The sequence below is a fragment of the Trachurus japonicus genome, chromosome 4, assembly GCF_045865225.1.
Source record: "Trachurus japonicus isolate A0001 chromosome 4, Traja_1.0".
Classification (NCBI taxonomy): Eukaryota; Metazoa; Chordata; class Actinopteri; order Carangiformes; family Carangidae; genus Trachurus; species Trachurus japonicus.
The window spans coordinates 6,325,209-6,397,297 of record NC_140910.1 but is presented as its reverse complement, the minus strand read 5'-3'; the positions used below and the strand labels follow the sequence as shown (position 1 = coordinate 6,397,297).

The following is a 72,089-nucleotide window of genomic DNA, read 5'->3' as shown; positions in this document are numbered from 1 at the left end:
AAAGTCAAACTCAGGGATTTGGATGTCAAACATGGCAGGAAATATGAAAATGCTTAGGACTACTCCCCACTAAAAGGACAGAAACAAACTAATTTGTGTTTTTGTTATAGCAAGAAACCAGTGGTATCTTCAAGTGGCACATGGTCAGACAAAACGGTTGCTCTGATATTCAAGGTGGATAAAAACAAATCATTCAGGCATAGATACTGGTTTCATAGCAAGTGTGCATTTCTAGCACCAATACAGAATGAGTAACAATCTTGAAATAAACTGTCTATAAGCGTTGCTGTCATAGCCAACGCGGTTAACTTGCCTCGTCACTCACAAGCAGTTGTCTCCAGCAGGGAAATTCTTGTCACATCATGCCTTGGTACTTGAGTTACGTAGCATGCTAGCCAGCTAACCCTTGTCGATCTTGTCACTAACTAATGGCAACTCACTGCAACCTCCAATATGTAGAGATAGTGCTGCTCGGAGGATGTAGTATAACCTTTTGTATTATAAAGACACCAAGAGCTGAAGCTCAGTCATCTACCTGCTCCCAGCAAGACACAGATGCAACTTCCTATCTCATCACATGAACAGCCTAAACATGCAGATGCTCTCGACTTTAACAAAACACCATTCTCGAAAATATTCTACAGCAACAACAATCATTGTATCTGAATGTTTCCTCTATCTCCCAAGGTCACAGTTTTTATTGTAACTGGGGTTGTCCACTTTTCCTGTGCAATATTCCAAGTGTGTCCTCACACACAAGGGACTCACAGATAAACAATGCATGCACTAGAGGTGATGTGGACAGAAAACTGTTGATTGTTTTCTCTTCTTATTAAAAACAAAATGATACGAGGAATCCTCCCTGCCTGTGGGTTGGCTGTGTTTTGGACAAATACATTAATTGCTCTTCATCTGCTGCATTCCTGAGTAGCTGCTCAAGGGTTTGCTGCCTCTGTGGTCACCATATGTGCCTTTTTGAACCGAGCTAGATAGAGAAATACAATCCACCTCTCTCACCTCCACACAGCCAAGTGTAAATGTCAGATCATCAGTTTTGGAAAGGTGTTGGGGGAGGGGGTTTCTGAAGCCGTCTGGCTGTCAATGAGCACTTTGTAGTCAGCCTACAACCTGTGTTATTAAAATGTCTCTGTAATTATTGTACCACCAATAACCAAAGATATCACTATTTCAAGTTTTAATTAAAAGCTTAATGATTGTAAAACCAAAGCCACATATGTTAAAGTTAACCAGAAAGAAACAATGGTAATTATTTTATGTACGGTAGGTATAATAACTTAAAAAGGTAGCTTGAGGAATCTTTAATCTTCCAAAATGCTTCTGACCAAAATGCAACCCATCTGTCCCAGTTTAGAAATTTCCATCATTTATAACAGGTTGTGGCCTTCCCCTCCTCTTTTACTGGTGCATTGCTAGCCATCACCCATCACGGCTCATTACCACCACCTCATTCTGGTGCACATGCTAGTGACTGTGAGATTCAAACAATACGATGACCGACTCGTCCAAGCTTTGCTCTACACCTCAACAAACGCTCCAAAACTGAGCTATTCTTGACAACAGAATGTCAATAAACAAATTTTGTAGTAAAATCAGTTATCTACATAATGATATTAGCAAGTACTGTATGGGGTTAAACTGAGAATAGATGTTTTTTTTTGTTTTTTTTAATAAGTCACCCTTATGGTTCATTCACCAACAGCACTGTCCACTATTCAGGAAGGTTATTCAATATATGGTCTTGTTATTCAAAAATATATATTTAAAGAATACTACATTAAGGTCATAAAGCTGTTTTTTGCATGGCTGCTGTACTCACAAACAAATGTTGTTTATTACATTGTATCACTGTTACATGTTAGATAAGGTTTGGCTCCATAAATGTGTGTGCCAGTAAGTAGTTGATTGAGTAACTAAACTGCATCACCTGATTATAATAATACACCTTACAAAACTACAACTACTACCTCTGCTGCAGAGAGGAAAAGCTCCATTATACACTGTTTGTAATCAAGCTCCAATCAGGCCTAATGACAGAAATAACACAAAACCTTAAACCCTTCAGCATTTATGCCAATATTCACTATTAATATGACTATGACTGATCTAATGGACTTGTTATGGATCAGACCATTACTGTCTGCAGACACGTGAATTAATCTTGTTGAGCACAGCAGAATCATTTCTTCGTTCTCCCAAAATAACAGCTGTATGTCCAATATGGCTTTAAATGGCTAATTAAGAAATATGAGCTGATTCTAGCAAGAAGTGATTCAAAAAGAAAGTTTTTACCTCCTCTCAATCAGCGGGGGTATTCTTGAGGGAGCAGGTCGTGGGTGCCCCTCTTCCCAAAATCCTCCACGCCTCATCCTTCATCTGCGGCTGCTCGTCATGTTCCGTCACCGGCACAGTTACACCTGAACACTCTGCTGCTGCCAAACACCTGGCTCCATCTCCCACTGTCCAAATGAAAAATAAGCATAATCTGCCTTTCTGAGTATCCAGCAAATGAGGGATTTCATGACAAATTGGGTGGAGGTTTATTATGCAAAGGGGAAGGTAGAACAGAGACAGAGGAGATAAAATAAAGGGAGGTGTTGTTAGGAATGGCTGAAATTGTGGTAATGACTTGTAAAATTTTGGCTACTGTGGGTATATTTGAGATCCATGTCTTGTTTGTTTTTTTTTGTTAGTTTGTGTGTGTGTGTGTGTGTGTGTGTGTGTGTGTGTGTGTGTGTGTGTGTGTGTGTGTGTGTGTGTGTGTGTTTGTTTTTTTCTTCATGGAAACAGGCAGGGAGAGTTTGTTCTGTGTATCTGAATTAAATCCACTTTATGGTACAGGCTAAACAATACATTTCACTATTCACTCATTTTATATTATCTGACATTATTCTCAATGAACTGCTCATCTACTATAGGTCAATAAGGACATCCCATTTTTGTAACCTTCAATCCAGTGTTTGTGGGAACCCAGCACAATGTAGTGTGAAAACATGTGCATCATCCTGTGGAGAAACTCAGATTCACACTGCAATAGTGAATTAACTGCCTCAATAGCTTGATGGATGTGTTTCTTAAAACTTAATTAGTGTGAAGTTCTCCCGGGATAAGTGGGTGTTCAATAAATGTCTGGCAGTTGAATACAAGTGGCATTCAAAAACATTTCAGATCACATAAAACTGAGAGAGCGCGGCAGGAAAACAGCTATGAACGAAGCAAGAGGAGTGAACATAAAGACAAGTGCACGCGGGTGACGAATTAAAAGGAAAAGACTATTTAAATGAGTGGAGAGAAAGGATGACAGTTCCTCCATTCATACAGTACGAAGGTTCACTGAACGGTTGGATGGTGTGAATCACATGTCTCATATATATATAATGTCAACCAAACTCCTATCTCACCTATTGGAGATGTTGGACCAACATGTGAGACAGCGCTCTCCTCCTCCACCACCATTAAACACCACCTCAGGGTGTATCTCGATCTTAAAGTGTGTTCATCACTTCAACAGAGTTCAATGACTTGGAAAATCAACGCCAATGCAGCTGTTCTGATCTTTTCTGCTGCCACAATGCACACGCAACTGCTTTGATGTAACCATGACGTCCACATTAGCCCATAGGCTACATGCCCTGTAATTAGAACATATAGGTACTGCCAGCCAGGTCTAGATTCTATTTTATTAATCCAAGTGTAAAACTTGCATCAAGCATAAGCTAAATTGTAGTCTTATTTTGAAAACGTACTTCTTAAAAGGGACAACGAGGAGTTCTGGAAAAGCGAAGCGTTTTCACACTACATTTATGAGCCTCCGCGCGCACCGTACATTTCTTTGACCGGCGCAAGACAGACTCATGTTTTCATTCATCAAGAATTAAAGTCAGAGGTTCGAAGACGATCACATACCGTTGTAGTTCCGACCATAAACGGTGATTCGGCGACGTTATTCTCATGACTCGCCACAAAACCGAAAGTAAGGAAACGCTGGTCGGCTCGACCAGCATTTCCGCCACCACTAATGATAACAAAATAACGATAGAGACAGAACGATATATTTATCGAAAAAGGGCCCATTAACAAGTGTGGGTAGCGTAGATTCATCCACATTAACGTGAGACTTTATTATAACCAAATAGAAACGTTGTCCCTTTAACATGAGCTGTGTCCATTCCAACATCTACTCTCTCTCTTTTTTTATTTTTATAAATGTATGCATTTTTTATAAGCAGTTCAATATACCATGTTAAAGTGTATTCTGAATTATCTCCTCCAACATTAGAGCCATCGTTAAAAACTTCTTAACAAGGTGCACTTAGCGTTTTAGAAAATGTGTAAACATGTGCCCCTAACTTGCAACATCAATCATTATCAGGGGCCTGGTTTATAGACTGAAAACAATATGAATGAATATGTGCAGGAAACAAACATGTCTGAGCCTTAACCTCCAAGTTAACTTCAGAGAGTATGCAAAGCATCCTTTCTTGTAACTGACCAAAGCAGATTCTTAAGACAACAGTAATGAAGTTAAACCGAGCTGTGTTACAGGAGCCTGAAACTTCTGTTGAAAACCCAAACACAACTGGGGATGAATAAATATCAACTTAAGTAGAACCAGGGACAAACAACAAGGGGGAAAATGGTTTCACTTGCAAAATGGGACATTTATAAAACCGCTGACATCTAAAAGGCAATTGAATTTGCATACCACAAACTTTCATCTGGGGGATGTGAAGAAAGACTCCACCACAGGAATCATTTAATATTTAATAAATTAGAAACAGTAGCTATAGCTAATTAGAATTTGCACATTTACAAATCAGCCCTGATAGCAAAACAAATTATGAAATATAACGGTGCTCTGTGGATTACCAAGGGAAAATCAGATGACAGACAAAGCAAATGGAGTATCACTAACAACATACTGTCAGAACACATCACAGGGCTAATCCAGTTAGAGGGGGATGCCATAGAGGTTATGCTTTAAAATATTGATACGCTATTTCGTAAAAGCTTTTTTTTCCTTTTGTGGTCGTTGTTCTTGAGTACATTCAATCTAACACTTGCTTATTGCTCATGGGTCATTAGCCTCTCATCCTCTGCTGCTTGGCTTGGCCAGTTTGCTTTGAAAGAAAGGCTTGTGATTAAATGAATGTGTTTGCTCCAGTACTCCATTAGAGGAGGTCTGGATGCTTGCAGTTCCATTGTTTATATTACAGGCACAAAGTCAGGCAGTGTGTAAACTGTTGTTGTATTCATTATTAGATTACTTCCTGGTGCGATGGCTTTTGGTAAAAGCCATGGAATTCTTGTAAGGGGACTTGACGTGCACTCAGAGGAAAAACATTTATCAAATGATAAAGGCCAAGACCAAGGCATATTCGAGCTTAAGTAGGATGCCATACAAAATGTACATCAATAAAAGTCAAATAAAGAAATGTGGAACAGCGCAGAGTGGATTATGGCTATTCTGCATGTCAGGCCCAGGCTTTTAACATAACAAAGTGAGAGCATATTTATCATGGTGTAGCCAACACATAATGTAACACTTTAACTCCATTTTACTCCAATTTGGAGATATTTCATCAAGTTTTCATTAAATTGAAGTTTGCATGGTCTCTTTGGCATCTCTCCTTTAGAAAAGTGTTAAATTAAACCGCAGAGCAATAAGGCAGCATGATGAAAATACACACTGAATATAATATGTAGCATTGAATATACTGAACATGTTCATACACTGAGAGGCTATGTTTTGTTCAGAAAAAGGTTATTTTATTCATTCATACTGAGTAATCAAATGTACATTTACCCACACTTACGGTATATCTCTATGTTGCATGGCACATTTGATGTGTGCTAGCAACGTCAGATAACACGACCCTCCCTGACCTGACTGGTGTGACTGTGTGTGTGTGTGTGTACATCAACCTGTTCTGATGGGTCAGTGGGCTATAGCACTTGTGTAGGCCTACTTACAATGTTGTGATGACGGCTGCTCACTCTCTGTCGTTGGTCTGTGACAATATGAAAACCTATAAAAAGAACAATTTTACACAGGCATTAAACAAGAGGTCAGACTCATGTTCCCACTGACTACAAGTTACTATTGTTCACTTGCAGCTGTTATTATTCACTTTTTTCATATGGGCTGTAGTCATTTAAGGTGGAATGTGGTATAAGATGTGATGTTTTATTAAAGGCTAATGTGGTAACCTTTGCTCTCCTTGACAACAGGGGGTCAAATAATGCCCTTTGAAAGAGAAATGTGTTGTGACATTGTCAGCTTTAATCTGCAACTCTGTTATGATAGCCTGCTATGATAGGTTAGAGAAGGGAGGATAATAAGGCTAATCTAGGACGATGATCGCAAACATAAATTAAATTACATAGTGATTTGACTTATTTTCCTCTCTACATATACAGTGTATGTGTGTGTGTGTGTATTGTATATATATATATATCCTATTTGTAAAATAATTAATATGCTGTTAATATGAAAACATAGATGTCCTCCACACTCATTACATTACAATAATCGTCTGAAAGTATGTCTGCTATGCACACTCATACATGCTTTGCCTGTGTAGATAACAGCAAAGCATTTACTCTCTAAAACACTGCAGCATAGTTGACACAGCTTTGCAGCTCTGTAAATAGGGACCTTCAACATAATAATGAAGTAGAAAATACTGTTGAGTACATCAACCTTCAAGATTTTTTTTTCACACTGAGTGTGTCAACTTGACTCTTGCACAAGACTTTGTATTACAGCTCCATTTACAAACATGACCGCTTGCTTGAAGTACAAACCCCTCGGTGTATGTTCGAATAGCCATCTTACGTTCTCTGTGGAAAAATAATGTGGTTTTGTGGGATGTAAATAGCCTAAATAGCCTAAGATCCATCCGCTCCCATTATACGCTTCTGTGGCGATGCAGGGACAGACACAATTACTGCATAACAGGGGACATTGAAAAGAAAATCTTCATTTTTTTAGACCTAAAATATTAGGAAACTAAAGCTCCAGGTTGAATTTGCCTGGAATTGTCCTTTAATGTTGCTCATTTGTGTTTCTAGCTAAAGGCCTTTTTAGCTGGATGGTGACATAGAATTCTCCGAAAGAAAACAGGAAACATGCTATCATTCTAAAAATTTAACTTTTTTCTTATTCCCATAACATAATTTTCTCATTCTTAAGATACCAAATTCGATTTTTCAATATGTGTCAATGTGCATGGAAGCACTACTGATGATTAACATTTCCCATAACATCAATTTATCATACATCTAATATTTTGTAGAATAATGCAGACATCCACATTTTTCAATAATGTCAACATCAGTTTGAACCAATTTCAAACAATGTTTTAAAAATGACCAAACCCTGAAATATACTACTTGAGAAACACCAGCCTCTCCTTCTCCTGCAGCATTTTGCTGTCATTAGATTTGTAGCTAACATGAATTTACAGAGAAAGTGAACGGTCATTTTTTTTGCTTCTTGTTCTTTTCAATTAAGAAAGCAGCATTTGTTCCTGCTGGTGTCCCATATGTCTGGAAGCCAAAAAGAACAGCATTTTCAAAGCCTGGGAATCCATCTGTTGTGCTGTTGTCAGATAATATGATGAGTAGCCTACATAATGTCAAAATCCTCACTTTGGATGAGTTATTGTATGCACTAATTAACAAACCGTTATAGAAAAAAAAAGTAATTCCTAATGATTCCCAATGTTGCATGGATGCAGAGAAATAAGTAGGCCTACAATCCAGTAAGTTCAGTAAATTTAAAATCATCTCTCTGCATGTTGCCCTTGCCCACTGGCTCACCCACAATCAACCAATCAGCACTTAGCATTTACCAACATAAAAAATGTTTTCTCTTATCATGGTGGAAATATGTACGGTTTTAATTCAAATTCAAGTACTCTTCTCTCTCACAAGTACTCACACAGATTGGTATAGAGACTATCGCAGTATGTGGCAGTCTCTAGATCAGAAATTTAACTTTAAATGTATTCATTCATGGCAGCACTGTATTGAATCTAAGCAGAATCTTAAATTGATTTTCAAGGATGACAGTTTGACGAGACAGAAAGGTAAAGCAAAAAGCATTAGACAAGATACAAAAGATTTTAATGAAAAAGATAACGAAATAAATCTACATCAAAGTATAGACCAAAAATTCTGCAAACTGATCAGTGAAAACCAACAATGTTTTTCACCAAACGGTTGAAATGTAAGACTCTCAAAGAGAATTTGTGAATGAAAGGGTTGTTTTGAGTTTTAATTGTGTAGTAGATGTGTGGGCATCAGTGGCATTATTTTTTGTGAAATGACAAACTATTTTATGTGTGCTGTTTGTGTCTTTTTAAATGGACCTGCAGTCTAATAAAAAAAATCTATCCATCTGTCTGTCTGTCTTAAAACTTGACGTCAACCAACTGCCTTCCAGAGCGCTGTCACCAGAAGAGCCGCAAGCGTGATGTCCGACACGGGAATCAAACCCGCTAATTTTAAAAACACACCGACAACAGCGACCACTGACAGACTGTTGTTATTCTGTCACCTGAGTTAAATGTCTGCTGTGTGGAAAACCACGCTATGGTCCGTAATCGGGACGACGTGGCCGTAGCCGCTGTGATATGGCGACACGCCCCCGCTGAACAACTCAGCTGTAGAAGACCTAAACTGAGTCGAGACGAGCCGAGCAGAGCTGTAACTGTGTAGTGGAAAAGGGCCGTTGGTATTTTTGGCAACGAAATTCTCGCTGGTCTTAGAAAAACGCTGACATGTTTGTTGAGGAGAGTGTGATGGGAGGAAGGAGGCGGCAGTCACTACGGTAATCCAGCGCAGCCCAGATACATGAACGGGGGCTGTACCGTTCCCTAGCTAGAGTAAAAAATCGATTTTTACGATTTCGCGTTTTATAACATCGTCCTAGCTAAATAATCGCGATTATGATTTTAAATCGATTAATCGAACAGGCCTAATTTGAATTCTGTTCGAACAGCGAAATTCAATCTGACAGCCCAAGTTAACAGTCATGTATGCTCCTTTGTTCTCTCATGGACCATTATGTGGCTCTGTTGTCTGCAACAGCTAGTTTGTTTGGACTAATGCCTGGTTTATTATTCTGCGTCTACTCCATGCTGGTTTTCCTCCGTCAATATGAGGGTCTGAGGGCAGGGGTTGTTGTTATAATGCTATGTAAAGCCCTTTGAGACAAACTGTAAAAATTTTATATGCTATACAAATAAAATTGCCTTGCCTAACCTAACCAGGCCGGTACTTTGACACCTTTCAGAGTTCTGCAGTGTGTTCTTCGAGTGTGCTGTGCAATCCATCGCCATAATTTCATTCATTTCATTAGTGAAACTTTGTTTATCTTCCGGCATTGTTCTTCCGGGCACAGTGCACAATGGCAACTGAAGTGGAAAGAAGGGTTTTGGAGGTGGAATGGAACAACAAATGCTACGAACACTTGACTTCACTTTTAAAAATGACGGTATAACATGAAGGAGAAACCGGGAATGCTAAATGCCAGAAATTATGTTCTGAGTGGACCAATCACAGCCCTGATATGTAGTTTTGGAGGTGTACATCAGGTAGGGGTTTGCGGGGGTACATCATGACGCAGAAGCATAAATCAAGCTAAACTACAAAGATGACACTGATGGTGACTGGAGCCCAGAGGGACTTGGATTGTTATACTAGTAGTCTTTCATGCCCATCAAGCCTTATGTTTAGATATTTGTTAAATTTCATGGAGAACAGTATTGTGAAATTCTAATAATTTTATTATATTACTTTTATTTTTTATATTTTGGACAGATGTTGAAGACAGATGACAGAGACCGCACTGTAATTGCTGACATTTTACTTGAAGTCTGGCATCTTTACATCTCTACATTTCTTCTTGCTTTTACTCTATAATTTAGATAAGAAGTGCCCCCAACCCAACACCACCCACCCTGCTTTCACCATGTCCTTGGCCCTGATCATAAAACTTGCACATCATACAAAGTTCATGACTGTCAGTATGTTCCAAACCATGCCTAAACTCTCTGATTCGACCCATTTGAAAAGCATCTGATCAGAGGCCTATATGCCAGTTGGCAGCGTGCTACATTCTGTAAGGAATCAAATATTCTCTTGCCACTACTAACATACTATTGATGTTGTGAAATTAGGTTTATTTTCTTTGAAATATGCAGTTTAGACAAGCACAGATCAAACTGTATAATTTAAAAGACGGGGGGTCAGTCACCGGGAACTCACAATGATTCTCTTTTAAAATGGAGGAGGTGGGGGTGCAATTTGGAATCACATAAAGCATCCATTTAAAAGAGCAGACTTATTTGATTTGCAGCCACGATGAGAAGTTCCAGAGAAGGCAAGGCATCCTTTATCAAAAGGAGAGAAGTTACAACAAGTTAAATCTTTGGTGCCATGGTGTCCAGGTATGTCAGAAAATGCAGATTGTGCCAGTGTCTTTGAGCCACAGGATCTAAACTTGACACCAAGCCCCGGAATCAACATCCAACTATGGTGCACATGTGTAATCCATGCAGGATCTACAGACTAGAATCAACATGTTAGTAGTTTCTTCTGTTGATGGAAAGTAAAGTATGACTTACACCACAACTACAGATGCTTGCAACATGGATAGTGTTGTTTAGGGACTGCATGTTATGTCGCGAAGATTATTTTGCCCTTCATGCGGAGACCCTCCAGAGGCACGAGCTGTGGGCTCCACCCCTGCATCCCCATGTGCCAACACGTCAATCAGCTGTAATTGCCGTCCTGGAGGAACAATATCAGGCTGTGGAGCTCTAACCACACAGATTCATTGCAACACCTAATCTGCTAATGAGCTCAGCATGGCTATTTTCAGCATTGCCGCAGACATCATAGCCATTTCTGAGGAAGCCTGGCGCGGCTTCCAGTGACAGCAGAGGACAGTTGGCCTGTTGGAGGAGGTACAAAGCAGACCTCAGCCTGCACGCTTCAGGACAGCACAGTCACTCTAGTTCCTGTTTGGTGGGACATGTGTGATCCCAGCAAATCACACATGCTGTTTAATATTCAGATTTACTCAGCCACATTTTTCACCCCCTCACAAGGTGTATGGTGATACCATGAAATATATCCATGTAATCTAGATTAGAAAAATCAGTTCTCCATCCAGTTCACAAAATCATGAGTAATCTGACAATTAAATTGGGTTGATAATGCATTAAATAATTGACCAAAAAAAGAAACAAGTTTGTTTTCTAGCAGCTCTCTGGAGCTCTAAGTTCTGCTGTTCAAGAACAAAAGCAAGAAGAAAAAAGCAACACAAACAATCCTTAATGGAACTGATACAAGAGGCTTTTTAATTATCTAACTCAATCAGCTAAAGACCAGTGGATCAATGAATCCCCATTACACTCCCCAGCTCTGTGCCCAGACAGCAGCAGTTTACATCAGTTCAAACAGCAAGGCATGCTGCAGCTAAGTGACAGATTACAGGTTGTGGCTAATCTAATGCAGCCACAGCATTTGTACAGAGTACATCTTTAATTCAGACTGCAAGCTTCTCTCATTGTGACCATGTCACTTAACTAATACAACCTCTCTGAAATATTTATCGTCGCCTGCAGGAGATGTGGCTTTAAATTTTGAGGGCTTTGTGGGTGACCTACATTATGAGACTTGTAGAGCTAAAAAGATGCATTCATCATAAAAAAGGAAAAAAAGGTAAATACGATATTAAGGTAGAAATCAAATTGCTGTAAGGAACATTAATCACAATTTGTGACTTGTTTTGGTTCAGGCTTCAGATAGGGCTGGGTACCACACGGTTTAACTTTAATTTCCAGTTTAAAGCCTAATTGACCAAATACCTGTATTTGCAGTAGTCGTCAAACCAATGGTTTCTCCCAATTCTGTCATATTTTGGTATGATCAATGTAGTCCATCACTGGTATCTGGAACTGACAGTTGCTTTCCCCCAGTTAAAATGACACAAACATAAAGAGCCACAATTCTTATCTGTGGTACTGTAATTTCATGTTAATTTTACTGTGATCAAAATAAATATTTTGCAGTCTAGTGAATTTTCTCTGTAAAACTTGTGTCTCTGCTCAGCCAAGGACTGCAAGTGAAAAGAAACTCTTCTAACCATGGGTGGACATAGTTTTGTAGTTTACCAAACAGCACAAGTTGGTCCATCAGTGAAATCATATAGCAGGTTTTATTGGTCATTTCAATGTGATATATACAATTAAGAGTAACATTTTACATGTATTACTGCTTATTTTATTTTCAGGTTGATCTGAAACTTTCAATTAGACTATCCTTCAAAAGTTATACCAAGTCTGTATTTAATCTTTAGCTTTATATATTGATTGATCTCCTGTTACTTATTTTCAAAAAGCTAAACCTAAATATTTGATTCAGTTGATAGAATTCTAGAAGGGTTATAATACAAACACATTTGGTAATTACAACTACTTAAAACTTTACTTCATGTGTACAGAGGTAGTGTTAGCCTCTGTTCAGATTAAAACAACCCCTTGTTCTATAAAGTTTATTACATAGAAGTACAAAAGGTTGCATAAGAGATTGGATTATATTAGGCTTGGATTTCAGCATGTCGATTTTGAGTGCAGAGTATTTTCATCTGAGGATTGCTGAGGCCCAACATGTCGATCATGTTTGGATTGCTGAGAACTCAATATTTCTCCAGGAAATCATCATGATTCAGACAATTTCACCACATGACATTCACTGACATGTGAGCAACACACTATGTGGCTCAAATCCTCAATGTATTTCTCTGTGGATTTAAATTGGCCCCTTTTGGATTGCAAAGAATATAAATGAATGAAAGATTAAATCAAATCAAACTTAAACGCTTAGACTGTTTTACGGAGATGACAAAGCAGCTTGTGATACTGAATGGGCAGCATTGGTTGTGTTGTCCCTCAGCCTCGGTGCAGAATTTGTTTCTCATTTGAAGGCATCCACATAATTATTTTGGGTAGTGCCAATTGAATATCTGATTGGGGTTATGAATTCAGGGGATTAATTTCACTGCAACAATGCATCAATTGTTTCCAGTAAGAGACGCAGAGGTGGTGTTGTTGTTCAGTAAACTGATCATACACAGAGTGTACTAATGCTTCTGTGGTGGAATCCATTGATCTGCTGTCCCCCTGCATAGTACTTTCCTAATGATATCTGAGATGCCACTGTTACAGAAACGGAGAGCAGCATTTCCCCAGGCCTCTAGAGCAATTTATTGTGGGAAGGTAATAATAAGTCCACATTTGAAAAAATGGACTGGATGAGCCCCTGTCTGAATGTGGGCTCTGAGCCTGAAACCACAGTGGCTCATGGTGGCACTGGGAGTCATTTTCAGTCGTTCTTCAGATGGAAACATCTGCAAGGGAGGAGTTAAAGAGAGAAGCTACATTGAATGCAGTTTATCAATCTACTGTTCATAAATATTGGGGTTCTTGTATCTTGTATATTTTGTTAAAACCAAGAGCTTTAGGCAATTCATTTTCTAAAGCTTCCCCTTGAATTAGAAGACAATGTATCTCAAAATGATACATTAACAGAAAATGTAACTAACAGTTTCCAGTTTTGTAAACAATCATTTGAGACCCATCCAATGAAAATAAAGTGTTCAGCTTCATTGACATGCCCATACAGTATGTTTAGATTTTTTCGTAATCAACATCATATGCATTTTTGCCATGTCTTTACACCTCTTAAAATTGGCATTAATGATAAAAACCATCCATGACAACATATGAATAAATGATCCTCAGGATCCTAACAGTCCCTTAAGTGCTACTGTTCAGTAGTGTGATACAAGACATATCATGAGCCAAACAAGTAGTCAGTGTCATCACTGAGAATTTCCACAGAGGACCAATGCCAATCTTGACCAGTTGAATTGTGGACACAGGCAGGAAAAACAAATACAAAACTTAACACCACCATGTCAGCCACTGCCAGATACGAGCTACCAAACAACATGAGCAAATAAAAGATGCTAACTATACTAAAAACTAACCGTACACTGCTCCTTCCCCAGACACTGAAAACCTTCGCAGGAGTTTGCATCAGCACAGCCACCAACACTGTGTCAGCCACTGCCAGTTAACATCTCACAAACAAGATGAACAAATAACTAAACTTATTGTTCTGCTACGTCTTCTAGATTAAAAAAAACTTCTATTTCTCTGGTCCTCAGTGAGGAACTAAGAGTACTGTAGCTTCACCCTTCTTTTTTTTGGTCTTTTTTGTTAAACTATGTTAAACAAAATGTCATAACTCAGTTTAAAACATGTCTAAAGAACTTTAATATCATATGAGCGAAATAGTCACACATCAAATCTGCTGCCTGTGCTGGCCTGCAAGTATTTTCCAAGACTCCACATACTGAAAAAATATATGAATTAGATCTGATGATGTTATAGCCCGATATGTATGAGATCAGATGTCTGACATTTCCTCAAATCAATTACACGACGCATGAGCCACATGGCTGGTTGCACAGGGAGATGCTTCTTCCAGTCAGCTGTTTAAAACAGACACTGCGGGAAGGAAAGAATGAATCTAATAATTTCCAACAGTCCTTTAGTGATTTCATATATTACCAATATCATTTCTCGTGTCTAAATCATATTTGATCAAACTTATAGGCAAAAAATAAAATGAAATGAAATGAAAAAATAATAGAAACCACGTCAAAGCTATGTTTCAGTGTGTGTGCTCCTAAAACTTTTGAACCGATGTGATTTTTTTTCCCTATTGATTTATATGCTGTTCTGATGATAGAGTTAAAAAAAAGAAAATCTTATCATCTGTTTCTGGTAGCTGCCAAGTCCGATGATAAAAATGACACTGCCAAGTGACATGCTGGGGAATTTATGTGGTATTTGTTTAACTGATAGACTGTCTTGTTTTACTAATACAATCATGGATTTGTCGTGTAGTTGAAAATTTAATAAGCGACTAAAACCACTTTCAGCAAATGTATTTCCAGAGCCATTTTTTTTCCCTCCCTGGGGTGAAGTGTGTCAGTGGTGCAGCAACAGTCACTGTATGGTAAACATAACACTGAAACAAACCACAGTCAAGTTTCTGGCCATCGATCTTCAGTCATTAGCTATGAGCTCATGGCGCCACTCAATGACCAGCAGGACTCTCAGGGTAATATAAGCACGTAACTCCACTATTGATCCTCTTATGCCCCTTTTTGTGTCAAACACTCTTAATAGGGGGTGTCAAAAAACGCTGCGACCAAACCAGGTAAAGTGGTTCAACCGAATTGAGACGTTTGCTTTAGAGTAAAGGTCAGTTTGATTCATTCTGAAAGGCAGACAGATAAATAGGCAAACAGTCAGAGTGGTGGATTCCTGTGCTCCTTTTGCTTTTGGTCAGTCAAAAATATTTACAAAATGTAGCCATACTCTTGTTAGTTTTAGATTAACTCGACTTCTAATCAGCAGCACTAAAAACATTGCATGACATGATTTATTCACAAGAAATTCTATTCACTAGAAATTCTTCTCATTTTTTGGTTTTATTATGATAGAGGCAGTGATCAAGAGAGAGAGGCTGACCTACAGTAAACCATTGAAACCATAAATCCAATGATGTTATGGAGAACATGATGAATGACACAATACCAAATGAATTGAGTCATTTTTTGTATGTAAACTGATGATGATTTTACTGTTTGTTACGATGTTTGAAAACTAATTTGAAAATGTTAATCAAATGCTTCTTGAAGGATGAAAGAGATGCCAAGTAAGATTTCAAGCAACTGTTATCGTCCATCAATATTACAGTTTATTTGTTGTGAAAAGTTTACTTTTTCTTTAGTTTTACTCATAGTTGTCATAGAAAAAGAATGTTGTTAATGAATATTACAAAAAGACAAACACAAAGATAGATTCCAATAAAGCATGATGATTACCAGCAGCAATATAATAATCTGGGTGGAATTTACTTGTAAAACAACTGCCAATCTAAATTCATGCAATAAACATCAAGAAAAGCTATCTATGAGCATCAGCATTTCCAATAAAATTTTCTTTCAGCGAACAGATAATTGCATGATTTCCTGAGTTCCTGAGATCTATTATAGAAAAAAAACACTTACTTTCATTACACCAGACTTTGACATAATTTCAAGTTCTCATTTTACAAAAAAAAAAGTGAAACTGGAATGGAGTACAGTTCAACCCCTGGGCTAATCGAGGGGCCTTTTATCTGTAGCAGGAAGAGTGTCTTTTGTCAGAAACAGCACCCTGAGCCTGGAGTGAGGAGGGAGGGGGGAGGAGGGGCGGGGGAGGGAGTTCTGGGCATTGTCTCTCCGGGGGACACTAATGGGTTTTGGTGTCATGTGTTTTTCACTCAACACTTGACACATGGAGCCGTTCTCCTTCACTTAAATGTCCATTACGATGAGGTATGCCAAAGTAACAGGCTGACTTTCGGTCACTTAGATTGTCCAAAAATGAGAGTCTATTTTAAAGACACCCCTCCTTTTACAGCTCCATGCTTCCTTTGCATCTTTGTATGCTAAGCTGTCTTGGTAACATAGTCTCACTGTATGTGTGTGTGTGTGACACTATTCTATGATGTAAAACGTGTTAATGCCAATGGCTGGCTGCCTGAATACCTTTGTGTCTGGCCAGGTATGCAACTAACAAGAAACTTTTGGTTGTAATTCTCTTTTCAAGGCACTAGACTATCTAATGAACTCCTGAATGCCAATGAGGGTGGGATAGGAGGCTTCACAGTATTTGGGGCAATAAAATATGTATTCCATCCAAAGAAAAAAAAACTACCCTCTCCTGAAATACAACTTCTCTTTGTCCTCACCTGGCACAATTTAAATTATTACAGCATCCCTGCAAAGTAGGACACTCCATACCTCCTAATCCATTAGGCAATTAATTTGGGAACTTAAAACATTGCTGCACATTTCTGCCGAGCAGTCGTCGTAGTTCTACGAGACAGAGAGCACTCGGGGGCAGTCCCTGAAACTTGAGCAGATGATTAAGTGCATTTCTGCTCCTGAGAAGAGATTATGTCTTGTGCCAGTGCCCGACTCAGTGGATGGAGCATGGCTGTGGAACTTGGCAATGGTCGAGGTACATTGAGATAATGATGTACCTGTCCTCAACAATAACGCTAATCATATCTCACCTCTAGGGTATCGCTTTAAGGTCAGAACAAATTCACTACCATACATTAAGTCCTTGTATTGTTTTAATGAAGGTGCATGAATTCCTGCTGCCATGGACTGCACTTACACCTCAAATATCCTGTGTGTACAGACGCCTCCAAATCCTAATTCACTTCTCACTTAACAGAAAATAATGCACTGGAATACAGTACACCCTGCACACCAAACATCATGAATAAGAAGATGATGATATATGAGACAGCAGGCCTGTTTTTAATGAATGTGAAACCTGGTCCAAGTTTTCTCTGGGCCACAGTCTAGAGCCCTAAAATTATAGCCATGTAACACCTTTCCACTCTGCACACTCACACAGACAGCAGCACCTCTCCAGATGTATGGGGCCACAGAAACAAGCATCTGTGTAGATGCCAGAGCATGATGGGAGTTTTTCATAGAGGGAGCCAGAGAGATATATTTATGTTTCTCCCCCCATTACCAGAGCTTTAAATAATAAAGTAAAATAAATAGCATCCATTAAACTGATCACATTGTGCTAACTCAAATTGTGTTTATTATGCTAATGGTACATGAAATTAAGAAAAAGACCTTGATGCCAGTGGATTTAATTAATGGGCTTTGCGAAAGGCACTGAGACATAATTCATTTCTGAGTAAGTAAGTCTCATTTGCAGTTCCATGGGTCCTCATGCCACTGATTGCCTGAGTTATTCTTGCAGATGTGCTGCTCACAGCATGTCCCTCCATTAGAAATGAACACCTCATTATATAAACTACCTAATTAAACATAATACAGCTCCACATTGACTCATTAATGCGTAGCCTTCTTTTCTCTGAAGGAAAGAATGTGAGGGGGGGGAGAGAGAGAGAGGCAGCGATAAAGCAAATGAGAGATAGAGGGAGAAGAAAAGGCGCCGTGAACAGTACAGGCGAGTCCACTGTAGCTCCATTGTACTAAATATAATCTACACCTTTTCACATTGTTACATTTGAAAAGAAAGTTGTAACACAACTGCTAATTGTATTTTTACTTTCCACACCACTTGTATTTGGTGTGAACATTTTCAGATAAAAGTTTATGCCCCCTTTGCATTAATGACCTAAGGCTAAAAACCCTGGACAACACAAACTTGTACTTCAAAGATAAGCTAATAAAAAAAACAAAGGAAAAAACACAAATGCCAGTTGAGCAAAAAAGGGAGATCAATGGATGAGATTGAGGCCACCTCCCACTGTGGCTCAATCATGGCCTAAACCTAAAGCAAACACTGCCTACATAAGCCTCAATAATTCAACACTAATTAAATAGAATCACTGTTGATTCTTTGCTTCACATGTGTTGTGTGGGTTAGCCTAGTATGTGTAGGACATTTTTGCGAAGTGATGACATAGTTATGACATGACGTTGTTAGTAAGATTGTACAATAAGTTCAATAATTAAAATAGGACGTCAACAATAGTTACACATTTTACATAACACATTTCTGATTGTGAACGTCCCTCTGCTTAAAGACTACAGTGCTCCTTCAGCTTCAACCAACTTCAGCCTGACCAAATCAATACCTTGGCCGTTAGATGATGTCTTTGATATTAAGATTCAGTAAATTAGGAACAGGAAGTTGAACAGGCCTCTCTGTTGCTGCACTAACTTACTTTATAATTTGCAGGAATCGGGTAACATTTTCATCCTGCACCTCATGTTTTTACATTCAGTTCAAGATATTATTTTTGAGGTCAACTCATTTTCACATGTTGTACTGAGTTCTTCAACCTTTTCCAAAGAAAGGAACATCATTTTATGATTGCAAGTAAAAGATGTCCCATTTCTTGAAAGTCTGTCTCAGAATAAACACCAACATAACAATCCATTTAGTCAAAATAAATGTAAACCTGCCACAGTGCATCTAGTTTTACAATGTGAGACTCTCTGTCCTTACAGTAAAGCTCCCTGATACAATCTTTACACAGATTCAGGATGACTATTCATCCATGCCTCTGTCTGTGAGCACAACACAAGCTTATACTGTAAAATGGGGACAACCACAAATGATAGAAGTTTCTTGTTTTTGACTTAAAATGAGATTATTGTAATTATAGCTCACATTTTATCTCTGCACATACAATTTTTCCTGCCTCTCCATCTTCCTTCTCCTCTCTTCCCTTTCTTTCCCTGCCAGGTATTTACCGAACCAGTGTAGAAAGTAGGGCTGGGACGATATGCTTTTCTCCCGATTCGATTCTGCTACGATTTTTTGGATGGCGATTCAACTTAAATTGCGATTCTACGATATTGCCGATTCTCTCGATTTTTAGTCTGCATTTAATACTGTAGGAGCCTATAAATTAACATACTCCATTATAAAGTGAACTTAAACCCTTTTCAAAACCTGTACTCTCTGTATGTAAAAAAGGCCAACAAATGCACATTGCACAATATTTAAAAAAATTCACGCAAAAAGAAATTAAAAAAATAAAAATAAAAAATTTTTTAATCGATCTTTGAAAAAAAAATCGATTTAAAAATCGTCAAAAAAGATAATTGCGATATTTATGTGAATCAATTTTTTCTCCCACCCCTAGTAGAAAGTGAAAGTAAACTACAGCAAAGTGAGCAGTAGGTGTAGAGCTATGGATCCTACAGTCGGACCCAACACCAGCAGTTCACTCCTCGTCTACTGCTACTTGATGATAGAATTGGGAAACATGATTTGGGTGTACTCTAAAAATATATCACACTTAGAAAATTGTTCTTCCACCAGAGGTGCTCAGTGATATTGCATAGTGGCATTAAAATACACACACAGAATAAAAGCAGGATTAGAAGCTAAATGAATGACTTGGTTCTTATTACCTGAAGAGACCAGAAGAAAGAAGTCATATGTTGCTCCTCTGAACACACTGGATTAAAGTTTCTGTAAAGCAGGAAAGTATGTGAGTTCAGAAAAATGGGCCATAAAAACATCATGCCAAATTTGAATAAAAATATCACCAAATATTTAAAATAAGGTTTCACTGTCCATGAATGATTCACTCAGGGAGAGAGGGCAAAGCGGACTCACAATTTGACAGTCTGACTAGCAGTAACTCCAGAATGAGCAGGAAAACAAATGATGCTTGTGTGTTTTATTTTTCTATACCGTTAATAGCATTGGAGGAAGGATGCATCACCAGTCCGCTGTTTCGGACCTGCCCAAATAATCCTCAACTCAGCAACACATAGTTCTATCTTTTGTTTTTCTTGTTTTTTTTGGGGTTTTTTTACACATTTTCAGAAATACTTCTGCAATATATATGGTGTATTTGTTAACAAGTCTGTGAATTTGCTTTACACAATCTTAAGTACCACTGAAGGATCTCACCAAGAGGCTCCCCACAGCCCACTGCTGCCCACAGCCCACTTAATCATGCATGCATGTCAAACCACCAAAAAAGGCCACACTCTCTACTTGACATGCCCCAGCCTTCGTCAACAGGACATAGTCAGATCATAGTATATGACAGAAACATAAGTACAGTGACTATTGACTAGTCAAGATAGCTATCAGGGACAACACCCTGCTTCTAGGGGTGGACCATATAAATGGTATAGAAAAGTAACACCAGTGTGAATTTGTGCCAATTGATGGATTTTGACTTTAGCGTGGGACCCAGCAGCTCTAAAGACGATCTGAGTCAGTTCACTGCCACCAATTTTAAGTGCCACCGCTCAAATTTCACACATTGGTTAATATCAATAGAAGGTGGTAGTTTGTTCCAGTGGCTAACACCGTCACCTCACAGGGGTTTTTCTGTGTTGAGTTCTCTCTGGGTACCCTGGCTTCCTACCACAGTCCAAAGATATGCCCACAAGGTTGATTAGAGACTCAAAATTATCCGTAGTTGTGGATGTGTGGTTGTTTGGCTGTATGTCAGCCCTGTGATAGACTGGAGGTCTGACCAGGTGTACCCCACCCTCGCCTCCTGTCAGCTGGGATTGACTCAACTAATGCACTCCTCGCACGCAACTTTAAAATATTTTGTTGTATTTATGTTGGTGTTCTAGTTCTGAGATACTGTGTGCTGCACTGTACATCAGACCTTCTATGTGATTTAACTCAAATGACCTTTAACTGTGTGTCTGTCTGTCTGTCTATCTATCTTAAATGTGACGTCAACCGACTGCCTTCCACTGATTGGCCTGAGTGTTGCCACCAGAAGAGTCGTGAGTGCGATGTCCGACGCGAGAATCAAACCTGCTGATTTTAAAAACACACCGAAAGCAGCGACCTCTGATTTGTTCTGAGACTGTTGTTATTCTGTCACCTGAGTTAAATGGCTGCTGTGTGGAAACCAGACAATTGAGGATTGAAAAAATAGAGACGACGCAGCCGTAGACGCCGGGATACGACAACCAGAGACGTATGACCCGCCCCCACTGTAGAACTCAGCTGTAATGGAAAAAGACCTAAACTGAGTTGAGCAGAGCTGTAACTGTGTAGTGGAAAAGGGTCATTGGTAGTTTTTGTAACAAAGTCCTCACTGGCCTTAGCAAACAGAGATGGGTTTGTTTACAGTGTGTGGGGAGAGCATGATGGGAGGAAGGAGGCAGAAGTCATTACAGTAACCCAGTGCAGCCCAGATACATAAAAGGGTACCGTAATTACCTTAGAGTAAAATTTTGATTTTACAGTTTCATGTTTTTAACATCGTCCTAACTAAATAATCGTAATTACGATTTTTAAACGATTAATCGAACAGGCCTACTAAGTTATGGAAATATAAAACCAATTGAGCAAAGCCATTGTTTTGAAAAATGTGTTGGGAACAAACGAAAACTTTTGAATCTTAAACCAGCACTAAGTAACTTTTCAACCTTCATAAAATATTTTCATAACTTTTGTAATGATACATCGATTTACAACAAGTTGAATGACACCTCTGTCGTGGTCTGAGGGGGTCTGTATCTCTTTCTATGACACTAAGCAGCTTTGAGGAGCATGGTAGGAACCCTGCTCTCACTTTACTTTCACTTTCACGAGTCACAACAAGGAGGGAACAGGCAAAACGGCACTTTAGCAATGGATTATGTTTGTGTTTTCACTTTGAAATGATCCACTGGAAACAGAAACTTAGTTTTGATGTCTTCTGTTAATTTTAATGCAGGATATTTACAGGGCTTCACGCTAGTGTTCATGGGAAATGGAGTCTTCCTTCAGGCAAAACACTACCGCTTTGGTCCACAGGCGCCGCCAAACTCAACCAAAACTGAACGTTCTTTAGTACTGCTTTAAAAATGTATTGTTATGAGTTAAAATACCTAACACAAATCATAAGTTGTAATGATTTCTTTCATTAAAAATATGTGTTTCTTTTATCCATGCACTATTCCTAATGGAAACGAGTGGATTAAAGCATTGGTATGAAACAAAGACTGTAAAAAACATGGACGTAGCATCCGTGACGTCACCCATTGGTTTTGGGGAGTCGATTTTGTGACTCAAATATGGCGGCCTGAACAGCACCATGTTGGATTTTGGTGGGCATGTACTTTCCATATTTGGAGGAGAGGCGGTAACTCAATGGGTCAACCGGCCGAGAACCCGCCCACTGGCCTCGAAGCAACCAACCGATGCTTTAGCAAAGGAGCTAACTGCCGGTAGCTGTCTCCGGACCTGTCACTCAACGTTTCCACTCCCTAATTTATGCGAGAATTTTAAACCTAATAATAGTAAAACGGTAGAGTTAAAAAAAATCCCCCCCCCCAGAGTGTGTGAGGGGGTAGAAACTATCGGTTGAGACCAAAAAACATAATTACACCAGTAGGGCTGTCCAGATTATCATATTTAGATAATCGATTTATCGATCGTAGCGGAACTAATGAATGTATGGCAAACTAACATGTCTCCAAAATCAGGCAGGTTTCTAGGATGCCAAGTAGCCTACTCATTTCAATGTAACAATTTCCGATGAGAACCAGTGTCAAAAAGGAAAAAAAAAAAAAAAAATGATGGCAACGAACAAAGCTTCGACTTTTTTGAGTCAGCCCTAGGCTTCGATCATGTTTATTGAGGATGTAAAATTGGCGATTTTAACATGGGGTCTATGGAGAATGCTGCCTTCTGACACCAGCCCCCAGCTGCAGCCGAGATGATTGCAGTTTTTTGAACGCCGAAGTGAGCTTCACTTCTCAAACCGACAACTCCCCCCTTGGTATGAAACAGTCTTCCATTAAGAATTTACCCATTTAATTATGCTGCAGTTGTGTCACAGCATTATGGGGTAGTTATACCCCAGTGTTTCCCACAGGACTTTAGGAGACCATGGTGGCAGGGGGGGGGCACACGTGTTTGTGTGTGTGTGAATGGCAATAACAGAGAAAGAGCGCTATGTGGAGATGAAAGAACAGAACGATATTGTGAATCAATTTGTGGCGCGTGGTCTTGATTCTGTGGCGCTGTGCCACACATTGGTTTATGTATGGGAAACACTGTGCCCTATGGTGTTTTTAAAAACATCTAACCTAACAACTCATCCCTCGACTATAAACTCTATATTAAAAGTTCCAGAATAGTTACAAAGAGAATTCACAACAACTGCAAATGCAGACAATTAGTCAGCAATTGCTAGAAATTAGACCATTATGAAAACTGCAGCCACCCCCGCTGACAATCTCACTCTATGATTAACTGTTACAGCTGGATGTGCTGCATTTGAATCCAGCCTAAATAACAGAAGGAAGTGATAAAAGCAGCCACTTAGAGCTGGAGAATGTGTTCACATACATTTTCTCTGATTAACACAATGACAAACCTTTTGGTCTTACTTTTGTTATGTCATCCAAGATCAACGGAGGCATCAAATTAAACCAGTGTAACAGAGGTAATTATCACATTTTGTACTCAAGTGGATTTCAAGCAATATCTACATCTATTAACAAAATATATCATAGAAGCCTAGACAGTGGCTTGTAGCTTACCCCTTTATGAAGGAGGTCAGTGTTTCCCCCAGAAAATTTGTTAGTTAAGGTGGTGTCTAACCTGTCGCCGTGCCGTATTAAGTTTCGCTTTCAACACGCGCTGCTGTTATGCATGCGCGCTTCTCTGTGGTGTGTATGTGTGTGAGAGGATGCGGCCATCGTCCGACGGGGGTGGGGGGGGTGCGGCGGCGAATATCGCTACATTTTTTATTTTTTTTAAAGACGTTAGTTTAGGCAGTTCCAATATGACCCAACGTCACAACGACAACAACAAAAAGAAAACACCATCAATATGTACTCTTACAAGTACTCTTACTCTTACACAGCAAATCCAGAGTGTTTCTCCACAGCTTATCCACATCTGTTCAGTTCAATGGACTGATAGATGTCCAAAAATTTAGTTATCTGGGGCCTCATGTATCAATGTTGCGTACGTCATTTTCCACGCCAACGTTCAGATGTATCAAAAGTGAAATGACCGTGGAAAAGTGCGGTGGCCCACGCCAACTCCATAGCTGGCGTACGCACGTTTCTACAGCTATTGTTCCTTTGGCGACATTTAGAGGTGAAGCTGTGAAACTGTTAATAATGTGAAAACAATTAGTCCTCAGAGTAATGTGCACATCAGAGACACATTTATGAACAACCCATCCACGTGTTGCAATTAGATAGGTGGATATAAAAGCACGCGCAAAGTGGTACCGTCAGCTTTAGTTTTAAGATATTGCAGATGCCGCAGTGCGAAGTGAATGTATGCATCACATATTAACAAACATTGAGGCGAGATGGCTGGTTCAGCGCACGATTCATTCATTCAGCATAGTTGGGAACAGATTACAGGCTGGCACTGCAAAGTAGCCTAAATGTATTTGTTTAATTGTCCTATAACCCCCGATGCACACTGAGCATGTCCGCCCAGATATCACACTGTCAGTGACTTTCTTTTTTTGCTGGTTAAACACGCTGTGTGAAGTCAATAAACACATGCGTAAAGTTGGACATGTGTCTTTATCAGCCTCCCTGGCGCACTTCTGCATTTATTTACTACGCGATCTGTGTATAAAAAAAGGCAAATGACAATCATAAATCCATTTCACATAATTTAATTATCGAGTACATTGTCTGCTTTCATTTGGGATAACAGCGGTCCTCCGCCTCACGTTCACCTTTATATAACACACACACTCTCCCACCCCCTTTGTGATGGTGCCGGAGGACGGCAAAAAAAAAAAAAAAAAAAGATGTTTACACGGCTCAACTTTATCGAGGAGCACCTTCAACTCAAATTTGGTTAAATTGCTCTTCCTCACAGTTTTTCATGGTGTTATCTGACCGTAAAGAGAAGGGAATCTTTGGTGCAGGCCTTATTTACATTGATTTGCATATTTAAATGGAGGCGTGGACAGGGAGGAGTTCGGCACTTCTACATGTGCGCTCAATTCCACGTTGATTGGGATGTACAAAGGAAAAGTGCAGTTCCTCAAATGGTCACTTGGGTCTGGCTCCAAAAGTGAGCCAAACATGATGGCTAGAACAAAAAACAGTAATGGTTGTCTCATGACACACTTGTCATGAAGAGTGGTGAGGCAATGTGCTCAGCTGTGTGATGTTGGTGGCTTCTTGAGGATTTTTGATGGAAACACCCTCGGTACCCGCTGTGATATGACGACCGAGTCGAGCTGAGCAGAGCAGAGCTGTAACTGTGTAGTGGAAAAGGGCTGTTGGTCTTTTTGGCAACTAAATCCTTGCTAGTCTTAGCAAAACGCCAACATGTGTTACACGTCTCTGATTGAAGAGCACTGTGTGATTTCTTTTATGATTTTATTCTGTAACACAAGCACAGACGGAACATCAGATGATTAACAACAACAACACTAACGGTTACAAACGCTACATTCTTACGCACTCTAACGTTACATTATATCACATTATACAACAAGTAGTTCCGACCAAGCAATCTGATTGGTCAATAAGACATTTAGAACGTGCTCAAATCAGCATTACAGCACGGCTGACTCATCACTGAAAATATTACTTCGCCATGTCATGTTGTTTACACATCTCCATGGCAACATGGACTTTTCCCCCTTTTATTTTGAAAAACGTCATTTATTACTCGTGAAAATAAATCACAAACTACACTAACCTCCTGTAGGTTGTTCCTGACAGCTGCCAAAGTCACATTTATAGAACAATTATTTTATTTTATTTTTTGTTAATATATTGTAAACTTCCCCGTTACAGCCGAGAGGATTGTCTCCCTCCCATGTGTGTAACGTTACAAAGTCGGAGAGACACGAGTTGTGATCGCGGTGAATATGTTTTTTAAAATATGGCCTGGAGCTGAATATTTCATTGGATAAAACGGAGGTGATTACCTGTATGTTTCTCTCTCTCCCTCTCTCTTGCTTGCGCCTTTTGGGCTTTTAAATAATCTGGAGTAATCGTTTGTCTTTCTCTATCAGCTGTGTCGGCGACACGGCGCTATAACTTCATTTACATGCAGAGTTTGCGGTTGTAGAAGCTACATCTGTGAACGGAAAAAAACGGCATCTTTGTTATAACTTGGGCGAGTTTGTGCAGTGTTGATTTAGTTCAGGAAAGTCCGAGACCGCGTTAAAACATGAACGTCAGCTCAGAGTTCACTCATCTGGGACTAGAAAATCATTTCTGTTGCTAGGTCGTTACTAAGGTTCGGACTATTTGCTGTAGAGGTGAACTAGGTTCCATTACACATAGGAGTCTACTGACGTGACTGATTGTGTTTCAGTTATTAGTCAGACCCCATTTATTTCCATGGAAACGGGAAGCACACTCGCAAAAAATTTTAAATTTTGAGAGCAAAACGTCCATCAACATGAATATTTATTTAATTATACGCTTTATTTTGTTGGTAATTGTTGTATAATCGCAATATTACCCGAGAGGGGTAACTTCGGTGATGCTTGCGGACCTCGGCGCAAGCGCCTCGGTCGTGACCGCATCACCGTCGTGCTCAAATGACGTTAAAGCACACCCTCTCGGGTAATATTGCTTAATTCGCCCCGGCACACACACACACAGCCCCCCCGGACTCAGATGATCACAGACACGGACACTCACACAGACACGGACCTTTTTATAGACAATCTGACACAGAAACGGACAGTGACATTTAATACAGGGGCACGCAGACAGTCGGACTCTCATATTCGCTGCGTAAGTTAGCTACATAGCAACGGTTGCTACGCAAACTTTTAATCAGCTGTAAAACAGCCGCTACTTTCCCCGTTACACTCATATTCATTCATACGCAAGTCTGCACACTCACACGACTCATTCTCACACAAACATCCCGCGTCTCCCACTTAAATATGCCATTCACTCTCCCCTTTGTCTCACCTGTAACACAAGCACAGACGGAACATCAGATGATTAACAACAACAACACTAACGGTTACAAACGCTACATTCTTACGCACTCTACGTCAACCACCGATATCCGTTCATTCCACCCGTGCGCACACACACACACTAGCACAGGCAGACATGAGAGGAAAACAATTACAAACTGGGAGGTGTGTGTATGTCGTGTTCATGTGTAGTTTATATGTGGCCATCTTCATAATGCCACACATGCTTGTTTACAGTGTGTGGGGAGAGCAGTCTAGGGGGGAGAGCGTGATGGGAGGAAGGAGGCGGCAGTCATTACAGTAACCCAGCGCAGCCCAGATTCATGAACAGGGGCTGTAACGTAATTACCCTAGTTAGAGTAAAAAATCGATTTTTACGATTTCACGTTTTTAACATTGTCCTAGCCAAATAATCGTGATTACGATTTTAAATCGATTAATCGAACAGCCCTAAGCTAAGCACAAATACAGCCAGCTTAACAGTTAACTATTTTAACCACAAGATGGCAACTAAGGCATTTTAAGCCTAAACTCTGCAACTTCTTAGGGTTAGGGTTACCCATCTTAGGGTATCCGCAAAAGTTTTTATATCGTTTCAGCACTTTGTCCACATGTTAACGGCATTTTGGAAGCCCTAAATGGTATTTTTTCGGTGAATTTCCACTACAGGAACTTTCCCCATGAAACCAAGAACCTTTAAAGGAACTATGTGTGTTTTGACCACAGGAACCAGGACCTACATTTAGTTCAGGGGTAAAAGGTTTACCCCCAAAAACAGCCCTGGTCGGGGGTAGTACTTTTAGAGACTTCTGGAACTTTGGGCAGTGTGGTCGGCGTACTGAACATCTCTGATTGGATGAGTACTTGCAGCATTATTTCACTAGAGCTGCAAGCCCACTGTTTTGTTTTTTTACACGGTTTTGTTCGATTGTTTTTCACCATAGATGTTAATAAAAGCTGCAATCCTACAGGATACAATATTCACAATATTGTGGGAGAAATAAGTTATATATAACTTCGAAATATGACATAACTTGTGATAATTTTGTTGCCTTAATTTCATGAAGAAGAAAAAAGGCCTTACATGCCCTATTAAACAGTTGTATATTTTAAGAGTTAATACACTTAATGCATGGGAACGAAAAACGAGAAATTACGTGGTTGGCACTCAATGAGTTGAGTGCCAAAAACGAGATTTCTAGTTTTTTGCTTTTTTTTTTAATTATGAAACTAGACACTTTAACACACCTTATGTGTACATTTGGGGACTCTACGACGAGCAGAACTGAAATAGATGACAATCAAAAACTCATGACAGCTCATGATCTGGAAGTTTTTATCATAACTCAGCTTTTGCAAACGGAGTTCTGCATGTGGATGCAGCGCAGCTGCTCCGCTCTCACCCGCGAGGCTCCAGCAGCTCGGAGCCGACACAGGAAGCGCTCAGCCGACAGTCCCGCCCGGTCTTCATCTGGAGCAACACCGTGTCCTCCCCAAGGTCCTCCCGCGGTAAAATGTGCACTATCAAGTGCTAGCATGTCGTCTCAGCAGCAGCATTCAGTTAAAATAAATAAATACAGTCCGAGTGAACCGCTGGAGCCACGGACTGATTACCGACCATCACTGACAACTAAAGCCTCGACCGGTAACAAGCATGAGGGGCGTTGTGCTGCGCTAGCTCGATGCTAACTTCGACTAGCGGTAGCGGTTAGCATCCGCCGCTAGCTTCGGTTAGCATCCGCCACTAACAGCCGCTTCTCAGCTCACAACAAGCCTCTCGTACTCGGTACAATAAAACAATAGAGACTCTCGTTAATGGTGACGGTGTCTATCGGTCCACGGCTCCAGTGCTTCACCCGGACTGTGTGTTTTTGTTTTTGTTTGGAGTGGACTGCTGCTGCTGCTGCTGCTATCATGGACAGGAGGCTAACGCCCCCAGGGGAGGGGGCCCAGTTAGAATGTTTAGGTTAAAAAAATGAAACGAACTGAACTATACATTCAAAAATTAAATTAAAGAAAATGTGGACTGATCGGTTCACTGTAAAACGCTTATTGATGTGAATGTGGTGAATTCTGTATACGTAGCCCCGAGGTAGCTCTTTCGTTTATTTCGTTTTCGTTGTTGTTGCCACCAGGTAGGTTTGTCTGTCGTAAATCTACTTGTGCGCATGCGCTGGTGCAACAACATGATTGGCCTAGTTCAGCTCTGGCAACGCAGGTGATTGGCTGCTGGTGAAAAGGGGCGGGACATGCGCCATCTTTGGCGTCGCAGCTTACCCCATTCAAAACGGGCAGAGTGGTCTGTCTCCTCATATTAGAACGTCTCTGGACCGGTGTTCACGAGCTGCTTTCGCCGAGAGACCATCACATTCCGCGGCGAGAGGCTGTGACACGGCACGGTGCGTCTGTGTTATTGTTGTTTAGTGGCCCCCCCCCCCGATGGTGGTTTTGTGAATAGAATAACAATTGTTGTATATATTTATCTTACACAAGCACTTTGATCCAGAAATGCGAGTGTCAGAAGAGCGACAGGCACAAACAGAGCACCTTTCATAAAAGACGCTGTATCTCCTTTTCTAGAAAAAAAGCTGGGATTTTGGTGAAACCCAGCCATGTTTAGCTTGACTTTTCTCAGGAACGGAGGCACCTAGAAACAAACGGTTTGTGGCCATTTGAAGCATAAGGTTTGAGCCAGAGTATGTGTTGGTGGCAATAATATAGAATACACTATGGCTCTACAAATATCGTCAAAAATGGTCTAAATTGCCGGTACACTTGACTAAAACTTTGGAAAGGAGCGCGGCACTCAATGAGTTAAGAGCTGCTCAAGAAATTTCAAGCACTGTAATTCCAACATTTTAATGTAATGGCCAAAACATCATTGTTTTTTGGTTTTGTTTTGCTCTGTGGTCAAATGAACCTGAAAAAAACAATGATAATCTCAAGAAAAAGAGCAGCAACAGTAAATGGAAAATCTGCCAGTCAAGCTGAAATGATGTTATTAAACTGCATGCTGTGAGTGGCTGAGTAACCTTCAGCAGTTATGAACTACGTTTGTGTGTGAGATGATTTATCTTGCAGCAAAAATACCAGAAAAAAGGGAAACCTGAAACAAATGAAAATAAAATAGACTGAAATATAATTACAGATCATAACTTAAAAGTTAAATACTGTGGATACTGACATTTATGCATGGTGTTTAAATCATAGATGGTAGACTGTAATATTTTTATGTACTGTTTTATTGAGTGTGTTTATGCTCTGTATAGGCTGTGTTGTGAATGTTGTACGGAGGGCCTCTGGTCATTGCATGCCAGCTTTTCAATGTAATGCAAGACCTTCCTGAAATTCTTGAAAGCTGACAGTATTTGACGTGAGCTGTGTTAATTACAGTAATGGCACGCATTCTCATTAAGTCATTGTTTACGTATCCTGGGGCCTTATGTAGCCTGAGTGGTGCTCTGGTCTGCTCGAGCACCGCCGCCTCACTGGTCTGTGTGGCTATGGCCTCGTTAACACAGACAGCTGTTCCTCCCAGCCACAGCCATGGCCAACATGACGAGTGGCGCCGGACATGCTGCTGAACACACCCACTGCGGGAGCAACTGACAGACACAGTAGTATCCCACAAGGCAGGAAAACGTCAATGAGTAATCAGCGAGAAAGTGCTCCTCGGGTTATGTTTTTCAGGCCCAGCCCCCCACCTCACATGAACCAGCCGCTCCCCTTCACAAGACTGCTCATGAGGCTGTCTCATGACCTCGTCCTATGCTTTTAAATTGGTGCAGTCAAAGATGCGGTTGGTGTATAATTCCAGTCACCTGTGGTGAGGAGCGCCATGTGCATAAAATAAACAGTTACACAGGAATCAAGTTTTCTCTGTCAGGCTGACAAGCCTGAGGGTGAGAGTAATAGTGATGCTGTAGGAGGCCAAAGAAGCAACAGCTACTGACTCAGGGCCTGTTTTTAGCCCATCACTAATAGGTTTTTTTTTGACTTGTGTAGGATCATAGCAAAACATCTTTTATTCCAAGTTAAAGCAGAAGTAAGCGATCCGGTCGTTTTGGCTAACTTCTTGTCAGCCGATGGAGTTGGCAGTCCCCGCCCTCGTCCCTACGTCACCACATTCACGCGCATCCCTCGGCTGCACACAGAGAGGACCGCCCCTTTATGCCGTTCTCTCTCCTCATTGGATAAAGGTTGTAGGATACAAGGAAAGTTTTCTCCTCGGCTTACAGCAGAGCAGAGTGACTGACAGACCCGTGTTTCGGTCCAAACACTCTATGTAAGTGATTGCTGTCGGAAGATATAACTATTTAAGACTTATATTAACACAAACATTCCGCTTACTTCTGCTTTAAGAATATAATTCACTAATTAATTGTGAAATTTCTTTTGACTTGTTGATTGCAGTCCAGATGCAGTGGTAAGCACACATAATTTGACATGGCATGTAGTAACTGTACCATATATCAGTTTATGACTAAAGGCGAAGAATCGTGACTTATTTTGGACGTCTGACTCTGATATGAGTTAGTTTTTCAAGGAGGAGATCAGTCAGACAGATTTATTGAAAAAGGATATTAAGATAGAAAACACTGTATCCTATGAAAGACTATTTACTAATATTGTTTGGTATATTTTGAAAAATCTGCCTGTACTCTGAAATTCCTGTTGCACGAGTCTATGGATAGATACTTATGAGAAGACTTTTTAGTGTCTTCTAAGCCCATTCGGGCGCTGCACAATAATGTGCATGACACTTAAACAAATCAATCATGTGCATCATAGCTATATCGTTATCAAATACAATTATTTTTGTCATATATTTTGCAGATTTGTTATTTAATTGAAGTTTAAAATACCAGTCACACAATTGTCTAGTGTGACAACTATTCAAGATTAACTTTCTCTCAGTTGCCCAACTGCTCCAGATTAATTGTACATGGCTTTGAATGGGACAGCGTTGGTCAGTGAGTGGTGTAATAGGTGGTCCCTTCAAACAAGCAAACTGGAGTAAACCCCACCTCACCCACAGTTTCGCTAAAAAAGTATAAAAGCCATGAATTTATACGTCATTTGGTTGTATTTTGGTTTTCTGTGTAAAACATAGCACGCACACAAAAAGTTTACTCTGTTTTGTGATCTCCCAAGTTTTTAAAACCAGCAACAAGCCTAAGGAACAGCCACAAGAATATGACATACTATAAAACTTAAAGGGATCATTCAATCAGCACGATCAAATCTCATCCACAAGTGATAAATTTCCAACAACCTAAAATAATCGCGCATTATCAAATAAGAGTTTGTAGAACTGATTAATGCTTTCTAAAATGTATTGCAGTATTTAAATTTCTAACTTATCATGTCAGAGCAAAGATGGCAGCGATGGCTTCAAGAAACAGGGATTGAAATGTCTAATAAGGGAACACTGCTTTCCTGTGAATGTGTGAACTATAAAAGCTTTAATTTCCCTATCATCTCTGGGATCTAATACCAATCTGTACTCTTTATTCAGACTGTCTGTGTTGCTGCCAGACAAAGCCTTTGAAAAGCCAATTCCTGGGAATTAAAGAAAAGAGATTAAAATGTCATTAGGTGCTACATAATTGAATGTCAGTTTTGAATAAACTCGAATTCAATTCCTGGTCATTAAACTGGATGTGGTCTGCCTTTTTCCAATCATAGTTTTGAGCCCACAGATGAGAGCGAGGTACTAACTTCAAAATCATTAAATTGAGAGGAGTTTGTTTGGCCTTGGCGTGCCAGACTGCTTTGATTCTGGCTCAGAGCGAAGGGATGAGCAGCTGGAGGAGAGATCAAATTGAAACAAAGCTTCGGAAAATTGAAGGAAACATGAGCATAATAATATTTAATAATTAAATTCTCACAAACAATGGCAACCGAATGAAGTAATCTGCAAAAGTGTGCAACATCATTTGCATAATTGACACAGTCCCCCCTTCTCCCTCCTGTAAATGAATGATGAAGACAATAAAAGATGTTGCTAAAATTGGGAACAATAACAGCAAAATTTCATCAAGGCCCCCATGCTCTGATTAATCTGCGCCTGCAAATCAGTGCAAGGGAAGGAGAGAGAAAGAACCAGAGGAGGGGGAGGGGGGTGAGATTGGGGGAAGGCAGGTGATTAACAACAGCAGGGATTGCCACTGTGGACAACGTGCCCTGCTTTGCTCAGCTCGAGGGGCACCATACGAACACCCCTTCCACGCAGATGCTGCAGGCGCTGGCTAGCTGGATCATCTCTGAAAGCCTGAATGAGTGCAATCATTTGTATTGTCATTAACCCCTAGTGCACCATCTCCATGCCTCAGCACTTATAACCCCATCATTTCTTCTCTTACCCCCCCACCCAGAAAAAAAAAAAACAGCTGACATTGAGATAAAGACTTTGAAAAAGTTCTATGACATGAAAAAGTGGGCGATATACTGTATATATCATTTTATGTGACATTCCTAAATGTTTCTAATCTTTCTCAGCTAATTATTTGCTATCTGAGTGCACTGCCATTTTTAATTATTCAGAATGAAGGAACTGTATTAAATGAAAACATAATACAATGGCAGACCTATTTTATATTCAGGATTTCTAATTAACGGTTTCTCTTTATACACATTTTCTATCTCTCTGATCATTTAGATAACAACTTTCATCATCATCTTTTGATGTTTACAAAATACAAAACCAGGCATCATCGAGATTTATGCCGCATATTCTGTTCCTAATAGCGTTTGCATTTACTAGTCAATTAACTTGATTAAATTTATATTCCATGTCTGATTCAACTTTGCTTGTGAGAGACAGTTACTGCTTAGTGAATTAAATAGTAGCATGGGCAAAATGACGCAACAGTGAAAAGGGGGTGTGGGTGGAGGGGGTGGTGCTATGTCAGGTTCCATTATGCTGTAAACAACACAGGACAAGAGAAATTACACATTACAAGCAACACACTCCATGCAAGGCAGGTCTATGAGACGAAAGAGGTCTTTTTCCTCTCCGGCTGAATTTCTGCCATTTTTGCCAGTGATCACATATTTGACTGTCATCATCAGTGATTGTGTCTTGTCCTCTGAGGACTTGAGCACAGGCCCCGCTCAACGCATTAGTAAAAACATATGATGCTTTCACCACATTCCCCAGCAACCTTCCCAATAACTCCCCTGATTCTGTATTCCCACAAGCAAGCACTGTCTTGTAAATTCCACGCAATTAGTAGCCTTAACATACCCACAGACACTCATTTGATTTTAACCTCTTCTGTCCAATTAACAAAATGTAGGTTGGAAAATAAATGGCAGACGCCTAAGCAAATTAATTATGTGTCCACCAAGCTGTTAGCCTGTGTGCACAGAGCAGGGGCTGGCAATAGGAGCTGGGCACACACTGCCATATGGCCTGTGTGAGAGCGGACATCGTTAGGGGGTGCCACGGTACACCCCTTAAATTCTCACAGATACTTATGTCTCACAATAGATGCATAACATATGCTGTGAAATTCTGCAGAATTAGTGCGATATAAATGTTTTTTATGCTTTGAGGATTAGCGCTTTATTTTGATTCATCTGTGATCCCTCAAGCCATTTTTACTTCTATTGTACATTTAATTGTCCTGCGACATTGGTTTACAGCAAAAAAGTTGTTTGTAAATGCTCCTCTCGCTTTTGTTTCCAAAATAATCTTCTGTTACAGGAAGAAGATTTCATAGGGCACATCTTAACTTCACACATGACGTTGAGTTGACTCATGGTGAAGGTAATGTGTTCTGTAAATGACTTGTTTTGTCTTGGGTGTGAGACTGGGTCTGTCTGTGAATCTATGGACGCTCTGAGGAGAGGCCTATTTAAAGTGATGCTATTGAGTTGCATTATGGTACATAATCATGATCCAGCTTTTTGGGAACTTGACCCATATTAGAGACTAAAAGCCAGGATATCTCTGCTGCCTTTAGATAACTGGACTATCATTTCATCCAAAATCAATCTGTCTCCACTAAAACCTTCAGCCATTTCAAGTGTTTGGTACACAGTGTGGGAAGAAATCTCCACCATATGAAGGGTTAGGGTTAATTCATCAAATGACAGAATAAGGTGTTAATGCTTGATTAAAGAAAGCAGTGTAGCAATACCAACAGCAAGCTCTGCACACATTTAGAGCTATCTGGCAAAGTTTGGTTTGGAAGCAGCATGAAGGGCATCTGCTCTGCTGAGCTCGACTACAGAATATGATCAACATGGCCATCTAGAGGTAACATAAAATAACACAAACATCTGGTCTCATTTTAAGGGCAACAATAACCTAATTCCTTCTTCATAACAGGATCGTGACATTAGATTATTGGCACAATAATCATAATCAACATAAATTATGATGGTATTATGCCAACAAACATCTAATCCATGGGGATCTGGTAACTGCACACGAAATGTGTCTGATTACAGCTGCCCCCACATTATAATCCTATTCAGGTTTTTAAATGCAGTTGCTCTGTTCCCAGCATTAGTTCTCACACTACATTACAACTATGTAGCATTACACATTTTGCAGGATATTTCTACACATGAAAAATTCAGTTGACATGCACAAAGTGTATGCGTTAATGCCAGACACTGTTACATTAAACAGAAATTGGGAAGAAGTAAAAACAGCTTCGCTATTGGGAAGAAGTAAAAACAGCTTCTCTATGCAACTAAGGCAGTAAAAAGATACCATGATGCAAAAAGAGTGTAGAACAAGCACATACTATACATGCAATAGATAAAGAAGCAAAAGTCACAAGGCGCGCCAACAAGTTCTTTGGAACAACCTCATAATTTCTGCAAGGCTACAGAGCCACTGACCGAGGGATCAAATTACTAGACAAGCTAGCTGCTCACATTCTATAACCATGAGGCTGTGGACACAGTGCAGGGAACGACTAAGGACTCGGTTGCGGAAATGTATATGTAAAGGAAATGGATCTTTTGTCCAAGCAGACAGGTGTCATTTTTTGTGTGGTTATGTATAAACCTGGATAAACATGGGTTCTTGTTTCCATGACATCATCATCACTGCATATATTCAAAGGCTCTCACAGTCATGGTGTGTAGATGGTAATCTAGGGGTTGGAGGGGGGGGGGCTGAACATCAACGCCCCCTCCTTACCTTTCCCCTATTTTACCCTATTTTTTCAGCACTACAGAGCACCTTCATCCCTAGCACAGCACAATTTCATGCCAAGTAGCTTGGAACGTTAACTATTAACTCTGAGGCTACAATTAAAAGCATTTCATCAGATAGTGCTTCCTAACAGATTAAGTGCAGGCATACCACTGTTGACTATGACAGCTGGAAATAGCTTGGGTGTTTGTGCTAAATTTGCAGAGCACACAGAGACCTGCTTCAGGTATGGTATCCCATCATTTACCCGAGTATAATCATGCTGCATGGGCCTGCCTGAGTTCTGAGTTTGACAGGAAATATGTGGCTAATTTTAAATGACCATTGCCTCATCTTGAAGCCAACATTTACTGCTCATCTCCAAATGTCACTTCCACACAAACAACGCAAACAGTATTTTCCATTATTATTTTATAATGAATGTGGAAGTGCTTTTCCCATTTCTGTTTAATGCTACGTTCCATGTGACGTTCTGCAGGACTATTAGGAGGTTTTAGTATCGTGGTTGACATTTTAGATAATGTATAAGAGCTCTTAATATGTAACTCATAAACATTATGACAAAGTTTCAGTATTTGATTAATATGGTTAAGCCATGTCACACCAGGCATGCATCAATTCACCAGCTTTTTTTTAACACTATGTGGTATATGGTGGTAAATGGTACCTGCATGATAGGTACTGTGAGCCTTTCATTTATTCATTAGCAGTGGGGAAAAGCCCAATAAATAGCAAATGTTACGATATTACAGTGAACTGCTAACATCTTCTTACAGACAAAACCCTGACAAATTCCTGCTCTCACACACTACAGCATGTGTAGTAATTGAGATCCAGTTGAACCTTTTTAAATAAAGCGTATGTAGAAATAAAATCTGTGAGGACCGTTTACGTGATGTCCTTGTTCTACCGTTTGTTACTTTGACCTTTCTGGTGCTTCCATAGTTCTTCTGAGGCTGTAGTCATGTTCTAAAATAAAGTGGTATTCATACGAACCAAAAGTCAAAATTAAACTCCAAATTAATGGGCTTTTGTTTTGAAATTACATTCTACATTCACCCTGAACTGGCAACTTTTATTTTAGTGTGATGTACTTTGTCTCCCTCAAGTGGTCTAAAACATGCATGCACACATCATGATTTACAGGGCTGTGAGAATTTGAAGAATGACATAGGGAACCTTTTTTTAAACTAGTCATAATATATAGTCATGTAGTCGCAGTGCAATCAAGACCTTAAATGAGGGCTGCATTCCATTTAGGTGAGTCAGCTCCAGGCCTGTGGCAGTGTACACATTGGCCCACTGCTGGGCCCCTTCTTTAAGCACCAGTGTATTTCTGTGATTATTTGACAAGTAAAACATTCTGCTGTGATGTGAAGGACAAAAGGTACAAAATTGTTTCCTTCATTTCATTTTGTGGCCTTTTTGCTATGAATTACATGGCAGGGATTATGGTCACATTAAATGGAAATTAGCCAACAATCTCACTTACTCATAGAGCCAGTAGAGAACACTCATTCAGGAGTGAGACCTAATCTTCAATAGGCCTAAATGAATATAGTTTTTGAAGTCATTATTCTGCACAATTCAATACATAAGAGATTGAATCAATCAGCCCATCAGAAAAGTTTCCTCTATGTCTAGAAAACCAGTCTAATTGGTTACAGTGAGGATGCCTGCAGGCAGTTGCAAAGCACTCTCCCAAACCATCATGAATTTTAGACAAATTGTTTTCCTTGAATTCCTGAATCACTGCCCACACCTTTAAAATCATTCCATGGTTGGGCCATGATACTCTAATGGCCCTTTTCCACTAGTGCAGTTCGGCACGGCACAACACAGCACGGCACTACTCGGTTCTTTTCCTTTTCCACTAGCCCCTAGTACCTGGTACTTTTTTGGTAACGCCTCAGCCCGGGTTCCAAGCGAGCCGAGGCGATACTAAAATGTGACGTCAGCCGACTGCCTTCCACTGATTGGCCAGAGCATCGTCACTAAGAGTCACGAGCACGGCGTCCGACATGAGAATCAAACCTACTAATTTTAAAAACACACCGATAACAGTGCCCACTGTTCTGTACTGAGATTGTTGTTATTCTGAGTTAAATGACTGATGTGTGGAAAACCACGCAGACGAATGAGTTTGGAGCTGACAAGAGAATCGAAAAAGAGAGCGAGAAGACGTGGCCATGGCCGTAGCCGCCATGATATGACGCCCCGTCCATAACTCAGTTGTAATTGAAAAGCACCTAAATCGTGTCGAGCCGGGCCATGACTGTAGTGGAAAAGCTCCAAAATGTTATTGCCCTCATGGGACTCAACAAAACAAGGCCATCGTTCATGTTACTCATTTGCAATTTCCCAATTCTAATCACAAACACACAGTACTAATTGTATAGGTTTTTTTTCTTATATCTTATATTAGTAAGGAAAAAAACACATAAAACCATCTTATACAAACAGAAAATGATAAAAGTGCCAATGCATCAAACTGCAACTTTGAGTTTTGTTACTATAAGCACTGGTGGCTCCCATTTGATCAAAGAGGTCATGAAAGTGAAGCAGCATTTACAATGACAGGGTTTTGAAACATCAATGGATTCAGTTGATTGCGTAATAAATACTTTTATGAAACTTCAGTGGTAGCCTAATATTAGGGAAAAGGTGTTCATAGTTTACCATTGTTTAGTAGTGGATGTCCTTTGGCCACACAAGTTATTGAGACACTGACATGTTTTGTTGTGGTACCCCCGCCACTACTGTTAGCTTTTCTTATTTGAGATGAAGAAATTATCATTCCTTAATTCAACTTCTTATGTCCTACTTTCATAATATCACTGTAGCAACTTTTTACATTTCCCACAAATTTCAGCTGAAAGTCAAATATCCCTAACTTTCTGCGAGTGGTATATGTGTACATGTAAAAGGACAGCACATATGATATCTGATAGCTATCACATATCAACTGGTAGATAATAACAGTGGAGCCACATCAGGAGAAAAATTATATGCTCACCTGTTGTCTTTGCTGTGCAGCTGCCTGCTGAGTCTTGAGTAGCACGCTGAGGTGTAACTCTCTGAACAGGTAGGGAATTAAGGCAACAAGATGTTTGTAACATTAGTTCATGATATAAACAACCAACCACAACAAGACAGCACTCTCTAGTTCATGTTGCTCTCTAAACGTTAGTAAGCTGCCTGTTGGCTAAGTTAGCTAAAACCTCGCTAGCTTACCTGGTTCATCGGTTCACCCACGCAATAGTAAGGACAAACACTTTACAAAGTTTGTGGACGTTTAGCTGAGCAGAGGCGTCTTGAGTTTGGGGGACATACATTCAACGTAACATAATAATTGTAAGTTAATAAGTTTTAAAAAGTATCTTGATCCTTCAACTGAAAACTTTACCACGAGTAATAAACACAGGTGGCTCTGATTAAACCAAAACGCGGTAATTTGGAGCCACGCCCTTACTGACGTCACACGTTGACCTACGTGGACCGATTACAGCCATAGGCTGTGATAACATATCTCCTTTTTATTCTTTCCATTTTAAATCTTAATTGAATATAAATACTTAGAAGGCCAATTATATTATTAAAGAACATTTACAACTTGATCATAACATTTGGAAAATCCTCTTTTACAGCCAGTTTATCAAGGCTTAGCCTACAACTATAAAGTAATATTGTCCTGCTACTGCTAGTATCGTTTTACTATTCTAAGTAAGCTATAAGTTAAATACCTACATAAGGCACTACATTTACTGTGACATTGATTCTACTACTGTAGTCATGCAAGCACAAGAGCCACATGTAAAATCATGTAGCATTTAATGCATTTCAGCATTGGATTTCACTTTTTTGGCATTGGCATGGATCCATACACACTTACACTTGTGAAACATAAGTGATTGAATTGAATGTGAAAACAACACACCGAGTCATTTTTTTTTTTGCACAACATGTATTTGTTTCTTTTGTGGTTAGTTTACCAAGGACAAATGGAAAGTGTTCAGTGCAACTGTTCAGACCCCTACTGTTTTCCATTTTGTTATGTTGGATTTTATTACGCTAAAATTGTTATAAATCATCATCAATTTACATTCTGTATCGTACAGTATCCCACAATGAAAAAGTAGAAATATATATATATTTTTTTAAGTTTTTGCAAATCTAGCAAAAAAAGAAGAAGACAAATCATGAAAATCCCCCTGTGTTTTTTGTGTGTCTAATCTTAAAACTCCTATGCAATGACTAACACGGGCTAAAACTAACAGTATGATAACAGGAATGGATAAGGGACTGTTTACTGAGATGAAAATAATTGCACACCTGACACTGGGAGGATTAATGTAAAAATGAATTTCTGTCATGTTGATCCTCTCTCTGAGAACAGCATACACTCCACAGTGTGGACACACGATTTACTATTAATGGTTTTACTGTAACTATTTCAACTTTTTCTGGTTTGTGCACTATGTTGCAGTCAAATGCCATCCCTTCAGTTTGACCACAGGGCTGGTCCTGCTCCCTGAAATCATGCTGAAGTCTTCAGACACTGCACCTGATTAAATCTTACTCCAGTTTTTCAAGATCTTTCCTGCTGCATCCAGTGTACTATCTTGCTGTTGGGAGAAAAGCGATGGACAAAGGTTATGAAAATTCAGCTTTTTTTCCTATAGAAAAGACACGGAACTGCAGTTTTTGTACTTACCTTGATGAAGCAAAGGCGAATATATTTCTCAAACTGCTTCTTGGACTCATCTCCAACAAAGGCTGTGACAGGAATGGCTGCCAGTTTCTGTAGAAAATATGTGTATATTAACAACAGTAATGGGAACAAGAAACATGATGGCTGCTATGTGAGTGTGTATTGTAGGACGCAAAATGGAGTGAACTCAATTAATTTACCTTTTCTTTAATCATCCACTTCACAAACTTGTAGTCATAGGCTTCGTCATCAACCATGTGTGAAAGGTCCTGATCTACAATGAAAACAGAGAAGAGATTAATACTCTACAACTACAAACTGGTAAAATACCAGGATTTATCATGTTTTATGATTCAAATTATGTCATATTCTTCATGTGAGAGCATATCCAAGAACAAATGTGTCTTTTTTAAAATATCAAGCTAAACACTACAAACTGTTTAATCACAAGCCTCTTTTGCCAAAATAAATTTCTAGTTATTATTTGTGTGGTCCTGTCTCCTGTAGTAAGCCTTCTCACAAAAAGTAAGCTTGATGCATGTCCATCAACTGAAAAGCTGATCTTACTTCATATTGCAAATTGATGTTCAGGTGCAAAAAGACCTTTGAATTTCAACTTTGGAGACATTATTTCTTCTCTTGACATGTCCAAGCTTCCCTTGCACATTGAGTGGTAATCAACTGCTCAATTCCCTTATGTGAGGCACATCACATCAACATGAAATGTGAAAACTGTTACTACAGTTAGAGTTACCAAGCTGTAGATGGCAGCACTATTTCCAAGTGAGAGTAAAGTAGTGTAAATGTGCAGTAACTCACTGAGAGATGTCACATCCACCAGCATGAAGTAGCCTCCCTCTGGGATGACAGGAGTCATACCGGCCTCCTGCAGGATGGCAGCCATGCGGTCCCTCTTGCCCTCAAGTTCCTCTGCCAGTGAGGAGAAGTAGCACTCGGGCTGACCCATCAGTTCATAGTTCAGAACTAAACCTTGTGCCACAGCCTCCTGTACATTAACAGACATACTTCAAAATTAAAGTGGATTTTTTTTTTTTTTTTTTTGGCTTTCACAGTTTTGAAGGAGATTTGTGGACTTGCCTGTAAAGGAGTTGGACAGGTGTAGAGCGTATTCTGCATGACAGTCTGAAGATGCTTGATCAAGTGCTCAGGTCCTACAGACCAACCAAGCTAGAAGACACAAAAGTCAATGACATTGTGAGCAAAAACTCATTCTTGAGTCTTCAAAGTGCGTTTCAGATCCACAGATTCAAATCTCACCTTCCACCCAGTGACACTAAAGGTTTTCCCTGCACTGCCAATGGTAATTGTTCTGTCCCACATTCCAGGCAGAGTGGCTACAGAGAAAGGAGGACAAACAATGGAAGTCAAGATTCAGTGCTTTGAATTCAGGTTAATACGAAGAAAATGCTTTTAATGTAGGTGAGAAGTATAGGTCTTGAATGAAATAATCTTATATTACAGGGAGTCAGAGATGAAGAGAGGTAAGGTTGGTGCATGTGTTGAACATCGGTGAAGGCACATCACTGGGCTCTGGCCCATGTTTATTTTGGAAGAACACAGAGTTCACTGAACAATCTCTCTGCGATTACTTATTTAAAACACAGGAAAATGATTGCTTTAAAGTACGATATGGGGGAATTAGCAAATAGTTTGAGTTGTTACACCACCTGTGCAGACAGCTGAATTGATTTAGGTAGTGCTGTCTCTGTTCTGTAACACACAGGAGTGAAAAATGCAGCTGCAACACGTCCTGTTGTAGTCACACCATAAATACTTCTGCAAGAAGTCACCAAGCTTGTACCGCCTTTTTCACCAAGGATATAGGAGTATCTAAAGCATTTGTCGCAGTGTGTTTAACAGCATGCCATTTCTGTGGGTGTCTCTAAAGAATGGAGGAGTTTCTATCCTATAGCAAACAGAGGAAGCTGATTGCCTCCAATTAATTTCTTTCTAAAACAAATAGCAGGCTGTTGCGCTGAAAACAAACCAATTTTGATATGTTGGTGGCCCCTGTAGATGAGCCACTCATACACCTCATCACTGAAGCACAGGATGTCGTGTTTGATACAGAGGTCAGCAATCATCTGCAGCTCATCTCTGGTGAAAACCTGCAGGAAGAGAAAACAAACCAACACCAGTTGACTTTTCTGCGATGTCATCATTTCTCAGCCATAACGAGGGACGACTGTGATGTACACTTACCTTCCCTATAGGATTGTTGGGAGTGTTGATGATTATGGCCTTTGTCTTAGAGTTGAATTTACTAGAAAGCTCGTCGGGGTCGAGAAACCAATCAGCACTTGTGACGGTTTTCTTTCCAGATTTCTAAAATTTTGAAGAAGATATTTCATGTCATGATCACAACCTTATTCAGGCCAGAGTGGTTAGTAAAGTAAAAGCTGTACAAAATGAGCATGTATGTTTAACACCAGTGGCTTTGGGTTCACTCACAAGGCGTAATGGTATCAATACAGGCTTGGCTCCTGCCATTCGAACCATAGGTACATAGCAATCAAAGAAAGGTTCTATAATGATGACCTGGAGGGAGAATTATCACACTGTAAATACCATGTATATAATGAGAGTATGAATGTAAACATCCTTGTGTGTGGGTGTGTGTGTGTACCTCATCTCCCTCTTCCACCAGTGCTTGCATGGTGCTGAATAAGGAACCATAACCTCCGACTGTGACCAGGATTTCTTTGAAAGGGTCAATCTGTCGTCCATAGACCTTCCCATAAACCTGAGAAAGGGCCTTCACCAGAGATGGATGACCCTATTAAATGAACAGAAGATGTCAAATTAAAAAAAAGACACTGAATACTGAAAAAATGTGGAGTTCACATAAAAATATTAGACTGAATACTCAATTGACTGGTTATTTATAATTCTATATGGCTGCTCCTTTCCAAAACTTACAAACTACAGACTGAATGATAAGAGTTTGAGCTGGTTGTAGAGAACAATACAAGAAAGTGATTATTAGATACAAGATGACAGCGTTTGCGTCGGTAAAATACTCCGGTGGTCTGTACTATTACTCTTAGCTCTTTGTAGTAGTCTATAGTCCACTATTAAAGTTGATCAGTCTTACAAAGCCTCTGGTGTACTGGTTCATCCTGTCCACCGATGCTGCCTTTGCTAATGCTTCTGTGACGTAAGAGGGGGGAGGGATGTCTGGATAGCCCTGGCCGAGGTTGACAATGGATGGGTCTGCTGCCACTGAGGTAAACGCCACCCTGAATGGACAGAACAGAGCGCACAAAACGTTCATGGCAACAAGCAAATCAAAGACAAAATATTTTCAAAGCTAATCTACATAGACTTTTATCTGACTGTAGTACTATTATTATTGTTTTTTTAATATTGTTTAAGTATTTTACTGCACAACCTTCATCAAACTCTGTACAAAATAACTGAGCTTAGGTTTAACCCAGAACAACAGGTTACCATTCCACTGGATCATGTTCTCTAGAATTTAGAAATGGGATACTGATCGAGAGAATCTACTCAGCTCCTCCTCTGCTGTGCCATACATGTAGATTCAAGTTTTATCCTTTCACTTACCAGACATTTTTGTCCAGTCCTTCAATTCTTTTGGAGTGAGTGTGCCGGGATGTCATTGTATGCTGAAAAGTACATCACAGGTATTTTGACACCTCATTAAGTGCTCTGTTGTATGACGTTAAACTGGTTTTGCAATATAACTACAACAGCTGCCAGGGGCCTAGAATGAGGGAGGGGTATAGATGTACAGCAAGAAGTTACACAATCATCAGGTACACAAGGCTACTGCTGTACATTAACATTTCATGACTTTGCTCAGTGGTTTAGTAATTGTGGTGGCTCTGTCACGTGTAAATTGAATCTATTATCCACAGGTTCTGCAGCAACACTATGCTATAACTGCACTGATGTTAATAGATCACACTTTAAAGTTAGTCAATGCATGCTTTTCAAATGCACCCCACCTGTCCACCCAAGCACAGAGAACTTTTTGACAGGGTGTAATCTGTGGAAAGTCCTCCCCATCAGGCTTACCTGTGAAGTACAAAACCTTCTCTTGCAGTTTATGTTCACTGGGTGACATGCAAACCTGGAGCAGTTCAGGACTTGTCGTGCAATGTTCATTCTGCATGGAGAGAAAGAGGAAAAGTACAGTGAAAATGGTTTTATCTCATCATGCTCTCTCTAATGTTACCTTGTAGATTTTTGTGCATGCATGTTTGTATCTGTAACACTGATACAAAGTTTGCACATGTTTGCACAATAAGATTACGTAAACAGAATGATGCAAATAACTCTTTACTCTGAGAGCAACTAAATCAATACATAGTAGAAGGAACCAAAATCAGGTACAAGATGAACTTTTAACATTCTCAGTTAATAATTTATGATCATTGATGTTTTCCTATTTTGCAATTTAACTTGAGAGTGGAAAATTAAGTGCATATTAAGACATGGTAAATAAAGCATTAGTATTGTAAGTGTTCTTTTCTAAAAAAAAAAAAAAAAAAAAACTAGTCCTGCAAAACTACAACAGCAGGTGGCGACAGCTTGCAGTAACGGTCCAGCACACATTTCCTGCCACAGCTTCATCTTGTATCAACCACATTTTTCCAGTCCCTGAGATTCATGTTATTGAGAGATATTCCAGAAAGCAGGTTTATCAAACTCTGACTCTTATCCTGACCTCTAGCCTATGAATAGATTAGAAATAGAAAGTATTTTTTGAGCATAAATCAAGCATGGGAATGAAGAATACAAATCATACAGGAATATAAGTCACCATCAATAGAGCTCTGTTTAATTAATCCACCATGGCAATAGGTAAATAAAGACCAGAGCGACCAATCTAAGCAAGTAAAGTTGGAAAAAATAATATGTGGCATTAATGCTGTCAGGGATTTGAAGGAACTGGAGCAAATGCAAAACCCACTTTGAAACTACACTCAGTCCAGATTTTTTCAAGTATGATCAGATACAGTCATTCAGAAATATGATATTATTTACTATGATCTCTTATTGCATTTATCAGAACCATAAGTGCGGTGTTACTACAGAGACGACCTAAACAACACATCACATTCACAAGACATGACGGGTTTGCATCTTAGGTGCCGAATGTGCAATCAGGATTTTAATCTTTCCACATCTGTAAATCAATGCGCTCTGACCTGCACTTCGATATTGATTAAGGGAGATAATAACATGTTGTCGCTCCACAGAATAAGTTACTGTAGTGTGGTAGGTAACTGACTCAGAGTTAATGGGATTTCGGTATCTGAAGCTGAAAACATACTGTAGCTTCCCTCATCTCAGGGTTTAGGACACTTTCCCTAAACCCGCTGTCTGTAAATATAAAGCGTGCTTTTAGAAAACCATGTGCACACATCGACTGAGGTTCGCTAACGGTAGCTAGCACCCACTAGCTAGCGGTAACGTAGTGAACGGTAGCAACACAGTTATGGCTGCTACAGTAAAACGGACAGTCCCTCCGTCCTTAGCTGTAAATCACACTGCTGACCGCCGCTTGCTTTAAGAAACACGTACCATGTAGTGACAGGAGTTAAGGCACCACGCCAACAGACCAGCTACTGTACTGCCACTTACTTGTTGTTAGTTAGTAGGCACTTGTATAAGCAGTGCCCCAATGAGGTGCAGCGGTCAGGAAGAGAAGACGTCACGGGCTGGGAAAGAGATGCTGCGTTTACAATTGTCGGAAATTGGCAACGTTTGTCTGTGGGCAACAGAGCCTTTGATATGAAAGAATGGCTACAGTTTTCAGTGATAGCCAGGAATTATACTATTTAAAAACGTGGCGAAAGCATCCTCATAAACGGGGAAATGGCAATATCGGGAATAAATAGGCTATGTTCGTTAAACTGAACACATTTGAGCTGAACAAATCATTTAGCACAATGTCAACAATGGTCACTCCATATGAGAAAAACGCATAGAGTATCTTTGGAAAAACTAGGAATGTAAGCTATCCCACAAGAATTTCTTGTAATGTAAAACTACTAATCAATTAAGTAATGTTGGCTCAATTAGCCTAAAAAAAGTTGGAAAAAAAACTAGAAATTTCTGAAACTCTATAAGCAACCTGTCTGAGCACTCTCTTTATTTTTGTCATATAGTAAATACTTGAAGACTACTAATCCAGTTTGACCCAGACAAACATAGACTACCCCACCCCCATTAATTCCAGCCAGGCAGCCCTGAATGCATTGTTGACATGAATGTGCCAAGTCAGGCTGACAGCATGAGATGAAATGAAACACATGTGCGGAAAATGTCTTTCATACTGCTATCAAAGTATTTTCTGCAGCTTCCATGCTGATGATTTGCAAATGAGCTGACATTGTGTTTATAGAGGAACGTGTAGGGCTATTGGTGACAAATTGAAGAGAAAAGGGCTGTAGCAGACAGCAGAAACAGGAAGCTCCTGCATGCAGATTTACTGGAGAGATTTGCCAAAATGTTCTCTCTTGTCTGTGTCCATCCAGTTAGGACTTCATCTCAGTAGCCTACCGTATGGGCCTGAAAGTATGAAATTGTCTGGTACTGTCAAGTTTGCATGCTATGCATCTTCTGACTGGGCTCTTGGTTGGGCCAAGTGTTGGGCCTGTATGACACCTAGTGGCCAACTCATTCTCTTAAAATGTAACATTTATGTGTTAAGTTTAGCTTAGCCCTGCATCAGGAGGACTAGCTTTCTGTTACAATAGTCTCAAATCCAGCTATTTATAGCCTATTGCATTGGACAGACCAATGATTTCTATCACAGGTGCAAAGCAAGCTTTTCAATAGAAACACAGTAGCCTATACCTAAACTTCAGCTCACTAATAATATCCCAGTAGCTGCTGCCAGTGCTACAACTGCCATTTAAATAAGATCATTACAAAAAACATTACAGTTTTATTTTCTACTTGTTAACATTAATTAACAAAGCAAACTGGTGGATGTTGTTTTACTCAACTTTGTTACAAAATATTAAGAGGTAATCACAGACTGATTAAATCCCAATAGCCTCATTTACGATTAGCCTGCCACTGTTTCTCAGTGGAGTACAATGTTAGCTGCAAAAGCATTTAAATAGCGATTTCACAGGTTTATAGCTGTTTTGTTTCTACATGTGACACTGTGGATATTGGTATTGGATTCTGACGTAGCTTATCCTCAACTGTTTGTAATGGGAAAAACTATTAATTTGCCTGTTGTGCTCATTAGAAGTTCTTATGTGGTTTCCTCAAAGTGAGATGGAACACAAACGCTTTTCACATAACAATGCCCAAGTGTCCATGTTTGTCTCCAACTTTCTGTTGTAAACACATGTTAACTGCAGAACAATGGTTGTTATAAGATCGAAGAAACAGGCAAACAAAAGATGCCCTACTGATATGAACTCACCATAACTGGATGTATGCTTCTAATTAAAGAATAAATCCCTATATTTTAACACCCTGCAAGTATAACCTGTAGGCTAGTTGATAACCTGAGCATTTACTCTCTCAATATAGATGGTGTCAGACAGTAGGCCTGTAGTAGGTAGTATCTATGGTGGAAGTTCTATAAGCAGAGCTCTAATGGAGCAGTGGTGATGGAAAAGGAGGAACAATATCCCTATTGCAATCAAACATTTTACATTAACGGAATACAATAACTACACTTTCTCTGTGTAGCAGCATGTAAATTAAATCTTCAAATGGAGGTCTTTCTACTGGCTGTTAAGTCATTATCGTGTGCTAGTGTCACAGCTGTAAAAGCAGACAGTGTTCAAAACAGCTTAAAAGCCCTCCTGCAGAGGGGACAGATGGGGGAAAGTGGAGCAGCAGCTATAGAAGTAAAGAAAAGTCTTGAAAATGAATATCAGATCATTATCCAAAAAATGTTTGTCCTTCCCCCAATAATCATTTCACAACCCCCCTGAGGGTCTAGCTATGAAGTGGTTATCATTAGCTACAACAGTGAAATGCTTACGCAACAGTAATTTACATAAGTACTGTAATTATGTAAATTTCTGAGTCACTGTATTTGTACTTAACATGAGTATTTCCATTCGTAGTTAATAGGATATAAATTAGGATGAGTTCCACCTGAAACAGCTCCAACATAAAAATACGGCTTAAGACTGAATTCTTCTTCAACACTGGTTAATTTTAACGATCAGTGACTAGTATATTATAATAATATATATATATATATATATATATATTTTTTTTTTTAAAGGGACAATACACATTAATGAACATTCGTACGTGTGCACAAATGTAAATGCGTCAGAGTTAGCAACTTGCTAATTTGCATCCGTAGTCCCTTGGCAGGTATCACACAAACAGACAAAAATACACAAGAATTATACAGTGGTTCACAATCATATACACATTCATACCTATACATAAAGTGCATGTGATCTGTAAAGTGCCTGGTATAAAGTGCCAGTTTCTAAAGTGCAAGTGCAAGTTTAAATAGGTAAAGTGCAAGTCTAAATGGATGGATCCAGAATGTGGTGGCCCGCACCCGCCGCCTGGGGTGGACCAAGACATTGGAGACTACAGTAGCAGCAGTTATATACAAGTGCCATTCACACACATACTTACAGAGATAAATTGCAATATAGAAAAATAAGACAAATGCAAATGCAGTATATATACATAGCAATATAGTATATAGTAATATTGCCTCAACAGTTCTTGCATGTGGCTTATAAACTGTTGGGTAGCTTGGGAAGTTTAATTCTATTGACAGCAGTATGTCTTCTAAATGGAAGTGGATTGTCATGCAAAGTAGCATGAAATGGGAATATGCAAGTAAAGTACACTTGCTTGAGTAATGTTCTTTGTTACTCTTGTCACATGTGGAAATCTGATATCCATCATGCTGGCTTATAATGATATAGGCAATAACAGCTAAATGTTATATTTTTCTGAAGTTACTTTTACTTTTACTTTTAATTCACTTAGCTTTATTGTAATGTTAATTCACATTGTTGTGTTGCTGCTTCTTTAGATGCAGTAAAGAACAGTGGTAACTACTTCCACTAAACTGATTAAATTAAACGTTTATAGAGTCCTTAGTTCACCTGATGAAAGGGAGAATTAATTTTACCAAGCATCAACAAACCCCCCCTCTGGGCCCCCAACACCCCCATGCCTGTATCTCGTAAACAACACACACACACACACACACACACACACACACACACACACACACACACACACACACACACACACACACACACACACACACACACACACACGGTACCTAAAGTGTGAGTGAGCCTGGGCTCCTTCAGCAGGAGTCCACGCCCCTGAGGCTGACAGCAGCTTCATGCCTGCATGGTCTGTCCGAGGATCCGGGAAGGTTGGCGGACAGAGCAGAAGGGGGACGGAGGCACATCATGATCCGAAACCTCAGCGCATGAAAGCCGGAACAGTCAGATCCTCTAGTCCAGCTGTCATCTAAAGGAAGGTAAAGACACGGACATTATTAATGACTGTATAGAGATAGAGAGCCTATGATACTGAGCGCAATAGCGTAACACGCAGTTGGCGGAGCGTCTCACCAACTAGTTCACACTCAGAATACCGTTAACCTGCTGAAGTCTGTATCACACTGAATCCGAATTAGTTCGTACACATCATGAGTCTTAAATCCGCGTCCAAAGCGACCCACTCTGCGCCCCTACATCCAGGCGACCCCCCCACTTTTAAGGTCGAACTAAACCGGATGACTTATTGATGCTTTGTCCCGATCATAGATTGAATCACAGCTGTTTGTACTGTGTTAGCACTTTTACTGGTGCTTATATTTCACTGTAAAGTCTCCAAAGTGTGCCTTTTTTTTGTTTCTCTTTTTTTTCCTCCTGCTTCTGCATTGCGGGTGGTTTTTTTCCATATCCTTAACGAGACAGGACTTTTTGTGTGTCGGGGTCTGGGTGTGTTCCAAACATGTCTGTTTTTGGATATCTGGGATTCAGACAAATTTCCTGTCAGGAAGGGACAAGGATATGGCCTGGTCAGCCCAACTCAATGGCTGACTCATCCAGTGGAAGACAGGATTTTTCCTAAGGAGCTATTACTAATGCTGGCTTCACTGACCCAAAAGCCTCTTCACCCCCTTTCTCTAAGCTGTTTATTTTATATTTTCATGAATCCATCCTATGATTGTTATAGCCATACCTCAAAAAACAAACACATTTTCTCTGTTGTCACTTTTGATATTCAATTGAGTTGAATATTTGGCCAGGTTTACTGAAATTTGTACTGTACCTCAACCTTAAAATTGATCTTCTGGGTTCACTCTTTGAGCGTGAGATTTGACACAGAAATCCTGCTTTACACTAGAGGTTTGTAAGAAGTGGACCCTTGGGAGTCTAAGTTAAGACACCGTAGAGTTACATAATGTGAAAAATCAGATCCGGTGTTTGTGGAACTTGGATAAAAGTCAGGTTATCTTGACCTTTTTGATTCTATATACTCTTAGGGAGGTGCAGAGTAGAGAGAAGTATGAAAAGCCAGAGAGAGTAGAAAAGATTCCAGTTAGGACTCAGCCTTGGCATGTGGTACAGCTCTGTCAGGAGAACGACCAGGACGCCTCATAGGGGTGTAATATTAAACTGCTGGTGTACCCTATAATGCAATAATACAGTGAGGGAGCTTGGTTTGGGTGCAGCACAGAGAAATGACTCCACCCTGCAACTAAATCATGGTATTCAGGCCCTTTACTTACATAAAGTAAAAGTTATAATACAGAATACACAGGTACAAAACAAAAACATCCTACATCAAAACATACTTCAAAAGTGAATACTGTACTTCACCTTATGTCAATAGCTTATAGTGTTAGAATATATTGTAGTAGGCTAGATCATGTTTTGTCTTAGTTTATATAAAGTTGTGTTGTCTCCCTCGCAGATTTTTATCTGCAGGAGGTTCTCAGCAGTATTTTTTGCAGTAATTACCCTGATCTTGGCACAGACTGTGCTGCAATTTTCCCTCATCTGTCTGCCTTGCCCCTAACAAAAACATAAGTTATCACTCCGTCCTCAGTGACTTCCACTGTTATGCAGGACTGAGCTGGAGTGTGATTAAAGGGGGTGAAAGAAAAACAGTCCATGGTGCAAAAATAATTAGGAACCACTGACATATATGGTGTTATGTTCAGTGAGTCAAATCTTAATCTTAAGAAGCTAGAAACTAAGTCTGTCACAAAAAAAAAAACGAAAAACATTTATTTACACTTAAATGTATGGAGTAGGAGTATAGAAAAGCACAAACAGTGCAGGAACTGGACGTACAGCACTTGTGTAAAAACTTGAGTTACTTTCTATAACAGGAACAATTTCTTCTTTTAAAAGTTGTGCTGATGAAAACTGTTTAACAACAAGTCTGACAATGATTCTTCACAGCAGTGTGTTTGGAATAGAAGCTGCTGTTTTCATTCTTAATCAATAAACATTTTTTCAATGTGATAAACACAATTCCACTGAGATGGATATCTAGTATTGTGCTAACAAGTGAGAGAAATGTGTTCTGTGGTTTGGCTGAACTGACCTTTTAAAGTCAACCATTTGCTGTAAACATCTGAACGACTGCCCTCCATCTTTCACAGAGCGGAGAGACAAAAAAGACACTCAGTGTGAAAAACTTAATTGAACTATCAAAAATAAGATGTCTGTAAAAGCCCTTAGGCTTTTAGTAAACAATGCAAAAACACCTTGCAGCTAAACTCATTAATAATGGACCAAAGTTAGAGTGTAGATGTATTCAGCTATTGACAGCACCTGTCTCTTTGGAGCTGCAGAGCTGCTGATCATACTCTGAATTACAGTCTTGTGCCTTGTAGATTATTTAGTACACCTGCTTAGACTATTAGACACACAGACACAGTCTTTTTGTTGTATTTTTTAATAAAATACTTACTGTTTCTTTAAAGAGAATCTTCATCAACATGGCCTCTTCACTTTGACTGGCACTGCAGCCATCCTGCTGCCAGACTGGTATTGGAAAGAAGATACTTGCAGCTGAAGTGTGCATTTTATAGAAGGTGACCACAGGCAGTGTGAGCAGAGAGCAGCACAACACACCACTCTTTTATGCTGCCACAGTTAACAAAGACAGGTTTTAATAATGGTCTTTTAAGAGACAGAATCGTGTTGTGTGTAAACCACCAGAGGGCTTAGACCTGTTTTTTGTCAGTGGTCGTGTTCATTAATTACCAAGTGGGAAGCTACTTCACAAATAAGTGGGCGTCTTGAACTCTGACGTGAATGTCCAAACACTTGTCACAAGCTCTACAGAGTGAGTCATTTATTTAGTCTTACATAGGCACTAGTCTTTAAATAATTACATTGGTAATGCGTATCATGTTTGAGCTCCGTGAGAGAGGGAGGAAACATTCTGTATTGGTCTCTATTTTCCACTGAATCATTATCAAAGGGAATAAGGTAGAACAGTTCAGTGTTCATTTTTACAGCAAGCCCCCTAACATGCTGATGTTAAGCAGGTGTCATCATCATCATCTTAGTTTAGGTTTAGGGCTGATATTAGGGATGTATAGGGATGTTATTAGATGTGGTTAATGTTCATGGTCATCATTTGACCCCTAACCTGAACCACCACATGTGTGACCCATAGGAGCATACCAGCAACAGGTGCACCAGGCCTCTGTCGTCATTGTAACAATAATACAACCTGTGGAAAAATCAGCACCAGGCATACTGATCCATGGTGTAGTCATGGTAACACAATAATAATTGTGAAATGGTCACAGTTTGGTTTGGTTTGGTTTGTGGACAAAAACGTTGTGGTTTAGATTGAAATACATTCTTCCCTAAATGTTTGTTGTCATGGCAAAAATAATAAGTGGTTAGGGTTGTGGATTGGTCACTGGATAAAGCACACTTTCATACAGCAAATGAGCAGTGGCCTCAGTGGGATATGGACACTAAAAGCTTGGATTGTTCTCAGTGAACAGGAATATCCTTAATACCAGGCTGAATAATGGACTATTTCAACTTTCTATGGCCAAATCATTTAGCTATTGTACAAACTGAAAGTCATGTGGGCTAATTTTCCATTGTTTTGTTTTTGTAACAGGCATCATGATTCCTGTGATGGAATTCCGCCAGTTCTCTGAACAGCAGCCAGCGTTCAGAGTCCTGAAGCCGTGGTGGGATGTGTTCACTGACTACCTGTCTGTAATCATGCTGATGATCGGTGTCTTTGGATGCACTCTTCAGGTCAGTAACAAAGCCTCATTGTGATATCTCTACTTGAGGAAACAGGCTCTTCTTCCCTTCTACAAAAAAAAAGATAGTGGAAATGAGTTGTTTGAGAACATCTGTGTAGCCACAAGTCATCGACTTGAACGTCATCTATGGTCAAAACCGGAAGCCAGTTTTGCCGGTTTGGTGGAATTGTACGTTTACGTTTACATGGTTTTCAGTCGTTGTCATAGTTGCGGTAAACGCATGGATCTATTAACGCTGGCTTTTAACACGGATGTCAATTTGTGTGATATCCACTGTTAAAAGCTGGTGTGATGATCCATGTGTTTTACAGATTTTCATTGGGGAAAAAAAAAAAATAAATCCTTGCATTTACCGCGACTACCGAAACCATGGAAACGTAAACATAAAATTCCACCAGAAGAGCAAAACCGGCAAAACAGGCTACGTTTTTGATGTTTGGAAAAAGGACAACAAGGTGGGCTGTTCAAAGACCCAGGTTGTTTTTCTTATACTGCACAATGATCAAATACAATCAAGCTAACTTTAATGAATGAATGAGTGAATGAAGTGTGTTTATTTCGAAAGTACACGACCAATGTCATTCTGGTAGTCTGGCCTGGTTTCAAACCCGAGTTTCCTGCACCACGGGCGACGATGCTAACTGCTTTGCCAAGAGGTCAATGACCACTTGGCAAGTGGATTAGCACGTCTTTTATGGGTGAGTGAGTTTAACTTCAGTACCGCTAACCGCCACACGCTGTCACTTCTCCTTACTGGTACCTCGTGACTGTGACTATACCCGCGGACCTCCATTACACAAGTACGTAACACAAATGTATAAAGGACGTGCCATAAAAAGATGGCAGACAATATTCAAACAATATGCAAATAAAATATGCAAAACAAATAAATAAGTTGCATAGGAGTAGAAGTAAAACGTATTCACTCCCACCCCTTCTCCATAAATTATTACATGAACTAAATCTGCTTCCTCTAAATACTTGTATCATAGAAGAGCCCACCCACTCATCCATTTTGAAAAGCAGGATAATCACAGATAGATCACTACGGAACTTTTTTGTTCAGTGTCTTTGTCTAACCCCACCACTGATAAATAAAAAATGTTTACAGATTTGATTCACCTCACCTAATTTATTCATCTCTACAGACACATGTTTTCTAAGCATGCCCAAACTCAGATTTCTGATGCAGATTTATTCTACATGTTTACAAAGGTTGATCCATTACTAAACACTTTATTATTTGCAAACAAGCTCAAAATTGTACTGAGCCTAATTTGAGCCTCCGCGCTCCAGTCATGTGTTATTCATGTAATGGCTCGTGCTGCCTGTGTGTCCACTTTAAAACTGTAAACATCTCTTTGTAAGTAAAGCAGAATGTGCTGTAGCTAATGCACACTAATGTAACATGAGTTTGAACTGCAACATGTTTACATGATAAAAGGAGCTGCTCCACTTTTTTTTTTCTTCACGAAATCTAGACTAATTGAAACTACTAGAGCAAGCTCTGTGATGGAACATTACTTCTCTGCCTTCTTCATTGGCACCAGCTCAAAACCACTAAGCCCGTGCTTTTACAACCTGCACTGTGAGCAGCAAAGGAAGCATTCAGCCCGTCAGGAGTGTAGCAGTGGAAACATTTACCCGCCCAGACCCTTTTAGTAAACACAAGATTCCTGGGCCTGGAGCTTGACTTCTCTCTCTGTGTGTGGACTGGGGGTGTTTTTTGGCTGTTTTGAGTTTTTTGTGTAAATCCTGGGAATAATATGAAAACATTTTTTTGGAAAAACCATTAACAGGATATTTATCAGTGTAGTGGCAGCCTTTGTTTCCCCAGTCTCACGATAACAATGTTTGGACATGATCTGACGCTGAGTAAATTGAAGCAGCAGTTTAAATTTGCAGCGAAGTTTACTTTGTAAGCCAGAATATTATCAACATGTCATGTTGTGTAATTGCCTCAGGGCCTGCCACAATAATCCCTGTATTTAGAGTTGGAGAAAAAATAGAGAGATGCAATTTGTAAAACTCAGCAGATTAGCTCCTCAGAGATCTGAACTGACCTGACTCTGCATTTGAATGTGTGATGTGCTGCAGCACAGACATGTCCTAAAATGTTATTGCTAACTCATTGCAAATGTACTTTGTGTGCATTTACATACTACAGTAGTTTGAGATCATATTACCTACACTGTGATGGGTTGAGCTGAGCTAAATATTGTGCACAACATGTCTGCCCCTCAGGCTACTACTGTACCACTGAATTAAAGTGCTGATTTCCTGTTGTTAGCATTGTGGAGTCAAATAGCTGCTGTTCATGATTTACCTTATAAATAAACATCAAAGGCATTTGTTGTTTACTGATGCCAACTTGCAGCACATTTACGTGCACTCTGTAAACCAGATTACTTGACGGATCGGTTAAACACAAAACACATAGACTAGTTTATGTGCTTACTTACATTCCGCAAGTTCATCCTCCATGTAACTTTATTTGAAAGCACACAGGAATTCTATCACAGCTCTTTCAGTAAAATCACAAGAAACACAAAAGTAGGTTTCACCAGGTGTTCATGGAGCCATTAAGGTCATGGTGGTATGGCAATGTTATTAATCATTATGTAAATTAGAATGGTATCCAGTAGAGAGTGCAAACAAAGTCTTAGGTCTTAACTAGACTTGCAAAAGATCTGCAATTCACTCTTGGAACCAGATTTGCACCAAAATTGAGGTGGTTCTTCCCTGATGGCCTCTGGCAAAGATGGTGCAAATCGGTTTCGTGTTTTTTGCATCATCTTTTACAACAAACCAACAGAAAAGGGTGAAAACATAACCTCCTTGGAAGAGGTAAGAAATCTGCGAGTGCTTTGGTAATTTGAGGTAGATCTCCAGTGTGTATTAGGGTGGAGGTGAAGCACTTTGAGTTTGGATGGCCTCTGGGCTTCTACTGAACCTGCTGTGGTGTGGTTTGGATCTGGTCTGTGATGCCTCAGGTTATATTTAGCAGCAACTCTTCGACTCCAATCCAGTAAACACATTTTTCTCCACGCCTCAATTCTCAAAGAATAACAGCCTTATTTTACACGTTGTGTTGATGCAATATGTTTCTTGATCTTTCATCTTTATTTGAGACACACACATCAGTGTTCACACCCCCTCTGTACAAATGCATCTGAATTTAACAAATAATCAAATCTTTAACAAATTGTGTTTTCATTTCACTGTAAATCAGATACATGTTCATGTCATAGGAATACTGTCCATGCCTTAGGAATACTGTCCATGCCTGTTGTCTCTGCCATGTGCTGATTATAAAACCAATTATATGTATACATAGCCAAGAAACCATCTTTCTCCAGGAAAAAAATCCCAGAATAAATCAGGTTTCTCTAAGTGGGCTTTCAGAGCAACAACTGTTCTGACTAAAAGTTTAATTTAGAGATCATAGTTTGAAACCAGACACAAAAACACTGCAGTGCAGTTTATAATGATGATTTTTCTGCTCCAACAAGTTGTTATGGTGGCAATTATTTCAGCTTCCACTGTGACACTAGAAATGCAGCATTCATGTTACAAAGTATCTAGGAGGAATGGATTTATATTTATTTATAGGTTTTTATGAAAACAACAGGGATCCTGATACAGCCTCATCTGACAAGACAGTCTGTGTGTTGCCTCCCACTTAGTGGCGTTAGGTCTCAGGCAGCTCTAAGTCTCAGTCTCTAATCCTTTTAATTGAATAACAAGTAATTAGGTTTCATGCCAAAGTGATGTGTGCAAAATCAACTTAATGGTCAACCTGGTTACTTGTGTGCATTTACTTGTGTGATGCAGCCTATATGAGGATTGGATACTGGACCTCAGTGGTCACTGCTGGCCATACACATAAATTAGAATGTCTCCCTGAATGCAGGAGCCATTTTCTAGCCTCTGGTTTTGCTTTTGGCAGCAGACTGCAGTAGCGTTTCTTCTGCTGACCCCTTCTGCACCTTCACACTCAGCACAGTACCGTATTTGGGATGGTGACACACACTCACAACTCTCTTTTTAGGTGTCAGGGAATAATTAGTAATACAGTAAGAGTAGGTGTTTGCCTTTATAGACGTTCAATCAAAGGTTTTATATACAGTTTGTCACTTTAATAATGGTAGTCGGTAATGGAGGACATTTTAGTTGTATCACTGAATATGGCTGAGTGGAGGCCCTGTGTAACTCTCTGAAAGATCCCATATATATCTTGTTTTGTCTTTTTATAAAGCAGGACTGGGCTTGATATTATTATTGCGAAAGTGACCAAGAGCTCAGTCCACAGAGAATAGTACACAGCCTGTACTCAGAAACTGAGCCATGAGCCATCAGCCCTGTAGACAAACATATAGTTATACCAAAATGTCTCAGTAATATATATATACCTACAGTTATTTACAAGAATAGAATACAATTATACACAGTGTTGGTAGTTGACAGTAGTAGTAGTAAGATATTAAGATGGTGATTGGTTCTAAAAACCAATAATATATGTTATAGCTATATTTTAATATGTCTTGATTGTTGTGTACAAGTGTCTGGATATTCATAATAAGTTATATTAACATATTTCTGTCTTTTTTACATTTTGTTTCAGGTGATGCAAGACAAAATCATATGCCTTCCTCAGAGAATGTCACCGCCTTCAGAGAACACAAGTGAAGTGGAAGTGAAGTCACTGTTACACCTGCAATCCAATATTTCAGCAGTACCCAGAGAAATGACAGGCCTGAAAACTGATCTGGATCTTCAGCAGTACAGTTTCATCAATCAGATGTGTTATGAGAAGGCTCTACATTGGTATGCTAAGTATTTTCCCTATTTGGTTCTCATACACACGTTGGTTTTCATGGTGTGTAGTAATTTCTGGTTCAAATTCCCCGGCTCGAGCTCTAAAATAGAGCATTTTATCTCCATGCTTGGCAAGTGTTTTGACTCTCCCTGGACCACACGAGCCTTGTCAGAGGTGTCGGGAGAGAATCAAGAGGAAAAAGACAATAAAAAGACTGGCACTGTTAAGTCCAACATCACTGTGTCTCCTGGAGAAGGTATTCTGGAGAAGACACAGTCCCTCCGGTCTATTCCAGAAAAGATTGTAGTTGAGAAGCCATCTGCAAGTGTTCTTGATAAAAAGGAGGGCGAACAAGCTAAAGCTCTTTTTGAAAAGGTTAAGAAGTTCCGCCTGCACGTTGAAGAAGGAGACATCCTCTACCTTATGTATGTTCGACAGACAGTGTTCAAGGTGTTTAAATTCCTCTTAATCATTGCCTATAATAGTTCTCTGGTGAATAAAGTGAGGAATAGAGTGCGCTGTGAGGTTGAGATCCAGGACATGACAGGCTATAAAGAGTTTGAATGCAATCACACAATGGCTCATCTTTTTTCGAAGCTTTCCTATTGTTACCTGTGTTTGGTGGCTGTGTATGGATTGACAAGCCTCTACACCTCCTACTGGCTCTTTTACCGCTCGCTGAAGGAATACTCCTTTGAGTATGTGCGACAGGAAACAGGCATCAATGACATCCCCGATGTCAAGAATGACTTTGCTTTCATGCTGCACATGATTGATCAATATGACCCGCTATATTCCAAAAGATTTGCAGTTTTTCTATCTGAGGTCAGTGAGAACAAGCTGAAACAGCTCAACCTCAACCACAACTGGACTGCTGAGAAGTTGCGCCAGAGACTCCAGACCAATGCCAACAACAGACTTGAACTTCAACTGTTCATGCTCCCTGGGTTACCTGACACTGTCTTTGAGTTGACAGAGCTGCAGTCACTCAAGCTTGAAATCATCAACAATGTCACCATCCCCGCCTCTATTTCTCAGCTGGAAGACCTTCAGGAGCTGTCTCTTTACCAATGCTCTTTAAAGTTGCACACAACAGCTACCTCCTTCCTCAAAGAAAACCTGAAAGTGCTTCGAGTGAAGTTTGATGATAACAGGGAACTTCCCCACTGGATGTACGGCCTGCGCAACTTAGAGGAGCTCTATCTCATTGGATCGCTCAGTCCCGACGTCTCTAAGAACATAGTTCTTGAGTCGCTGCGGGAGATGAAGTGTTTGAAAACTCTCTCCCTGAAAAGTAATTTCACAAAGATACCCCAGTCGATAGTGGATGTTTCCAGCCACCTGCAGCGGCTGTACTTGCACAATGACGGCACTAAACTGGTAATGCTCAACAACCTGAAAAAGATGGCCAATCTGACTGAGCTGGAGCTAGTCCGTTGTGATCTGGAGCGACTCCCTCACGCAATCTTCAGCCTGACAAATCTCCAAGAGATTGATCTGAAAGAGAACAACATTCGCTCAATCGAGGAAATCATTAGTTTCCAGCATCTCAGAAAACTAATTTGCCTTAAACTCTGGTACAATGGCATCATGTACATCCCAGAGCATATCAAAAAGCTTGGCAGCCTCGAGCGCCTCTACTTCAGCCATAACAAGATTGAGATATTGCCTTCACACCTGTTCCTGTGCAACAAGCTGCGGTACCTGGACCTGTCGAACAATGACATCCGATTCATCCCTCCAGAAATCGGAGTCCTTCAGAGCCTACAGTACTTCTCTGTTACATGTAACAAAATCGAAAATCTACCAGATGAGCTCTTCTTTTGCAAAAAGCTCAAAACGCTAAAGCTCGGCAAGAACTCGCTGTCCATACTCTCGCCAAAAATCTCCTACCTAGCTCTACTGACACATTTGGAGCTCAAAGGCAATCACTTTGAGCTCCTGCCACAAGAGCTTGGTTACTGTCGTGCTTTGAAGCGCAGTGGCCTTATAGTGGAAGATGCATTGTTTGAAACTCTGCCTTCAGATGTCAGGGACCAAATGAAAGCTGAGTGAGATGCCTTATTGTAGCCACAGTGCCTGCTGTTTGTTCTGTCTACCAATTCAGAGCCTTTGTTTTGTATAAACTCATTACCATGATTAAGTATTACACTACTGTCAAAGGAAATGTTTTTCCAGGTTTCTTGCAGAAGGGAAAACGTACTTGTTTGTATATTGTCACATAGAATGTGGCTCTACAGGGGTGTTGGTTCTGTTATTATAAGTATTAAGTATTAAAATTAAGTTTTGACATTTTATGCAGCCATGAATCCTCCTAAAAGGAATATTTAGGCATTAAGGGAAACACACCCTTTGATTTTAGATCAAAGACTTATATCTGTACATTAAACATTAAGCTACAACCAGTGGGGGGTGAGCTCAGCACAAAGACAAGAAGCTGGAGAAAACAGCTATTGTCCAGCGTATGTCCAAAATTAAAGTAAAAAATACACTTTACTTTACATATTTACCATGTTATAGACTGTTTGTTTAATCCACATGTGAACCAAAATGATTAATTGATAGGTTTCAGTTTTATGGCGAGTTGCATGCTGAACTGTTTTCCTGATGTCTTTTTTGTACATTCATGGGACAGAGCCAGGCCAGCGAACCTTACTGTCTGCTCATATTTAGCACACAAACATGAGAGTGGTATCAATCTTTTCATCTAAATCTTAGCGAGATAACTTTTTTTTAAAGCAAATATTCTTACAGCACATTCTTTTTGAGTACAACATGGAACCATTAAATTACTGAATGTAAACCAAAACTGCAGACCTCACTGGCTTGTAGCCTTATACTGTATTTTTGTGTTGCCCGTAAATCCTTTTCTTTAATAGACTGTTAGCTATGGACAACATCAGGGGAAATGCAAAGAAAAAACACAAAGAAAAAAAGATATATCTTCTTATAATATGTGGCACCTTGTCTAAATAACTGTATTGTAGAAAGATGATATTTTAAAGTGCATTAAACTTGAAGGACTACTTGTGTTTTTCTGCAGTTCTTGGACAGTGTAAAAGAAGAGTGCTGCGTATACACAAATGTATTTTTATAAACAGTATTTTTATGTTGTTGATTAATAAAATTTGATTTATTTGTGGATGCCAGTTCTTAGATTGGAATTTCTAAGTGCTTGTCAATCAACAGAAAAAAACAAAACAAAACAAAAAACACTGCTGGACAAATGGCAGATACCCTTCAGTCTGATGATGCATTATCATTAAAATAATTGTAGCCTACCTAAATGATAGAAAATAATATTTAAGTTCTATCTTTTCTGTGACCTTATCACAACTTCAAGTGCACTTCCTCTGAGGTATTGTGGGATGTCCTGCTGATGAGGATTAATGAGGCAAAGAAGATTAGTCTATTGTTATGCCTGCAAACACACCATGAACAAAACAGGTGTTTTGAAGAATCCATGTCATAGCCTAATGAGACAGCCTGAAACTAACAAACCTGTTGTGAGAGGAAAAGCGAAAAATGTTTGCAACTAAGATTAGTATAGGTTGCACTATGACTTTAAATTGATTTTTTTGAAACGCTCCCTGCTCCATAGGCCATCGTCATCTGCACTATTCACTGTAAATTCATGCAAGGTGTCCAGTTTTTGCCGTGTCATCGTCAGTTATTACTTTACACCTGTGCAACAGCAGGCGTCACATCTCCTGTACGCTAGCCTACAACATGTCAATGGACGGCTGTGATGCTGCTGCTGATGATGATGATGCGTTTGAGTGAATAATATCAGCCGGAGTACATCTCCAGCAGCTGGTGCTGCCGCGCCGGCTGTCTGTGTCGCCAGTTAGAGGCAGAGGACCCGACCATCTGAGACAGAGTGGGGGTAGTCAGCTAAGCAGCTTACAGCCCGGCCAGCAGGCCCACGGTTCAACTGATGCGAAGAATGGACAGATTCATCACCGCTGAGAGACATGGCGTGTAAGAAGAGGAGCTGTTCGGTACCGCTGTCATCGACTTAACTGGACCAGAACACCCGAAGGTGCGTAGACTACTTGTGCCATTAAAATGAGGTCCTCGGCTAGGTTATTATAATGGTCCACTATTACAGACGTATATTTCCCTGGTTCGGTTATGTTAGCGGGCTACAAAGCGGTGTGTAAACGCAGTGGTTTGGGGGTGTAACGGGACGTGTTAAACCGGCAGCGAGTACATTAATGTTACCTGAACGAGTCGTGACTGAACACAGATTTTAGTGTTGCGTTTAGAGTCTTCACGGACATCAGGTCCACCTCTCGTTTTGTGTCCATGGATGCGCCTTGTTGCCAGAGCCGGTCTCAGCCTGCTCTGCAGCCGCATTGACAATAGTGACCTTCATGTTATCAACACACAGACACAGACACAATAGAATTTAGTCGCGATGATGGCAAGCATATTATTTTTTCTTATAATGATCAGTTTTTATTTTAATGAACTACCTTGAATCCACTTTGATATGTAGGCAGAGTTTAAATATGTAAACACATGTCAGCAATGGCCATAATGTTAGTGACTGCATTGGGAGATTTCATAATAGTCAATTCCATTGCAGTAATATAGAAAAAGATGCTGTAGCTACTGAAGTCATTGAAAAAACAAGGCGCTGAGGATGATTCAGGCTTCATCTAGGTCTGCAGCACAGAGAATTTGAGTTGCACATGGCGTGCACTGTCTGCACAAACAACACACTTGTGCTCATGAGTGTCCCTGTTCAAGGCCAGCCCTCTCTCTAAATCCATAACAATCTGACAAGGCTCCCCTCTCTGAGCCTCCTCCAAATGAGCCTGGGAAAGCAGCCTTGTTAGAGGACACAAACAGCGTATTCTTTCCAGTCCTCAGTATCCAGAAATCTAATAATCACCCAGCTAGTAGCTATAACTCCTACCAGGTTTTATATAAATTAAGAATTTGAAAACATCTCAATAATATAATACAAAACAAAACAATAAATGACAACTAACTGACACTGTTCAGATTTATTGAGACTTCCACTTCTGCCGCTCTGTTGATGTGCATTTTCAGACTGCACTTTGTGTTGTATAATTGTAATATTTTGTTGTTTAAGATTGGTGCAGACATCAAATTTTAGGAACACATTAGAAATGTTATGTGATACAATACAATGCCATCACAAAGTACCGCATATTTAAAGAATTGTTATTGCTAAAAAAAAAAAGTGTACATGTTTTAAAGATTTATTCAAAAAATGTTATACTAAAAAGGATTTGATGTAAAGATTTCTTTCTGCGGTGTCTTTTTGTTTGGTCAGTGTGACAAACCGGATAGATGAACAAACCACTGCAGGACGTAAATAATGGATTATGATCAGACATATAGTCTTGGTTCTGTCACCACCCTGGATATGTTCTTATGACAGCTGACATCATTTGCAAATACAATATTATGACAGGGAAAGAGAAATATGTAGCCTATCATTAAACTTTACTTTTGTTTTTTCACAGTTCTTTATAATGTGTTACAATTCAAAGTCACAACTCATATCTTTAGGTCTGTATTATAGAATTATAGAAACTTATTGCTTGTTGGTAGTAAACATAGGATGTTTAGACTTTGGCAAGCACTGTCTCACAGTTTTAGTTTGGTTCACTGTGAGAGCAACAGCAGCTTTACAACTGCCCAATCACTGTTTGGGAGCTAAGCCAAAAGCTCTGTCTATGATATAATCATAGGATATAATAATTTTTATGATTACACTGTCTACAAAAATAACTTGTACATGCTGTTGTCACGACATAGGATAAGTTTGTCTCATCTGTCTCAACTTGAATAAGAGGATTAATGGCCCATTGGAAATTTAAAATAAAGAGGTAACTTACAGTATAGCTGCTTGGGCTAAAGCCTACCTGTACTAGCAGGGTGATGATAAGATACACTAACCTTTCTATTCACTGTCCAATTTAGAGAGGTTATGTAGAAACCATGTGGTAGTTAGGTGAAATTACAAAAAGACAGAGCATTTTACTAATGCATGTTCTCTGTTTCAGGAATGTTCACCCTTACAGAAGTCGCCTCCCTGAACGACATCCAGCCGACTTACCGAATACTGAAACCATGGTGGGATGTCTTCATGGATTATCTTGGCATCGTCATGCTGATGTTGGCCATATTCTCTGGAACCATGCAATTAACTAAAGACCAAGTGGTTTGTCTTCCCATTCTGGAACAAACTCCAGAGGGGGCTGGGGGCTTTTTGGGCCCACAGCCACCAGAGACAGCTGATGGTTTCTGGAACAAAGAAAGTGCTATCGGGGAGCAAGCTGCTCCTCTCATGGCTAAAAGGCCTCCTGATAGCGTTGCACCTACAATTCACTTCACACAACCAGCTACTTTCGGGCAGCCTCAGCCTACAGGTGTCAGAACCAAGCTGGATTTTCAGCAGTATGTTTTTGTCAACCAGATGTGCTACCACGTTGCCCTTCCTTGGTATTCCAAATACTTCCCTTACCTCGCTCTCATTCACACTATTGTGTTAATGGTCAGTAGCAACTTCTGGTTCAAGTACCCAAAGACAAGTTCCAAAATAGAACATTTTGTTTCCATACTTGGAAAATGTTTTGAATCACCTTGGACTACCAAGGCATTATCTGAGACTGCTTGTGAGGATTCAGAGGAAAACAAGCAGAGGCTGGCTGGGGCTTCTTCCCTCCTGAAACATCTGTCCACAAGCAGTGAGGAGGGCAGTCCAAACCAGTCTGCCCCAGTGCTGACTAAATCTGGAGTCACGTTTTCTGCCGAAAAGCTTGTGAGTGAAATTCCTTCTATGACCATACTGGACAAGAAAGATGGTGAACAAGCAAAGGCCTTGTTTGAAAAAGTGCGGAAATTCCGTGCCCACGTGGAAGACAGTGACTTGATTTACAGACTGTATGCCATTCAGACAGTGATCAAAACAGTCAAATTTATTTTGATCCTTTGTTACACAATGACATTTGTCGCCTCTATAGATTTTGACCACGTGTGTGAGCCTGAAATCAAGCATTTGACTGGATATGCTAAGTTCCATTGCACACACAACATGGCTTTCATGTTAAAGAAGCTCCTGGTCAGTTACATTGCCCTCATATGTGTTTATGGCATCATCTGTATATACACACTGTTCTGGCTTTTTCGGCGACCGCTGAAGGAGTACTCCTTTGAAAAAGTCAGAGAGGAGAGCAGCTTCAGTGACATTCCTGATGTCAAGAACGACTTTGCATTCCTCCTCCACATGGTTGATCAGTATGACCAGCTTTATTCAAAGCGCTTTGGGGTTTTTCTCTCAGAGGTGAGTGAAAACAAACTTCGAGAGATCAGCCTAAACCACGAGTGGACCTTTGAGAAGTTGCGGCAGCATGTAACACGCAATTCTCAAGAAAAGCTGGAACTGCATCTTTTTATGCTATCAGGAGTGCCAGATGCCGTGTTTGATCTCACTGATTTGGAAATCCTTAAACTAGAATTAATCCCAGAGGCCAGAATAACAGCTAAGATCTCACAAATGATAAACCTCCAGGAGCTGCACTTCTATCACTGTCCAGCCAAAGTTGAGCAGACTGCTTTTATTTTTCTCCGTGACCACCTCCGGTGCCTTCATGTCAAATTCACAGATGTTGCTGAGATTCCTAGCTGGGTATACTTGTTGAAAAATTTAAGGGAACTGTACTTGGTTGGTAACCTGAACTCTGAAAACAATAAAATGATCGGACTCGAGTCTCTCCGAGACCTCAGGCACTTAAAGATACTGCATCTCAAAAGCAACCTCACAAAGATCCCGACAAACATAACAGATCTGTCCCCACATCTGATCGAGTTTGTCATTCACAATGATGGTACAAAGCTCTTAGTGCTGAACAGTTTGAAGAAAATGATGAATCTTGCGCAATTGGAACTACATAATTGTGAACTAGAGAGGATCCCCCATGCTATCTTCAGTTTAAGCAACCTTCAGGAGCTTGATCTAAAGTCCAACAACATTCGTACCATCGAGGAGATCATCAGCTTTCAGCACCTCAAGAGACTGACCTGCCTCAAGCTTTGGCACAACAAGATCATCACCATTCCACTGTCGATAAGCCACGTCAAAAACCTCGAGTCACTTCATCTCTCACACAACAAGCTTGAGTCTCTACCCTCTTCATTATTCACCCTCCTCAAGCTGAGGTACCTCGATGTTAGCCATAACTCCATAGTGGTGATACCGCTGGAGGTTGGCTTCCTGCAGAACCTCCAACATTTTGCCATTACAGGCAACAAAGTTGAGGTAGTCCCCAAGCAACTGTTCAAGTGCACCAAACTGAGGACCTTATGCCTCAGCCACAACTCTATCTCCTCCATTCCTGAGAAAATTGCTCAGCTCTCACAGCTGGCACACCTGGAACTGAAGGGAAACTGTCTGGATCGTCTGCCGCCACAGCTCGGTCAGTGCTGCTTCCTCCGCAGAAGTTGCTTCATTGTGGAGGATCATCTCTTTGACTCTCTTCCCATGGAGGTCAAAGAGAGCGTGAATCAGGAGTCCAGTGTTTCTTTCACTAATGGCTGCAAGTGTCTAAGTGATGGGCGATAGTCACATCCAAATGTTGGACATTTCATCTTTTGTCTTTTCAGTCATGCTGTCAGTAACAGTAGTTCAGGGTACAGTATTGACACACTTCATGATGTTTCATCAACAACAGCGAACACAACAATACCACATCTCATACAACGATGGTACCACTGTAGAAATTTTAGAACTGTTGGAATGATCATGGCTTACGTCATGTCTAAATGTTTATTTTCATAATGTTTTCAGTTTATGTATGTGCACAATAGCAGTTAAATCACTCAGCTTCTATTTTTTACCTTTTGTATGGAAATATCTATAGTGGACCTGCAGAGATTCGTATAATTTCCCCCTTTTAAAGGAAGATGCCGTTAGCACCCAGGTGTCTGTGGCCAACAATGCTATTTGCACCCAGTGTGTTTAGCCTGTTTGGGTTACACTTGTGTTTGACGCTCTCCTGGACCACTCCAATTAGTCACATTTGAGACATTCTTGCAAAAACTCTTTCTAACACATGGTTAATATTGTAAAAGGGTCTACTATTATCCTATTATTAACCTAACCAAGTATTTTGTCAGTTTCTTTTGATAGACATGAGTGTCCAACCCTAGTCTCATGTGCTTATCCAATTCCTCCATCAGAACCTCCTCTCTATGTGGACTTGATTTGATCTTTATACTACCTCGTCTGTCTTCCTGAAGCCTTTCTGCTATGCGTTTATTGAGTACCTGATGGCGGCAAACACTTAGAACACCACCGGCTGTATGGTGTGATCAAATGGCTCATTGTAATGTGCCATTTGATTGACTATTAATTTCCACCATCCTATAGCTCGTTCTTTAACAGTTAAGTGCAAAAAAGAAGGCATTTAGGCAGCCATAAGGTATTCCATACGGGTGTACATACAGTAGCAAAAGAGCTGCTGTGTAGTTATTTCCTGCCAGGTGCAATAGTGTTTTTTAATCTGTGATTTCATTAGGTTTTCTTCTGATTGACATCAGATAACTGATTGGCCTCAACTTGGAGGGTTGGTTCAATGAAATTCTAAAGATGATGATGTAGCAATGCAGCTAACTTTACTAAACCAGATTTTTTCTTTAAGTTTTCTGCCTCCGTGCACAAAACAGAACAATATTATATTTGAAAACACTTGCCTCAGTCAGAACCACTGCTTGTATTAACTTGCCTAAAGAAGTCGTTGTTTTACACAGAAGGAAATGTTGCGAGTGCTTACAACAAAATTACAATCCCCTCCATTGCCTTGAAATAGAGGAAGAAGCCTCAAAGACAGATATCTCAGAACTTGGACAAACCTTCCTGCATGGCATGAGACAGAGAATATATTTATCTGTATTTGCAATGAACAGACCCTTTAAACAGTATTCATGTATTTATATGTACAATCACTACAGTATACTGTAGACCACAAACAAGGACTTGTGTAGTTCAGTAGTTCCCAACTGGTACAGCCTCAGGGTCAAAGACAGACATCAGGTCACACGTAAAAACTTAACTCACTATATTTCTGTCCATCCATCCCCCATTCCACAGGATACTGCCTCTTGCTGCGAGGGGAACATTGGTAACCACTGGGCTAACCTTTTAAATTTTATTTCACAAAAGTAGCAACACAATTTACTTTAAAACAACTTCTTAAAGTTTAAAGGGAATAGGACGTTTTGCAGCAAGAGGTTCTACAGTTAAAAAAAAGTTATGTCAGTTGCAGTTCCAACTATTTCGAGCTCACAGACACTATTTTTACAGCTAACGTAAACAGACCTGATAAAAAGAACAAGGCAATACAGTGTTGAAAATGATTGAGGGGAGAGGAAAAGTTGTTTTCACACTATGTTTAAACCCCAGAGGCCCTGTTTTTCACTGCATGCAATGTGTTATTTTTACTCTTATAGTTGAGCGTTAGTAAGCTGAGTTGAATGTACCTTCAGCAATATTTATGTTCAGCCTTTCCTTCAATGTTCCCTTCAGTCTTTGTCATGAGTGGCAGAAAGACTGCAAAACAGTCCAAAAATGAAAAGCAGCAGTTGGGAACCACTGGTAAACAGTGCATGTACCCCAGTATTACTACAACCTTATGCATTCCAGTTTCAGTACACTTGTTATACATTTTCATGACACATACACACTAAAATTATCATCTTTATTTCTAAAACAAAAGTTGTCAATCATGCCATTATTAAAAGAGTAGACTGTAAATTGTTCCTGTCTTTCTTTTATTACAGCCAACATTCTATTTTTTGCTATCGTGTTTCATCATGTTTGCTTCTTGTAAACAACATATTTGTTGTGTAATTTCTTTTCCATATAATATGTAACTAGCTCATTTTCTTACATCTGTTCTTTCAGCATAGCATTTCATAGAACTGATTTTATATTTCATGAATAAAGGAGCAACTATTATTATACTACTATTAACACTATTATTCAAAGTTAAACATGAAGCTAGAATTGCACTGCGATGCTGTTTTTGCACCAAAACAACATTTTTAAATACTCTGTATAATGACACAATCTTGAATCTTGATGGGCAAACCTCATCAAGTACTGACACTTCTCCTCACTTTGCATATGAGTAACTGTATTGTCTGTAAACTGTGTAATCAACATGCTGAACTCTGTGGACCACATCACAGCTTGAAAAATTCCTAAGTCCTCCTATTACAGCCTTTAATTGGGGGTTTGTAAATGTTGTCACTAATATTATGTATGCACTACATTCACTGAAGTTAGTGGACAATAGTGAGGATGATAGTACTAGCCAGAAGTATTTATCTCCTTTTCTATGCTTTATTATCAAAGTTCTAAATTATAAATAATTTACTACAGAAAACAAATCACATACAAAATATTACATTTTTAAAGTTAGTGTTAAGAGTTTGTAATTCAAATGCTCTTAGTAAGCATATGCAGTTTACAGCACGTTCTTCTTTTAATCTTTGATCTATTTGCAACAGTCTGACACTGTTCGGAATCGGACAAGTACATGAAGCAGGAAAACACGCAGAGCTCCTATCCTTCATTTCTTTGGCCAATTTTTTTGTTTACATGATACTAATGGATGATTTATTTTTTACAGGGATAGGATGACAGGCCATTTGAACTGAGTTGTATTTCATAAAATACATTCATTATTTTTTCTTTTTCTGGCTGATGATGTGTGACAATGTGTGTGTGCATATAAATGTTGAGAGAAATCAACACATTCACTGGAATAGATATGAATTAATAAATTCTGGTACTATGATCTTGATTTGATTTCCTTTTTTTGTGACGGCCACTGCATTTTATGAAACATACAGTATATTGCAAACTCTTTTGAGTGATACTAAGGTCAAAACTATGGCACATGTACACAACACTTTCCCATTCTTTCTATCTGAAGCTAAAAACACTCATTTCAGGTCTATAACATGAGACTGGAGAATCCCCATACTACAGACAGGGTGAAATCAACAACTCAAGAAACTTTTCTCACTCGTTTTTTCTCAATAATAATGATCGCAGAGGATTTAAAATTGGTGAACAATAATTTCTGGCAGGAATACTCAAAAATCTGATTATTGCTCCACTACTGCAATATCATGTGAATTATGTCTGCTGTGGTGATGAACTGGATTTTCCTTCTCAGGATGTCATTGTGTTCTCTTGAGGGAGGGAGGTTTAAACTCTTAACACTAACATTTCAAAGCAGTAGTTAGGTATGCTGGCTTTAGGTTATAGCACTGAAATCAGCTAATGAAAATCACTGTAATGCAGTAAACTGTATTTGGCTCCAAACATCAGCCACTCAGTGTGTATCATTAACAAAGCTTGGGGATGTTGCAGAGGAGTGTCTGAACATCAAGCTGCATATGCCTTTGACAGTGTTGCCCTCTGTTGGAATTAAATTGTAACTACATTAACTAATTTTTTGCATGATACATAACAGAT

The 72,089-nt window shown here is 39.8% G+C and overlaps 3 protein-coding genes across 4 annotated transcripts; 2 read left to right on the top strand and 1 right to left on the bottom strand.

The window, feature by feature from the left end:
• Positions 1-40,799: 40,799 nt before the first annotated feature.
• On the bottom strand, positions 40,800-47,165 carry LOC146988342 (kynurenine--oxoglutarate transaminase 3-like). Of its 2 annotated transcripts, none has more exons than XM_085773550.1 (14): positions 47,100-47,165; positions 45,528-45,618; positions 45,054-45,115; positions 44,581-44,725; positions 44,113-44,262; positions 43,938-44,024; positions 43,689-43,811; positions 43,474-43,594; positions 42,744-42,820; positions 42,564-42,653; positions 42,285-42,471; positions 41,666-41,739; positions 41,469-41,555; positions 40,800-41,379 (listed from the first exon to the last, which is right to left on the bottom strand). In XM_085773550.1, the coding sequence occupies exons 2-14, from the start codon at positions 45,615-45,617 to the stop codon at positions 41,323-41,325; spliced, it is 1,350 nt and encodes a 449-aa protein (XP_085629676.1). In that variant the 5' UTR covers position 45,618; positions 47,100-47,165; the 3' UTR covers positions 40,800-41,322. The 2 variants fall into 2 exon arrangements, with proteins under 2 accessions (XP_085629676.1, XP_085629675.1); XM_085773549.1 differs by having other exon boundaries at positions 47,040-47,138.
• Positions 47,166-50,835: 3,670 nt separating this feature from the next.
• Positions 50,836-61,730, top strand: lrrc8c (leucine rich repeat containing 8 VRAC subunit C). The gene is made up of 3 exons (XM_085773548.1): positions 50,836-50,961; positions 54,591-54,733; positions 59,369-61,730. The coding sequence occupies exons 2-3, from the start codon at positions 54,596-54,598 to the stop codon at positions 61,616-61,618; spliced, it is 2,388 nt and encodes a 795-aa protein (XP_085629674.1). The 5' UTR covers positions 50,836-50,961; positions 54,591-54,595; the 3' UTR covers positions 61,619-61,730.
• A 1,634-nt stretch (positions 61,731-63,364) lies between these two features.
• Positions 63,365-68,938, top strand: lrrc8db (leucine rich repeat containing 8 VRAC subunit Db). The gene is made up of 2 exons (XM_085773547.1): positions 63,365-63,605; positions 65,608-68,938. The coding sequence occupies exon 2, from the start codon at positions 65,610-65,612 to the stop codon at positions 68,163-68,165; it is 2,556 nt and encodes an 851-aa protein (XP_085629673.1). The 5' UTR covers positions 63,365-63,605; positions 65,608-65,609; the 3' UTR covers positions 68,166-68,938.
• Positions 68,939-72,089: the final 3,151 nt, after the last annotated feature.

Bases quoted from the DNA above. Each gene is read 5' to 3' on its own strand.
- LOC146988342 (XM_085773550.1), bottom strand. From the start codon at position 45,617: ATGAACATTGCACGACAAGTCCTGAACTGCTCCAGGTTTGCATGTCAC. The intron at 44,025-44,112 runs GTACACACACAC...TTCTCCCTCCAG, and splicing joins TGGTGGAAGAGGGAGATGAG to GTCATCATTATAGAACCTTT. The intron at 42,654-42,743 runs GTGAGATTTGAA...TGTGTCTTCTAG, and splicing joins TTAGTGTCACTGGGTGGAAG to CTTGGTTGGTCTGTAGGACC.
- lrrc8db (XM_085773547.1), top strand. From the start codon at position 65,610: ATGTTCACCCTTACAGAAGTCGCCTCCCTGAACGACATCCAGCCGACT.
- lrrc8c (XM_085773548.1), top strand. From the start codon at position 54,596: ATGATTCCTGTGATGGAATTCCGCCAGTTCTCTGAACAGCAGCCAGCG. The intron at 54,734-59,368 runs GTCAGTAACAAA...ATTTTGTTTCAG, and splicing joins TCTTTGGATGCACTCTTCAG to GTGATGCAAGACAAAATCAT.